Below are 71,315 nucleotides of genomic sequence, written 5' to 3'. Positions count from 1 at the left end.
TCTTCCCACTCCAAACGATTCAATCAAGAAAAGCCCCTTCCCGGTGTACCCAGCCACTTGGGTCTTAGTAAATCTAGATGTAGTTGAGTTGACAATCCAGAATAGCCAGATCACAGGGTATCTTCTGGAGCGTGGTTACATAGTGGAGGGGCAAGACAGCTCTTTGGGTCTCTAATATCATAAATAAGGGACCCATCTCTAAGATCTAATTACCCCCAGAAGCTCCTTCCTCTTGCAACCAGCATATTGATTACCAGGTGTTCAGCATACAAATTTATGGGGATCATAAGCATTCAGATTATGTCAGAAAGAAAGTAAATTGTTAAGACCTGTGAGACCCAGGGCACCTGCCTTAGTCAGTGTTCTATCTCTGTGAAGAGACGCCATGACCATGGCAACTCTCATAAAGAGCATTTATTCGGGGCTGGCTTTCAGAAGTTTACTCCACTGTCATCATGGTGGGAGTGTGGCGGCATACAGGCAGACATGGTTCTGAAGTAGCTGAGAATTCTACATCTGGATACAAAGGCAGAAGAGAGAGAGAGACAGGGAGAGAGAGAGAGACAGGCAGAGAGAGAAAGAAATGGGCCTGGTCTGAACTTTGGAGACCTCAATGCCCACCCACAAGGACACATTTCCACCAACAAGGCCAAACCCATTGTAACTCTGGTACACAGGGTATCTGATATTTGACCCTTGAGAACCACTGGTTTAGGAGGGTCATCTTTGAAGTGGACCAACTCTCTGCTCCCAGCAGCCATTACTTACTTTTTAAAAAAAATTCTTCTTTCATACAATACACTCTGACTGAAGTTTCTCTTCTCCCCACTTCCCCCAAATGTCCTGTCTCCCCACTCACATCCCCTCCCCCCAGATCCACTTCTTTCTTTCTGTCCCCTTTCAGAAAAGAACAAGCCACCCAGGAATCCCAGCACTTTGAAGGAAGAGGCAGGAGGATCTCTGAGTTTGAAGTCAACTTGGTTTACACAGAAAGTCTCTGTCTCAAAAAAGGTAAAATTAATTAATGCTAATCAGTAGAATATAGCATATTCATATGGAATTCAAATCTTTATTAGAAATAAATCCTGTCATCTTTTTTAAAAATATAGTTTAGTAAAAAAGCCAAGCAAAGAATATGGTATCCGGTATGAAACCTAATTGTTTACAAAAGAACATAAATGTTACCTTTTATATCTACCCATAGGTTTTTTTTTCCCAACATTTATATATTGACTGGACTAGTAACAGCTTGGTCATAATGACAATAGTTTTTTCCAGAGAATGTTATAAGGGCTGTGTGTGTTGAAAAATACTCATGACATTACATACCATTGATGGAGGAAGGTCATTGGTTAATTAATAAAGAAACTGCTTGGCCCTCATAGGTTAGAACATAGGTGGGTGGAGTAAACAGAACAGAATGCTGGGAGGAAGAGGAAGAAGTGAGCTTAGACGCCATGCAGCTGCTCCCCAGGGCAGACGCAATGAAGCTCCGACCCAGGATGGACGGAGGCTAGAATCTTCCCGGTAAGAGCACCTCAAGGTGCTACATACATTAATAGAAATGGGCCAGACAGTGTTTAAAAGAATACAGTTTGTGTGTTGTTATTTCGGGGCTAGCCAGGCGGCCGGGAACTGGGTGGCAGGAACACAGCCCGAAGCTCCCCTCAACATACAATATTTTCTTTTAATAGTTTAAAAAAAAAACCCTCTAAAATAGTACTAAGAGACAACTGTCAATTCTGGGTTATGGTTCATTAGCATGAACAGTTTTTGAAAGCCAATTAGACAAATTTCTGTGCTGTGGGATGCAGTGTGCCCTGATGAATAATTGTACCTGGCTTATGTTGTGGTGACCCCCAAATCATAAAATTATTTTTGTTGCTTCTTCATAAGTGTAATTTCGCCAGGGTGTGCATTGTAATGTAAATGTGCAGGTTCTTTAATTGGGTACCTGTAGGAAAGAGTCGTTTGACCCCTCAAAGTGTTCTGCACCCATAGGTTGAGAGAGAACCTTTATTCTAAGTGCTGAGCCATCTCTCTGGCCATGCTGCTCTTCTGATATCTTTCACATTGCCCGATGTAGCCCAGCTTACCCTAGAACTTTTTCTGTTTCTGAGTGTGGGCTCCAACTCTTGGGTCATCTGCCTTTCCCTGGATGACAGGCATGCCACACCACCCACCCACATTGTGCCCACCCCTCATTCTCTCTCTCTTATTCACACACACACACACACACACACACGCACACACACACACACAGAGAGAGAGAGAGAGAGAGAGAGAGAGAGAGAAATATCTCTCTCATAAAGCCATTTATACACACCATATAGTATGGTCTATACGTTTTATTAATAATAAATGATGTTGGAATTAGAAACATTGCTTTGAAAACAAAAGCTTTTTGCAGTAAGAAATGAGTTTGAGTTTCTTGGATAGCAAGCCGGACTTCACAGACATCTGGTATCTTTGGCTTCTCAAAAGCAGCGAACTAAAGGGCCATAAACGAGATTTTCTTCAGTAGCTGTCCTGTCTGTCTGTCTTTCAAGTCAGAGTTTCTCTGTGTAGCCCTGATTGTCAGGAAGAGTCTGTGAAGAAAACCACTCCAGCAGGTGAAGGGATGGCTGCTAAGAAGCCAAGAATCATCGTCTACTCAGGGCAAGTAAGCATCTTCTTTGACTGGGGTAATTGTCTGTTCCCCAGAGAGCAGCTTGAACTGTCCAGGGGGACCAAGGCAGGCACAGTTCTCCTTCCGGTCAGGGGCACACAGAAAGGAGACTGGCAGCCTAGCAACGGCAGTGCTGCCTTAGTTCCTGAGATCCATGCTTGGGTCGCCTAGGGTTCTTAGAGGGAACCACCTGTGCAGAGGAGGTGGCAGGGAAGGTTTTGAGATGAAGTCCAGAACTGGAAGAGAACTTTCTGTCTCTGCAAGGCAGCTTTTGAGCTTGAGGGGTGAGATCCAGTGTCTGCACCCTTCTCCAAGTCCTTCTCTTCTCCCCTCCATAATGTGCAGTGAAAAGTACTCGCTGTTCGCCCAGTCTCAATGGCAGGTTACTGGGCATCTCGGGGCACCCTGGGAATCCCCTAGGGAGGCCAGATAAATGTCCGAGGTGCTGTTTGTGGGGTACAGTCGTCGTCCATTTCTTAGAAGAGGCGCCTCTTGGCCTTGCACGGTGGCCGTGGAGGCTTCTGAGGACTCTCAGAGGTTTGTTCTTGATGACTTGGAGGAGGAGATGGAGGGAGAGGCTGCAGTTGCGAGCTGGGCAGATGCCAGCGCGTGCTGCTTTTGAGGCTCCAGATGGAGCAAGGAGCATACCTCTCGGCACCATTGAATCCCTGGCCTAGGGCAAAGACGTGGTGGTCCTGGAGCATGTCCAGGACAGGGGCCTCCTGCGTGCCGGCGGGCCAGAACACAGTCTGCCCCGGTTGGGAGGAGGCTTGGAGGCCCTCGGGGACCAGTATGATGGTGTGTCCAGGTAGCGACACTCGCCTGACCGAGGTCGGTTCGGGCTCCAGCAGCAGGTCGACGCCTTCCACGTGTAGTTGCATGGCACATCCGGTGGGAATGACCACCGTGGAGGTGAGCTCTTTGCTGGCAGGCCTGGCGGATGCTTCCAGGTCTGGCTGTGCCAACGACCCCAGGCAGGCAGGCTCCTGGAGGCGGCGGCGCTTGGCAGGGTTGGCGTCTTCTGGCTGCGGGTCCCAGCAGGGCACCGGGTAGACCCTGGGGCTTCGCGGAGGCATTTTCAGCATGTTGGTGGCAATGCGCTCTTGCCCCTCGGTTGCGGTTGCCGGTGCACAACAAGGTCTGAGGCAGGTAGGTTATGGACCTGGGCGCTGCAGTTCTTTGTTCAGGAACAGCTGTCGTCTGGTTTCTGCAAGACACTCTGTGGACTCTCTGGGACAGAGTGGATGCTACCAGGTTGACAGGCTGCTGATCAAGAGCAGTGGTGGGAGGACCTGTCTTCCTTATATAAGCCTTGCTTCCAAGGAAGCCCCGCCCAGGCATGGGAGGGGCCTAGGGAGTGGAAGACACACCCCAGCCCCACTGTCTCTCGGTTGCCCTTGCAGTTGCACAACAGGGCCAAGGCAGGTTATGGACCATACCTCAACGACAGAGTGTTTGCCTGGCTTGCTGGAGGCCAATGGGCGTCAGCCCTTAATGAAATACAATATGGATTAATGTAAGGACTTTAGAAAACCCATAATCCCAGGATGGGGCAGAAAAGGACAGGGTGATTAGCAGTTCAAGGCCAGCCTGCTACTGGGCGTGTTCATTGCCAATTTGCATTCATAATGTATTCAAGGCTAGAGTGAGAGCTTGAAATCAAGTCTCCAGGATTTAGTTCGCAGATCATCCCAGCTCACACAGGTGGGAAAGGAAAATTTCAAAGTGGATAAGTTGTTGGTTTTGAAAACGATAATTAAGCACAGACCTGCTTTTATATAAGTGGACCTTTGATATTATCCCTTCCATTTCTGTCATCTTGTTGTATTTTATATGTGTTCGACAACTGAAACCAATTTACTCTTTATGACTGTCTTTCTCTCTCTCTCTGTTCCCTCTCTTTCTCTTTCTTTACTGTCTCCTCTTCGAGCATATTCTCACACATGCTTGAGAAGCACTATAGTTCACGGTGACATCTTGGCCCCTTCTTAGAATCATGTATGTGTTTTTGCATGTATGTATGTAATTATACCTAATGGGGGTCAGCTGACCCAATCTTATGTGTGGTGTTCTTGCTGTGTGGCCGTCAGTTGATGGGAGAGGTTGCCACACTTTCTCAGTTGAATCTTCATTGAAATTTACTCACCACTTAAATGATATGCTTCTCTATTGACACCATGGATATATTAATATCCTATTGGAAAATACGTTAAAAGACAGGCTGACGTTTGAGTGATCACTCTGTCTGCCATGGCGAGTAACCTCTTTGGAAAAAAATCTCCTAAAATTTCCCCTACTTTTGTTGTTTCCTTTTCCTAACATCTTCAGGAAACACTGGATGTAATTACGACATTCTTTCACTTGTGAGGGATAGATTTTGATTTCGCTGATGCCCCACTATGCTCTGCTCCTGTAGGTTCTGTTCTTCTTCCGAATGATTGCTCAGTGGGCCCCAAGGACTTTGAGTCCCTCTAGCACTTCTTTTACCAAGTCCTCCAACATCCCAATGGGAGTCAAACACCCTATGGAGTGAGGATAACCTTGGTCTTGGGATGGAGTGTCTCCTCCCCCCAAAGGCTGGATTGCATGGAGTGCCTTCACTTGCTATGCTGGTGATCCTTCCACCGCCCAAGGACTGGACTGAGGGTGGGGCTCCCCACTTCAAATTACTCAATCCAGACAAATAGCCCAGGATTAGCCTGGTTCCTAAATCAGGTGTTTTAGTTAATTGGAGGTCTGATCATGTTGAGAACCAAGAATATACACCACACATGCTCTGTCTACGAAGGTCCTCCTACTCTCTGATTTTATTATTTATTTGTTCAACTAAATTATTTATTAGTTTTTGGTTATGTGCATGTGTGTGTGTGTGCCTGTTCTGGCTTTGGTGTACTGCAGGCATGAAAAACCCTGGGGTTAATTGCATGTCCATCCTACCTTATCATCAAGGGTCTTCTTCATGTGGATGCTGCAAGGGCACTAAGTCCTTTGATGTCAGTGGTTCTCAAGCTTCCTAAGTCTTGACCCTTTAATACATGTTCTTATGTTGTGGTGACCCCAAATCATAAAACTTTTTCTGTGTCTTCTGATTAAATGTAATTTTGCCCAGGTAAAATATTGTAATGTAAATGTTCAGGATTCCTTATTTCAGACCCTTTGGAAAGGGTCGTTTGACCCTTCAAAGGCTTCTCCACCCCATAGGTTGAGAGAGAACCTTTATTCTCTGTGCCAAGTCATCTCTCTAACCACTTTGCTCTTCTGATATCTTTCACATGGCTCGATGTAGCTCAGCTTACCCTTGAACTTTCTCTGATTCTGAGTGTGGGCTCCAACTCCTGGGTCATCTGCCTTTCCCTGGATGACAGGCATGCCCCACCACCCACCCATGTTGTACGCACTCCTCATTCTCCCTTTTTCATTCACACACACACATACACACACACACACATATACAGAGACAAATCTCTCTCTTATGAAGCCATTTTTCCCACACCATATTGTATGGTCTACATATTTTATTAGTAATAAGTGATGTTGGAATTAGAAACATTGCTTTTTAAAAAAAAAGCATTTTGCTGTAAGAATTGAGTTTTAGTTTGTTGGATAGTAAGCCGGACTTCACAGAGATCTGGTATTTTTGGCTTCTCAAGAGCAGCGAACTAAATCGCCATAAACAGGACTTTATTCAGTAGCTCTCCTGCCTGCCTGCCTGTCTGTCTGTCTCTTTGATTATTTTTCAAGTAAGAGTTCTTCCGTGTAGCCCTGATTGTCATGAAGAGTCTGTGAAGAGAAACCAGTCCAGCAGGTGAAGGGATGGCTGCTAAGAAGCCAAGAATCATCGTCCACTCTGGGCAAGGAAACATCTTCTTCGACTGGGGTATTTGTCTGTTCCCCAGAGAGCAGCTTGAACTGTCCAGGGGGACCAATGCAGGCACAATTCTCCTTCCTGTCAGGAGCACACAGAAAGGAGACTGGCAGCCTAGCAATGGCAGTGCTGCCTTAGTTCCTGAGATCCATGCTTGGGTCACCGAGGGTTCTTAGAGGGAAGTACTCGTGCAGAGGAGATGGCAGGGAAGGTTTTGAGATGAAGTCCAGAACTGGAAGAGAACTTTCTGTCTCTGCAAGGCAGCTTTTGAGCTTGAGGGGTGAGATCCAGTGTCTGCACCCTTCTCCAAGTCCTTCTCTTCTCCCCTCCATAATGTGCAGTGAAAAGTACTCGCTGTTCGCCCAGTCTCAATGGCAGGTTACTGGGTGTCTCGGGGCACCCTGGGAATCCCCTAGGGAGGCCAGATAAATGTCCAAGGTGTTGTTTGTTGGGGTGCAGTCGTCGTCCCTTTTCTAGAACAGGCACCTCTTGGTCCTGCACGGTGGCCTTGGAGGCTTCTGAAGAGTGCAAGTGCGCATGAGTGTGACCGCCTGCCTGCTTTTGTGTGTGTGTGTGTGTTTTAGTGTGAAGTTGTTGTTGTCGTTGTTGGTAGCGGATCAAAGAAGGAATCAACCCGTAGATGTCCTACAGTTTGTATTGCCTTTATTTGCCAGTGTACATACAGAACCACACGAAAACTCTTTGCCCGCCCCCTACCACAGTCAAGTGAGTTCCTTGTCCCACCCACACTTAAGAGGTCCTAGAGATTTTCTTAATTTGTAAATTCAAATTGAAACGGAAATTAACAAGGTGACACTTCAGCTTTTCATGGAAGGTCAAGCTTGGTAATACAAGTGGATTTTTTGATTTTTACTATGCCTTTTTGGAATTGAAAGTCGACAAGGACATATGTGTCACTGAGTGAATAACTGATCTAGGGCAATACCTCAACGATAGAGTGTTTGCCTAGCGTGCTGGAGGCCAATGGGCTTGAGCCCCTAATGGAATCCAAAATGGATTAATGTGAGGATTTAGGACACCCATAATCCCGGGATGGGAGAAAAGGACAGGGTGATTAGCAGTTCAAGACCAGCCTGCTACTGGGCGTGTCCATGACCAATTTGCATTCCCAGGATTTCAAGGCCAGCCTGCTAGCCAGCTTGAATTCAAGTCCCCAGGATTTAGTTTGCGGATCCTCCCAGTTCACACAGGTAGGAAACTCTCAAAGTGGATAAGTTGTTGGTTTTGAAATCGATAATTAAGCACAGACCTGCTTTTTATATAAGTGGAACATTTGATATTATCCCTTCCATTTCTGTCATCTTGTTGTATTCTGTGTTTGACACTTGATACCATGTTTACTCTTTCTGACTGTCTTCCTCTCCCTCTCCGTTCTCTTTCTCTTTCTTTACTCTCTCCTCTTCGAACATATTAGCACACATTCTGAGAAGCACTATAGTTCATGGTGACATTCCGGCCCCTTCTTATGATAATGTCTGTGTTTGTGCATGTATGTATGTATTTATACCTAATGGGGGTCAGCTGACGCAGTCCTGTGTGCGGTGTTCCTGCTGTGTGGCCCTCAGTTGATAGGCAAGTCGCCACACTTCCTCAGTTGCTTTTTCACTGAAATTTCCTCACCACTTAAGTGATATGTCTCTGTATTGACTCCATGAATATATTGATATCCAATTGGAAACTACTTTAAAAGACAGGAGGACAGTCGTGTGATCACTGTCTGCCCTGGCGAGTAACCTCTTTGGAAAAAATCTCCCCAAAGTTTCCCCTAGTTTTGTTCTTTCCTTCTCCTAACATCTTACAAAATACTAGATATCACTTTGACATTCTTACAACTGTGAGGAATAGATTTTGATTTCCCTCTAGCATCTTTTCACCACGTCCTGTAACCATCCCAATTGTTGTAAAACTCATGATGGAGTGAGGATAACCTTGGTCTTGGGATGGAGTGTGTCCTCCCCCCAAACGATGGAATGTATATCATACCTTCACTTGCTATGCTGGTGATCTTTCCACTGCAAAAGGACTGGATGGAGGGTGGGGCTCCCCACTTCAACATGTTCAATGATTAGAAATAGCCCAGGATTCACCTCTCATATGCAAACCCAACTGTCCTATCACAAGCTCACCAAAATTTTGCCTTATATTTCCTTAAAATGAGTCTCCGTTGTCAATTAGAAAGTGTGTATATTTATAGGTATAGTGTGGAGCTTTGATAGATAGTCAGTTTGATAGCTTGGAATGATGGAAATAATTCATTGGCCTATTATTACCTCTCATTGAAATCTCTTCTTGTCTGTGTGAGAACATTTAAAATACCCTTTCACAGCGTTTTGGTGGGAGCATGTCTTCACTCCCGGCACTTATAAGGCTTAACAAGCAGGAGGATCTTTGTAAACTGCAGCCAGACCAATCTACATAACAGAGGAAAACAAAATACTCAGATAGTTTCTTATTAGTAAGTTTGAAATATTTACGACAGAAGTATTCTTGTGTAGCTGTTTCCTGCATACACAACATTCTCTCGAGGTAATGGAAGAGATTGACAAGGCTGAAGAAATGCAGAAAAAACACCATCGTCCTTACATGGCTCCTCCCAGATCCAGGAGAGGAGACCATCTGCCTCTTAACCCACTGTTATTCCACTACCTTCTGACTTCCGTGTTTCGTTTGTTTGTTTTGAGATTTTAGTTTTCATTTTATGTTCATGAGTGACTGAATGTCTTTACACAAACTGCATGCAGTGCCTATGAGATCCAGAAGAGGGCGTTAGAGCCCCTGAAGCTGCAACTAGTTGTATGGGCGCTAAGAATTGAACTAGGGCTGTTTGGAAGAGCAGTCAATAAATGCTTTTAGCCACTGAGCCATCTCTCCAGCCCAGAGAAATCAGTTTTCTAGTGGATTTTTTCTCCTTTGTAGTTATCTGCTTTTTCTGCAAATCTTTTCTTTTAATGTTTTTTTCCTAATTGAGATCAAATGTACTTTATCTGTACATATTTTTTTATTTTTTAAAAATGTTAATTTTTCTTTATTCTTTCTTTTAAAAAAAGTTTTATATGCATTGGTGTTTTGCCTGCATGTATGTCTGTGTGAGGTTGTCAGATCCCCTGGAACTGGAGTTACAGTCATGAGCCGCCACATGGTGCTGGGGTACTGTGGAAGAGCAATCAGTGCTCTTAATCTCTGGGCCACCTCTCTCTGGCCCCTTGTATGTGTCTTCTTTTTCCCTTAGCATTTGGTGTTTTGTTGACTTACAGTAATGTCTGCCTATTTATCCTTTTCAGAGCTGTGTTTCTTCATTTAGGACACTCTAATCAGAATGTATACATTCTTTGTACGGCACTGTAGGTGTTACTTACATCTGTCTTCAGAGGTGTCCTGAGCACTGATCTCGTCATGTCTTTTATCCTTCATCCAGGTAGGAATGTGGTCATTCCTCTTTTGCTAGACTAAAAGTTTCAGACTTTCTGTAAATAGCTTTTCCCCCTCCCCCAGCAGCCCATTGTCCACCTCTGATACTTTCTTTCATTTCTGGAGTCATAGCAATTGGAAAGTCCAGGCATCTTCAACCTCTTCACATTGCTCTTCCTACTCTCATTGAAGCTGTCTCCTCTGAGTGCCTTCCTTTCCCTGCAGGTTTTCACAATGGGGCTCGTGTTCTCTTCCGTGGCCCTGTTCTTTCCAGGAGTTCTACTGTCCACTGCTCTTTCCTGGTGTAGCCCCCTCTACCCTCTTCCAGCTCCAGGACCCCTCCTGCCAGTTGCCTGACTGCTTGTGCTTCTTGTTCTTTGATCATTATCTTCTACACTGTCATTTCTACAGATGATTTTAAAATATGATTATTATTAAAATAGGTATTTATCTCCATCTTGTACCATTTTCCTTCAACCGAAATCTCACTTGCCATATTTTGGTCAATATCCACATTTGGTATGGAACAGGCACCTCAAATTACACGTGTGCCCAACTGAACTCATTATCTATTAAATAAAAAAATTCTCTCAAAGTCTTTCCATTCCTTTTAAATAAATAACGTTCTCAGTGCCCGCTCTCTCACTGCCAATGAGCATCTGCTAGAACAGCTCCCACTGTCCATTGCCCCAGCTCAATTTCATATTTTATATTTCTCACTTATCTCATGGTTTACTTTTCCCTAATTTGTTGTTTGACTCCTTCCTTACGGTTGTGTTTCAATGTTTATGCAGGATGCTTCACAGAGGCTTATTTGCCATGGTTATAGTCATATTTTTCTCTTTTTTGGCCTCCATCAAATCACATTACAGATATTTACAATGGATAATTTCTTTACCACTTGAAGGTCTGCTTCTCCTTTCCCTTATTTTTCTAGTGTTTTGTTTCCTTATGTGATCTTTGGCTTTTGATTTGTAGAACTTTAAAATAACTCTAAAGCCATTTCTGACAACTCTGAGGCCTCTCAGCAGTAGTGCCTGCCCCCCCCCTTCCCTGGGAACCAGGAATCTAACAATTAGTCTTCGAGAATGTTCTCCAGAAATTGGGGCAAGATAACCTTTAAGATGTTGACTCAGTTCCTGATGTATGTGCCAGGTGGGAGGCCTCCTGGAGACTTAATTTGACTCAGCCCCTGGGAAAGGGGTCAAAGTGACCCTCAGATGTTTCCCCTTACCTCATCTGACCTGGCAACTGCCCTCCAGCCAATTATTGGTAATAGCCCTTTTTGAATAAGCCAATCATAATAGTCAAAAAACAACCCCAGACACCTGCCTTGCTTCTATGGCTTTTTCCTTTAAAAGTAGCCTATACCAGCAATTTGGGGTCTTTCTGGCCTCTCTAATGCTGAAAGACCCTATCATGACAGAATTAATAAAATCCTCATGCTTTTACACCAGCTGTGGTGTGAGAGATGGTTTGGGGCAACTCCTCCTCCGTGATTGGACTCTAGGGTCCAACAGATTCAGGGCTTAGAGTTCCTGGACTATTGTCCCTAGCAAGAAAGTTAGTCCTGGGTACTAGTGTATTCTCCCCAGAGAAGGTTAGTTTGCCTTTTGCCAGGCCTCCCATTGACTTGCCCTGTAGTCAGACTGTTGAATATCTTAAATATCACCATAGAACCTTCATCCAGCAACTGATGAAAACAGAGGCAGAGACCCACATTGAAGCACTGGACTGAGCTCCCAAAGTCCAGTTGAAGAGTGGGAGGAATGAGAATATGAGCAAAGAGGTCAACACCATGATGGGTACACCCACTGAAACAGTCTACCTGAGCTAATGGGAGCTCACAAACTCCAGCCAGACTGGGAAGGAACAAGCATAGGACCAAACTAGTTCCTCTGATTGTGGTTGACAGTTGCATGACTGGGGCAGACTGAGGGGCCACTGGCAGTGGCACCAGGATTTATCCCTACTGCATGTACTGGTTTTTTGGGAACCTATTCTCTTTGGATGGATACCTTGCTCAGTGTAGATATAGTAGGGAGGGCCTTGTACCTTCCACAAAGCAATGTACCTTACCCTCTCTGAGAACTGGAGGGGGTGGGGTGGGAAGGTGTGTGGAGGGAAGAGAGAGTGGAAACTTGTATTGGTATGTATAATGAAAAAAAGACAGTTTTTTTTAAGTTAAAACCTTTCTTTTTATTTAGACAGAAAAGGGGAGATGATGTATATGTGTTGCTTTTATTTGGTTAAAGAATAAAGAAGCTGCTTTGGTCTGTGATAGGGCAGAATAGAGCTAGGTGGAAAAATTAAACTGAATGCTGGGAGAATGTAGGTGGAGTCAGTGAGACGCCATGTAGCCCCATGTAGCCGCTGGAGGAGGCAAATGCTGGAATGTTGCCCAGTAAGCCACAGTTTGTGGCGATACACAGATTAATAGAAACGGGTTAATTTAAGATATAAGAACTAGCTAGTGATACACTTAAGTGATTGATCAAGCAGTGATTTAATATAGTTTCTGAGTGATTATTTTGGGTCTGGGCAGCTGGGAAACAAATGAGCAGCCTCCAACAACAGGTGGTGGTAGTGCATGCTTTTAATCCAAGAACTTGAGAGGCAGAGACAGGTAGATCTCTGTGAGTTCGAGGCCAGCCTGGTCTACAGAGTGCATTCCAGGACAGGTTCCAAAGCTACAGGGAAACCTTTTCTTGAAAATACAGAAACAAAACAAAAGTGATGCATTGGGTATCAAATTTCCAAGGGAGGAGATCTCTGATGGCTAATGCTGGTGCCATCTTGATGGGGTTTAGAATCCCCATGGAAATTAATCCACAGTAAGTTCTGTGAGGGGTTCTCTCCTGGATTAAACAAGGTGAGAAACCGATCCTAGGTGCAGGTGTCCTAGATGGAACGCAGAGGTGTAAGGGAGCTGGGTGGCACCATCGCCCCTCACTTCAGCAAAAATGATGGAACCAGATGCTTCAAGCTCCTGCTACTCCCTACCATGACGGACTGTATATCTGAACTGTGAGCCAAAACAAAAGACCACAACAACCAAAACCAAAACCCTCCCTTCTTAAAACTGCTTTTGCTGGATGATTTGTTAGAGCAGAGTGGAAACTAATTAGCTTGTTGGAGGCACGACTCTCAAGAAGACTAATGCAGCTGTAGCAGGAACCCGGTTTTGTAAGAGTGGGCTGCTATAAAAGGAGAGAAGCAGGTCACTGTGTTTCTCTGGCTCCCTGCATCACCACATGCTCTCCTGGTTATGCTATCTGTCATGTTTCATGTAGCCAGAAAAAAAAAGTATCCCACAAGACATGTCAGCCTCCATTTTGTTTTTCAATTTTTAACAGTGTCTTTTAGGTATTCTTTGACAATTTCATACATGTAAATAATGTATCTTGTTCACATGCATTTCCAACTCTCCCTTATTCGCTCTAGGCACCTCTAACATGTCCCACTTCCTACTTCACGTCTTCTCATCCCCTCCTCCTCTTCTGGGCTCAATTGATACTGCCTGTTGTAATGTTGTCTGACCTCATGTGCTTAATCCCGTGCATGTCTTGTGCAGACAACAACAGCTAATGAGCTGCAGTGGCCACATCGTGTCCATACGTCAGCACTGCACAGCCCCTCCTCACCTCCAGTTTGCAGTCTTCCCACCTCCTTTTCTGTATTGTTGTCATGGTGCCCCTGGGGGTGTGGCTGACACGGATGTCCCACTAGGGCTGAACACAAGATACTCACTTATTCTTAGCACTGTGAGCTGTGGGTTTCTGTATTGGCTGTTAACCACTGCAGAGAGAAGCTTTCTTGGTCAAGGCTGAAAGTAGCAGCGGTCTATATGTATAAATATAAATATTTAGAAGGCAGTTTGGCAACAAATCTATTTATTAATACAACAACATTAGGTTCCACCCCAGGACCTATGACTTCCAAGCCATGGATCTTTAATCAAACTTACTTGTATTCAAGGCATTAATTTCTACCTGTGGAACAAGTCTCAAAGTTAATACAAAATCAGTTGTTTACCCCTACGGCCTTCCAACCAATATTGCATCAGTGGGCATATCTTGCCTGGCAGCTTAGCGCTGCAGCATGTAAAGTTTCCTACTGGCTAATAACGGGATGTTATTATACCCAACATCTATTTTAAAAGAAAGGTACCACTATCACCTCCATCCCAAAGGGGAACCAGAAAATGAGTAGTAAATCCAGCTGTTGGCTAACTAGTTGACCTTTTAATGTATTCATTGAACTGAAAATACAAGTTGTGGTATTAAAGACTGCCATTCCTACAAGGAGCTGAATGCTTGCCCATCGTCAAACAAATTGTGAAAAGCAACCGTGGAACCGCTTCAGCTTTAGAGATGCGCTGCAGACCTTCCGAGGGGGAGTGAGCCACCGGAATGCAGGCAGGCGAATGGAAAAGGCAGGACGGCCCATCCCGACAACCACATTGCACGTGAAGGCGGTGAACGTGCAGATCCAAACAGCAGGCTCTCAGCGACACAGAACAGCAACAGGATATTCATGAGGAGCCCCAGGGAGAGCCTGGAAAACAGAGGCCTTGAGCCAGACCAATGACTTATGGCAATGACACTTTCAAGCAAACACGAATGGACTAAGGGATAAACTGTGTATCAACGGGCCACATGGCAGCTTCCACGACAAGATTCTCCTTCCTGCTCTGTTTTCTTTCTTTTGTTTGGGTTTTTCTTTTAAATTTGGTTTTGATTGGGGGAGGTTGCGAGGGGCTGGGGAGATAAGTGGGATCAGAATGCAGAATGTACGATGTGAAATCCATAAAGAACCAATAAAAGTTAAAAGAAAATGCAGGATGAAAAAAAATAAACTCCCACTCCCACTGTGTCCACCAAAGAAAACTGCTGAGTATTGAGATAATCCAATATGATGAAGAATAAATATATTTACAAAAAAGGTAAAATGTATTATCAAAGTAACATCCACAGAACAAACCTATGACTTTAAGGGGAAGTTTTAAAATAAGGAGATAAATACCTTGGAAAATTAATGCAATCTTGAAATGAGAATTTTCTTAGATATATTATTAATAGAATTCTAGAATGAACTAACGAATAGTTATTATGTTATAATCATATAATGTTAAGAATTACGAGAAATGTCTCCTTATGGCTTCACAGGTTTGCACACTTAGGCACAGTCAGAGGTACTATTTTAGGAGATCTGGAATCTTTAAGAAGTGGAACCTTGCTAGAGGGAAATGGGTCACAGAGGTGGCTGCACTGGCTGTGTTTTATGTCAACTTGACACAAGCTAGAGTCATCAGAGGTGAAGGAGCCTCAGTTGAGAAAATGTCTCCATGAGACCCAGCTTAAGGCGTTTTCTCAATTAGTGATCAATATGCGAGGGCCCAGCCCATTTTGAGTGCTGTCATCCCTGGGCTGGTGGAAAGCAGGCTGAGCAGAGTAGCAAGCCAGTCAGCAGCACTCCTTCGTGGTCTCTGCATCAGCTCCTGCCTCCAGGTCCCTGTCCTGATGTCCTTTGGCGATGAACAGCAACGTGGAAGCATCAAGTGAATGAACCCTGTCCTCCCAACTGGCTTTTCAGTCATGGTGATTTGTTGGGGCAATAGAAACCCTGACTAAGACAAGCTGATAACAGCATGGTGGGGTATTACTGCGACAGACCTGGCCACACTTTGGAGAAGATTGTGGAAGGACTTTAAAACCTTGGGCTAGAAAAGCCATTAAACATTGAGACCTCAATGGGATATTCTTTGGGAGCTGGGAAGAAAGAATGTAGAGAGCAGTGCAGAATATGGAGGCCTGGCTTGTGAAGTTTCAGAGGGAAATTTAAAGACTCTGTGTGTAATGATTGTTCTGTCTCTTTAAGAGACAAGCCACACCCACTCCCTCCCCCATCTGCTGAGACAGGCAGATCTTCAGCTTCCAGCCTGAGTTCTCTGTTTTCCGCCTCTCCCTTCTCTCCTCTCCCCTCCCTTCCATAACCACTAAATAAATATATAACCTCCCTCTGCATGGTCTGTCTCTCAGCTGCCGCTGCCATATGGCTCGCCACGGGAGACCTGCCGCGCATGCGCAGTCTCGTGCCCTGTCCCTGCCTGGGACTGGCTGCTCTGGGGACCCTCTGCCCTCTGCCTGCCATCGCTTGGAGACCTGCAGCATTTCTGCTGCCTGCCACCACCGGGGATCCTGCAGCTTTTTAAATTTTTCCATTACACTGTGGCCTTAATTTAAAGACAGTGGCTTTGAGTTTCCGGCCTTACCCTACTTTCTGCCCTCCCTCTGCTTCCTGTGTGTAGAGTGTAGAAAACGTGATAAGGCAGCCCATCGCTCTGGTAGCCATGCCATGCCTTCCCTGCCGTTCCGAATTCCTGCCCTCTGAAGCCGTAAGCTAAAATAAACGCCCCTGTGTTGCCTTTGATCATATTTTTATCACAGCAGCAGAAAAGTTACTAAAACAATGAGTCCTGGCCAGGTGGTGGTGGCGCACGCCTTTAATCCCAGCACTCGGGAGGCAGAGGCAGGCGGATCTCTGTGAGTTCGAGACCAGCCTGGTCTACAAGAGCTAGTTCCAGGATAGGCTCCAAAACCACAGAGAAACCCTGTCTCGAAAAACCAAAAAAAAAAAAAAAACCAAAACAAACAAACCAAAAAAAAAAACAAAAACAACAACAAAAAAAAATGAGTCCTAAAAGATAGACTGAGCGCTGCCATCATATATTTGACTGAATTTTCAACCCGAGGATGGATGGGTGGGACACTCCAAGACAGAGTCTTTGGTGGGATTTCAGGTAAAAGATAATTCTAAATACTACAGTCAACTACATTCAGTCATGCCACATAGAAGTAGCTCCTTGTGGACACATTACAACCACACTGTGACATGAAGAAACCAAACAGTATTTTAAGTATGGTAAAATGAAGCCAGATGGGGTAGCACACACCTGTCATCCTGAGACTTGGAAAGCTAAAGCAAGATCAGGGCTTCAGGAACAGCCTGGGCTACTCAGCGCCTGTTACGAAGAAAAAAAAAATCAAGAACAAAATACTTCAAATCTCCCAAATTGAAATGTACAAAACCAAAAAACCCCACACAGTATTTTATTCAGCAGATGACCATTTATTTAAGCCAAAAAAAAAAAAAACTCAAAAAACAAAAAACGGTGAGACACTAAATTAGTCTATTTAATGTACTCAAGAGTCATGCTAGAATTAAGAGTAACTATGTGTAGAATCAAGGGCTGGGGAACAGACCACAGACACCACATCCTCCACAAAGGTGGCTAGAAGCCTGAAGCCAGCCCATGGACATGCTAGTGAGACAGAGGAGGAAGTTCAAAGTTTCCGGCAGAGATGGACAAAAAGAGCAGAAGAAACTCCAGGAGCTAAATGAGAAGCCTGCAGGGAGGGGGCCTTGGTCATAGGCAGAACAAAGATGAGTGGTTTTATTTCTTATGTTTGACCTGAGATGCTGGTGCCCCTGGATTCTTTCCACTTCTACGGAAACTTCCGGGTGCCGTACCAGTTGTTTCTCCCACCAGTGTCTAGAGTACAGCACTGTGTTGGTGTCTACTGTGCATTTAAGAATAAACTTTAGTAAAAAAAAATCATCCAGTGATTGACAGGCTATTGATTTTTACTCTGTCATTTCTGTCTCAGGTTAAATAAATTTTAGAATCCTGAAAAAAAGTGAGGATGTAATCAGGCCATTTTCAAGCATACAATTCTAAGAATTTACCACGCAAACTCATGGCTACAGAACCAAGACAGGATGGACACGGGAGATAACTATGAAAGCATAGTTTTTGTGCCACTAAGATGGGATCAATGGGGAAAAGCATTCACTATCCAGGTCTGATGACCTCAATCGATCTGATGAACTCATGCTAAAGCAGAGAACTGAATTCAGATCGGGCCTCTGACTTCCACAGTGTGCTGTGGCACAGACACACCATGGCACACGTGGTCCTGAACTCACACACAAATCACACACATTCAGCCAAACATACATCAATCATAAACTAAACAGTTAAAAAAGCTGTGTGTAAGAGCTAGGCTCTGGCCCATAATCTCAGCTCCTCTGGTGGCTGATGGCAGAGGATTTCATATTCAAGGTAGCTCTAGGTTGAAGAATGAGTTCAGTGCTAGCCTGGGCAACTTAGTGAGACCCAGTCACAAATACAAAGGAGAGAACTAGAGACATAACTGTATTAGACTCCTTGCCTTACGTTAAGTATGCATTAATGCAAAAAGAAATTAAAAGCATACACACACATTTATACACATACCTTACATACATACACGCACAAAACTATATATATATAGTGATTAGCCGGGGAACAGAGAGGAAAGATTTGGTTCAGTAAGCTGGGAATTCTGAACAGCTGTGATTTTAGGAATGATCTTGTAGACTTCACCTTTACCAGTAACTTTTTAAAAATAAAAAATAAAAAAAAATAAATAAATAAAACAAGGCAAATATGGTAACTGCATACAAAACATTACAACTTAGGTTTACTGGAGAAAATTATTTGAGAGTTTAAAACATAAAATAACATGCGATAATAATAACAAAAACATTTTCCATCAGCTTACTGGTGAAATTTTGATGTGAACATACTAAAAAAAAATGCATACACAGGTATTTGATCCTAGCACTTGGGAGGCAGAGGCAGGTGGATCTCTGTGAGTTCAAGGCCACATTGGTCTACAGAGTGAGTTCTAAGACTGCCAGAGATACATAGTAAGATCTTGCCTAAAAATAAGTATATAAATAAAACAACAAACAAAAGAAAAAGAAAGCAAATGCATATCCCAGTGCGTGCTGAAAACAGCCTGTAAAATTCACCATAAATCTCATCTATAAAGAAGAGACAGAAAAGGAAGATTCTACCAGTAGCTTCGGAGATTGCTGAGAACACTGCACATTCAAGTAAGTAAATGTCATAGCTCATCATGGTTCTGGGCCATTTCTCAAGAGAGCAGCCCGAAACACCCAAGGGGTTGAGTGTTGTCCAACTCTTCAAAAACTCATGTGGAAAACAATAAAGGCCACCGAAAGAATAAGAAATCTACTTATTTCTTGGGTAGAGAATTAACAGGTAAACAGAGGGTGTTGATAATTTACCACTAGAACTTCTAGGAATCTGTTAAGGCCGTCGGCAAGAGTCTATGGTACTTTAGGTCAACGAGAGTGGCACTTTTATTCCTAAAATGGTGACTAAGTGTCTTGCATCTAGGGGCGGAGAAACCTCTCACTTGAGGGGCATCAGGATTTGTGCAGCGCAGTTCATTCACAGAACAGTCGCTTCCTGGCCTTGCACGGGGCCGGTGGAGAGGATGGAGGACGCTGCTCTTGGGGATTTGAAGGAGATGGAGGCAGAGGCTGCAGGGGTGAGCTGGGGAAGGGTCCCAGCAGATAGCTGTCCTGGTCCCAGACAGACCTTGGAGAATATGGCTCTGCATTAGGGGAAGACCCTGAAGGATATGGTTCTGGGACGTGGCCCTGAGGCCAAGGACTGGGCATCCTGATGGTGGAGGAAAAGTGCTCACTTGCCTGACCAGCTGGAGGATCCATGCATGGTGAAAGGGAGCCAGAGTCCTCATCCTCATCAAAGGATTCCTCTTGGTAGGAATCTTCTAGAATGAACTGACAGGAGGATCCCGGCTGGAGGACTAGAAGGTCGTCCTCTGGCATTTCCAGGCCATCGCCCCCCTGCGGGGTGGCTGACAAGAACCCAGGCTGTCCAAGATGGTCTGGAGCCTGGAGGCCCTCGGGCACCAGGATGATGGTGTGTTCGGGGAGCTCCACTTCCAGGACCGAGGTGAGATTCGGCTCCAGCAGTAGGTCGACGTCATCCACCTGCAGTTGCACGGCAGAGCCGGCGGCCAGGTACACCACGGAAGTGGGCACATGGCTGGCGGACCCGGCGGGCTCTTCCAGGTCGGGTGTCGCCGGGGGCTCTTGGAGGCCGTGTTGCTCGGCAGGGCTGGGTTCTTGTGGCTGCGGTGTACAGCAGGGTTCGGGGTCGGCGCCTGGGCTGAGGGGCCGCGCTCCCAGCATGCTGGTGGTGATGCGGGGTTGGAGAGGCGAGGAGGGCGGCGCGGAGGGCGGCGCGGATAGGTGCGACGGGGCGGCTAAAGTCTGGCGCTCTGGGCACCTGGGCTCCGCCTAGCGCAGGGAAATCTCGGAGCTTGGGCACGCAAAGCCGGATACGACTAGACGTCAATCAGTTTTCAAAGGATGAACCGGAACCCAGGTCAAGACGGAAAAGGTCAGGTTAGGCTGCGCCTTCGGGAGCCTGCGTCCTGGAGGCTCCGCCCAGGAGTGTCGGACTGACCAATAGTCTTGGCTGTACTTGGGTAATACTTTTTTTGTTTGTTTGTTTTTCGAGACAGGGTTTCTCTGTGGTTTTGGAGCCTGTCCTGGAACTAGCTCTTGTAGACCAGGCTGGTCTCGAACCCACAGAGATCCGCCTGCCTCTGCCTCCCGAGTGCTGGGATTAAAGGCGTGTGCCACCATCGCCCGGCTCTACTTTTTTTTTTTTTTTTTTTGTCCTATAGGAAGCAGAACAGGTTTCACCACTTGACCCAGCAGGAATAGAATTTCAAGATGGCTCGTGACTAGAACGCTTGTGGTTTCGGGTGTTCAAAAGAGCACTGAAAAACTTGCGCTCCTTAACCCTACCCCCACCTCAGTTAAATGCCATTTAAAATTGCTTTTGCGTTTCCTACCCTGTGTTTAGAGAATGGGTTACGAGGTAGTTGGGCCTGATGTGAGACGTGAAGTACTCACGGCTGAGATCATACGTGTCTTCGCGCAGCTGGTAAATCTCTCATTCCGGAGACTGAGGTAAAGAGAATATTGTGTCTGAGGCCAACATGAACGGCAGGGTGACACATGGTCTCACAAACAATAAAACAAAACAAATCTGGCCCAGAGAGGGCTTGATAGGTAAACGCTCTCTTTTCCCAGCTCCTGATGACGTGCGTTCGGTCTTGGTCCTACATGATGGTACGCTGTGGAACATACATATACATGACAAATAAATGTAATAAAAATTCAAAAAGAAGCCAGGTGATGGTGGCACACGCCTTTAATCCCAGCACTCGGGAGGCAGAGGCAGGCAGATCTCTGTGAGTTTGAGGCCAGCCTGATCTACAAGAGCTAGTTCCTGAACAGGCTCCAAATCTACAGGGCAACCCTGTCTCAAAAAATAAGTAAAAAATGAAAAAAATAGAAAAATGAAAATAAAAACTTTTTTTTTTCCTTCTGTGAAAGGGTCTCTTACATGTTACGCTTCAGGCCTGGACTTGATTGTGTAATGGAGTGCTTCCAACTCCCAAGTACTGGAATCAAAAGTCGTGTACCAGAAGTGGCTTTATGCCACGCCTAGAGCTGAATTCAGCGGATTTTCTGCTTGCTCTTGGCCTCTAAACCTGTGGTTCTAAACACGTGGGGTGCAACCCTGGGGGTCCAATGACCCTTTCCCAGGGGTCACATAACAGACATCTTACATGGCAGATATTTGCATTATGATTTGCAACAGCAAAAAATTATAGTTATGAAGTAGCAATGAAATAATTTTATGATTGGGCAGTCACCACAACATGAGAACTGTATTAAAGGGTCTCAGCATTAGGAAGGTTGAGAACCACTGCCCAAACTAAATAGAAAATCCCCTTCTCCAGCTTTAGAAAAAGTGTTTTTTTTCCCTGATTTTAGTTTTTCGAGACAGGGTTTCTCTGTGTAGCCCTGGAACTTGCTCTGTAGACCAGGCAGACTCAGATCTGTCTGCTTCTGACTCACAAGTGCTGGGATTAAAGGTGTGTGCTAGCTACCACTGCTGGACCAAAAAATACTTTAAAAACTGATAGTGATACTGGGATTTGCCTCTAACTGCACGTACTGGCTTCTTGGGATCCTATTCTCTTTGGATATATACCTTGCTCAACCTAGATGTAGTAGGGAGGAGGGCTTTGGACTTTCCACAGAGTGGGGTGCATTGCCCTCTCTTAGGATTGGAGGGGGTGAGGTGGAAGGGTGTGTGGAGGGGAGTGGGAGGAGAGGTGGAGGAAGGGAGGGAGTGGGATTTTGAATTGGTATTTTTTCTACTTTATTATTCATTTATTTATTTTGGATTTTTCGAGACAGGGTTTCTTTCTCCGTAGCTTTTTGGTTCCTGTCCTGGAACTAGCTCTTGTAGACCAGGCTGGCCTCGAACTCACAGAAATCCTCCTGCCTCTGCCTCCCGAGTGCTGGGATTAAAGGCGTGTGCCACCACCGCTCGGCTATTTATTTTTTTAAGTAATAAAAAAAAAAACAAGTGGAACAATTGTGTACATGCTTCCTGAATAGCAAGGACTGCACTATGATCTATTAAATTTATAATTATTTTGTATATATGGGTCTTTTTTCAGCATGTATGTCTGTGTACCACATGCGTGTAATGTTTTATGGACTCCAGAAGAGAGCACTGCATACCCTGAGGATGAGCCACGGTGTGGGTGTTGGGAATCAAACCCGAGTCTTCTGGAAGAGCAGCAAGTGCTCTTACAGCCAGAGGCATCTCTCCAGTCCCCTTTCTTTTTAACTTATTTTTTTTGTGTGTAAATTCATACATGAGTACTATTTTTGCATCATTTCTACCCCTCCCTCTCTCCCTCTAACTCCTCTTGTGTCTACCGCAAATTTCTGACCTCTTCATTGTCACATGTGTATCTTTATATGTACACATGAATACAGTCTGCTGACTCCATTTAGCCTTGCTTCCATGTTTATTTATTTAGCGCTGATGTCTGGGGTTTGGATAAACTACTTGTGGGGCTTATCCCAGAAGAAGACTGACTCACTCTTTCAGGAGCCAGTTATCGCCTGCAGTTCTTCATCTAGGGGTAGGGCCTTGTGAGATTTCCCTCATCCTCATTGGTGTATCAACTGCTGTTGTCACTGTGCAGGCCTTGTTAAGGTGACCGTAATTTGGAGTTTTCATGGGTGTAGCTTTTATTTTTTTTGTCATATGGAACATCATATCTCACAGCAGATGTCTTTTTTTTTTTTTTTTTGAGAGAGTGTGTTTCACCATGTATCTCTGGTTGGCCTGGAACTCATTATGCGATTATGTCACAGAGATCGGTCTCCCTCCGAATCCTGAGTGCTGGGATGAAAGGCATGGACCACCATGTTTACCTGGTTCTCAGTATTTTCTGCTCCCTCTTCCATGATGTTCCCGGAGCTTTTGTTGTAGAAGTTATATTGTAGATCAATACAACTTGTATCAACTGGAGTTGAACACTATCTGTTGCAAAAGAAGCTTCATTGATATGAAGATATTGAAATGAAGAGCTACATTTATCCATGGGTATAAGGGTAAATATTTAGAATGCAGCCAGAAGTTATACTGTTAGGAAAGTGACTGTCCTTAGGGTCCATCAGCCATGGTTAGTTGTCTAGGTTTACAGTGCCGTGTACGAATGGCCTCATACTGAGCAGGCTTTAAGTGCAATTGCACAGTTGTTGGTAGCTACCACGATGCAAATGTGATGATTGTACCCTTTGGGGATATCTTGCCATATTGGTCTCTGTTGTGGTTCATAGGCTTACTTACATCTGATTAGAACTATTGATTGCTTTTCTCCAGTGGTAGCTTGCAAGGCATTTCTGGATGCTATGAGTGCTAGTCATTAAAGGGGAGGCTTCCAGGTCAGTTCCTGCTCGATTCCTGTGTCTAAAGTGTGCATCATTTTTAGCAATTGCATTTAACCTTTGAGTTCTGGGAGGCAACCGAGGACAGTGGCAATAACCTATGTTAGTGGAGTCTCTTGAATTCCCTCACCAAAAACTTGGAGAGAGGTTTCTTATTCTTGTGCTTGGCACTGGGAGGGAGGGGGTAATTGTTAGGTAGTCTATGCCTATCCGAAGTACTTTCCTGGGATAATTTATTTAAATTTTGATATCAAGTATTTAGGATATTGTGATCAATATGTGTATGAGATTGATCATTTTTACCCAAAGAAATTAAGTTCATAGCCAACTATGGTAGTACACACCTATAATCTGAATACTTGGAAGGCTAGGCACATCCTAATAATTCTTAGAATGTCACCTTCAAGGTCAGCCTAGGGCCAAGACAATTCTACGAATATTAATTGGTCTTGTCTGTGGTTAGGGAAAAATCAGGTTTTAATTTAGCTTACATCAAAGGCTTAAATTCCACATTTTCCTTAATGCCTAAACCTAATGGTCTCAGGGAATCTTCAGAGACAATTGGTGCATGAGCTGACACACATATATGTATACACACACACACACACACATATATATATAATGTATATACAGTTTTAACTGTATGAGTGTTACTGTACCACATGATTGACTGGTGCCCAAGGAGGCCAGAAGAAAGCTTTGGATCCCTTGGAATTGCAGTTAGAGATAGTGAGATGTTATGTGGGTGCTGTGAATTGGACCTGGGTCCTCTGGAAGAGCAGCCAGTGCTCTTAACCCCTAACCCATCTCTCCAGTCCCAGACCAAGCTGAGTTTAAAGAACATTTGGTTAGACGTTCTGAAATGAACAAGGCACCAGTTAAGGGAATACTGTCTTCTAAGAAAAACAAGCAGAATTTTGAACAGGATGAGGCATCAGCTAACTGTAAGAGAGAAACACGTTACAATCAAGGCTTGGAAATATAGACAGAGACATGGGGGAGCACGTCATGGAACAGGACACCATGTCCCTCTTGCAGAGATTGGAGAAAGGATCAGAGGCCTAAAAGAGCAATTTCTATTCTTCTCTTTCGTATAGAGACTCGGGATTCATATTCCTGAGCTACATCCCCAGCCCACTGAGACATTTCATATATTGAGACCTGAAGCAGGAATTAACGCAAAGGTGTAGTTCACTGAGTCCCAAATGACAGATTTCTATGAAGAACTTCATCCATGTGAAACTAAAGTGAGCAGATTAATTACACAGCCACAGCAGTATGAACACAGAAACTTTATTCAAGATGATAAAATTCATATTTTATTTGTATAATTTTAAACTTTTTACTTACTTTATATACCACCCACAGTTTCCCTTTCTTTCTCTCCTCCCTGTGCCTACCCCACCCACTTCTCAGAAATGGTAAGGCCTCCTATGGGGGAATCAACAAGGCCTGCCATATCAGGTGGAGGAAGGCCCAAGCTCTTCCCCACTGCTTCAAGGCTGAGTAAGGCACCCACCATAGGGAATGGGTTCTAAAAAGTCAGCTGATGAACCAGGGACAGATTGCTTGGGACCCAACAAAAAGAAACTACACAACTGTGACACACACGCAGAGAACCTAGGTGAGTCCCATGTGGGCTCCCTAGTTGCCATTCTAGAGTCCATGAGCTCCCGAAGGCTCGGGTCATCTGTCTCTGGGTTTGCCCATCATGATCTCGACTCTGTTTGCATATATCATCCTCTTCTTCCTGTTCTGCCCAGTGCTGTGCTGTAGATCTTTGCATCTGCTTCCATCGGTTTCTGGATGAAAGCTCTATGGTGGCAATTAGGGTAGTCACCAATCTGATTACAGAAGAAGGCCAGTGCAGGCACCATCTCCACTGTTGCTAGGAGTATTATCTGGTGTCATCTTTGTGGGTTCCTGGAGGTTTTTCTGGCACAGGTTTCTCCCTATCCCCATAATGGCCTTTTCTATCAGGATATGTCTTTCATTGCTCTCCCTCTCTGTCGTACCCATAAACGGACCATCCCCATCCCTCATCTTTGCATCCCCCATTACCTCCCGTTTACACCCTTCCCTGTTTACCCAGGAGGCTTCTTACATACATCACATAACAGCAGGAAAGAACAGTATCTTGAAGTAATGCGAGAAAATGGATGTGATTTTAGAATCGCAAACACAGCAAAAATAGCACAAGTTTGTAGGTGTCAGTGAAACATTTCCAGACATAAGCTAAGACTTACCACATAGGCCATGGAAGAAAGAATTTCTGAGGCTGTTCAGTAGGCTGCTCAGAGGTGGTGGCTCACACCAATCATCTTAGCACTCGTGAAGCTCCAGCAGAAGAACTTTAAGTCTGAGGCAAGCCTGGGCTACACAAGGAAACCCTAGGCATATAAAACTGAACATTGCAGTCTAGAAAGAAGACAAACGAGGGGCCAGTGGGAAGGATCAATGGGTAAAGGTGATGGAGGCCAGACCTGACATCCTGAGTTCAAGTGTTGGGACCCACAGGATAGATGAAGAGAACAGAGTCCTGTTAGCCTCTGACATCCACATGGTGCCAGGGCACTAGCGTGCACACACAAGCAAAGCAAAGACAGAAATGTGTTTTTTTTTTTTTAAATAGAAAAGAAGTAAGAAGGATAGAAAAAAGGACTGAGGAGCATAAATAGAAAAATGAGTAAAAAAACTGGTAATGAGCTTGGAATATTTAAAATCTAATTATTGATGTTCCCAGACAAACTTTGTTGATATGTTTCCAAATTAGCTTTATGTTGATATCTACTTTATCAGTATTGATTTATTTCATAATAAAATATGGATCAGTTTTGGAATGGGCCAGTGGTTAGAACACTGGTTGCTACTATAGAGGATCCTGGTTTTATTCCCCGAACCCAGATGGCAGCTCAAACTGTTTTTAACTCTGCAGGAAATCCGATGCCCTCTTCTGACCAAGAGGCATTCAGGCTTTCATGTGGTATGTGTGCGTTTATGTACATATACATATATATATATTGCTTTGTATATACATGCATACAAAATACATAAATATGTACATGTATATGTATGTCATTTTCTTATGTACATTTTAATATTAGTTAAGAGTGGCTTGAATAATAAAAAAAACCCAGCAAGCCAGGCAGTGGTGGCACACACCTTTAATCCCAGAACTCGGGAGGCAGAGGTGGGCCCGGCTGTTCTACAAAACGAGTTACAAGGATAGCCAGAGTTAATCAATAAAACACTGTCTCAAAAATTAAAAAAAATCAGGACATTGTTGTCTCAAACCTTTAATTCCAGCACTCGGGAGGCAGGCAGATTTCTGTGAGTTTGAGGCCAGACTAGTCTTCAGAGTGAGTTCCAGGACAGCCAGAGATACACAGAAAAACCCTGTCTCAAAAAGAAAAAATACACCAAACACATTTACAAAAGTATACAATGAAGTCAGACTTGGTACCATGTGCCTGTAATACCAGCACTTGGGAAGCAGAGGCAGGTAGATTCCTGTTGGTTTCAGGCTGGATTGTTATCCCTACATGGTGAGTTTGAAGAAACTCTAGACTATATAGGGAGATCATTTCTCAAAAAACCCAACCCTACCAATCAGCCATTCAAACACTCTCCAACCTCCCAAAGAAAAACTTCCCAGAGTATAATCACAATCAGAGGAAATCCTGTGGATTAGCAGGGGTGCAGAGAGCCTTCCTTACTCGTCGTGTGTTCTGTCAGCATTAACTGATGGAAAAGACACCATGGAACACCATGCTCAAAACAAAAACTTCTTAAATGTTACCATGTGACACCGTAAGGCAACTCATCAATCATTTCTGCTTCTAACCATCTCTGTTCATGTATCTGAAAGAGGACCTAACTTTTACAATATCCTTAGTCCCAACCCTGGTCTCATTTGTCCTATAACCGTGTTTTTGTGTGTTTGCCAAAGACTCAAGGCTCAACGTTGCTCATACATGAAGGTACTCTAATACACAAGTTTTTAAAATACAATTTTATTAAATTATTAAATACAACATTTTGACAAAGCCTTAGTACTTAACCAAAACCAAAACAGAAGAATCTAAATTTTTTATGATCAGAAACATTATAAAGTAAAATCTTCAGTAGGACAAAATCTATCTAACTACTATGTACAGAAAAGCTAATATTCGATTATAAAATTTAAGTAATTGCATTCTATATGATAGGAATGTCCTTAACAAATAAACTTCAATTGAACTTAACAATTTCATAGGAATTATTAATGATAAATAAGATGTATTAGATATGTCAGAGGCCCCAAATTTCTCAGTAGAGATACTGTTTTTATTAAACATCCAAAAGAAGGTACATAAGATCACTAAAGAAATTAATAAATTTTGTTGGATATCAAATAAACATAAGATATATCTATACTCAAGTCACAATGAAAAACATAAACTTGAGTTCTAATTATTCTAACAATATAGTCTTATAACAAATTATTGTAACATTAGAATTATGATCCCCAGAACTGGAGAACTATATTAAAAATATACAAAATGAGATCAAAAGACTTATTTCTTGTTGAAAGAAAAGGTAAAACCAACTCCTCCTAAAGCAAAATCAAAATAAACCCCAAAACAACCCCCACCAAAACAAACAAAAGCCCCATTTATTTAAAAAAAATAACATGAGCTGGGTAGCGGTGGCACACACGCCTTTAATCCCAGCACAAACAGCAGAGGCAGGCAGATCAGGACTGCACTGCTGGAGCTGCCCGAGGGTGACTTCTGTATAGACAAAGTCTAAGAAAGCAGTCAAGTCAAAGAGCAATGCAGGCAAGTGTCAACCAGCACGTGATCTGGAGGCGATGATCTTCCTTCCAGACATTCTGGCCAACCAAATATCCAATATTCTGCATTCTTCCCATTTCAGAAACAAGAGTGTCCTTCTAACCTTGTAGGCTGTGCACTCGCGATGGCGTTGGGAAGCCAGTCTCTCTTTTGAGGGACATCCGGATTGGTGCAGGGCAGTTCATTCACAGAACAGTCTCTTCCTGGCCTTGCATGGGGACCTAGGAGAGGACGGAGGACGCTGCTCTTGGGGACTTGGAGGAGGAGATGGAGGCAGAGGCTGCAGGGGTGAGCTGGGGAAGGGTCCCAGCAGGTAGCTGTCCTGGTCCCAGACAGACCTTGGAGAATATGGCTCTGCATTAGGGGAAGACCCTGAAGGATATGGTTCTGGGATGTGGCCCTGAGGCCAAGGACTGGGCATCCTGATGGTGGAGGAAAAGTGCTCACTTGCCTGACCAGCTGGAGGATCCATCCATGGAGACAGGGAGCCAGAGTCCTCATCCTCATCATAGGATTCCTCTTGGTAGGAACTTTCTAGAATGAACTCACAGGAGGATCCCGGCTGGAGGACTAGAAGGTCATCCGCTGGCATTTCCAAGACAGCGCCCCCCTGCGGGGTGGCGGACAAGAACCCAGGCTGTCCAAGATGGTCTGGAGCCTGGAGGCCCTCGGGCACCAGGATAATGGTGTGTTCGGGGATCTCCACTTCCAGGACCGAGTTGGCATCCGGCTCCAGCAGCAGTTCGACGCCATCCAGCTGCAGCTGTAGGACGCAGTCAGCGGCCAGGAACACCATGGAGGTCGATGCATAGCTTGTGGACACAGAGGGCTCCTCAAGGTGGAATGGCGCCTGAGAATCGTGGAGGCAGTGGCGCTTGGCAGGGCTGGGTCCCTGTGGCTGTGGTGTCCAGCCGGGCGCGGGGTCCGTGTCATTGCTGCTAGGCTGCATGTTCAGGATGTGGACGGCTCTGTGGGGCTGTTGAGGCGCTGGGTGCAGCGAGGACAGTGGCGCTGGTGCTGGCCGAGCGACTGCAGTCACGGGCCCTGGAGTCCTGCGCTTTATTCACGCCCCACCGGATACACCCAGGACGTCAATTAAATCCCCAGTGTTGGACCGGAAAGTGAAGTCGTGAAAAGTCACGCTAGGCTCCGCCCCTCGAGCCTCCAATTCAGAGGCTTTGCCCAGGAGTGTGGGCTGGACTTTCCAGTAGCCTAGGCTGTACTCTAGAAATGCTTTTGGCATAGTGCAGCCAGAATATCTTCCGTGTGTTTTATTTTTTGGTTTTTCGAGACAGGATTTCTCTCTGTAACAGCCGTAGCCTACCTGAAACTATCTCAGTAGACCAGACTGGCCTGAGACTCACCAAGATCTGCCTGCCTCTGCCTCCCGAGTGCTGAGATTAAAGGCATGTACCAACACCTCTTGGTTTTTATTTTTAATGTTTTTGGTTTTTCGAGACTGGTTTTGTCTGTAGCTTTGAAGCCCATCCTGGAGATAGCTGTTGTAGACCAGGCTGGCCTCGAACTCACAGACAACAGCCTGCCTCTCTTCTGGAGTGCTAGGATTAAAGTGGTGTGCCACCAGCACCTGGCCGGCTTTTTTTTTTTTTTTTTTTTTTGACAGATTCTGAATAGGACGTTCATATGGCTGATCTTTAGAATTCTGTTTTCGAGTGTTTCTGAAATTTAAAAGACCACCTAGAATTTACCAGGCTGGTCTACAAAGCTCTAGGACATCTGAGACTATAAAGAGAGGTCCTGTCTTTTCTCTCTTAAGAAAATAATTACTGAAAAGATGCTTCTTCCACTTCCCCAATATTCCGTTCTCTTAACTTCAGTGCTCACCATGTATTTATATGTTTTCATTTTTCGGAGAATTAGTCACTGTGTCCGTGAGTCCTGGGGTTGATAGAATGTGATTTCAGCATCATGAGAGGGAGAATCTCAAGTTTGAGTCCAGCCTGGGTCACATATTAGGACGCCATTTTTAAAACCAAACAAGCAGCTGGGTAGTGGTGGCACACACCTTTAATCCCAGCACTTGGGTGGCAGAGACAGGTGGATCTCAGTGAGTTTGATGCCTGCCTGGTCTTAAAAGGGAATTCTAGGCCAACCAGTTCTGCTACACAGAGAAACCCTGTTTGGAGAAACCTGCCTCAAAATCAATCCAATCCAAACAAATGAATAAATAAATAAAGCCAAAAAACAAAGTATCAAAAGAAAACAAGAACAAAACCCACCAAGCATGAGTAGAATGCTGGCTCAGTGGTTAAGAGCATGTGCTATTCTTCCTGAAAATCTGGGTTCAGTTCCAAGTACCCAAATTGCTGCTAGCAGTTATGTTTAATTCCAGTTCCAGGGGGATCTGATACCTATTCTGAACTACACTGGCAGCATGCAAGGAGATGGTGTACAGACAAACATGTAGGCAAAACATCCACACACAGTAAGATAAAAATAAACATATTCTCTTTTTTTTAAAAAAATACAATATATTAGGGAGACAAATTTACTGAATGCTTGAGTTTCACGGGGATACCATGACACCTGAGTTACAGCCAGCTGTGGATCGAACCCGAGACTCTGTGTATGTTATCAAGCTAACAGATACAAAATAACAGCATTTATAAATTTTTAAAAAGGAGATAACATACAAGATGGAGGAAAATTAAGTAATGTTTACTACAAACTGTGAAATGAAATAAATCCATTACATATAATATATATACATATATGAGTAAATTTATTTATATATATTATATATGATGTGGAGTCCCTAGCAGTAGGACGAGGATCTGTCCCTGTTTCATGAGCTGACACACATATATGTATACACATGCACATGTTTTAACTGTTTGAGTGTTACTGCACACATGTGTGTGTGGTGCCCAAGGAGGCCAGAAGAAAGCTTTGGATCCATTGGAATTGCAGTTAGAGATAGTGAGCTGCCTTTTGGGTGCTGTGAATTGGTCCTGGGGCCTCTGGAAGAGCAGCCAGTACTGTTAATACCTAAGCCATCTCTACAAATTGCATAGCAACTGAGTTTTTTTTTGCTATAAAGTTTTATTAAGTTTAATTTTTGTCAATCTTTATATATTTTATAATTTTAAAGTTTATCTCATTATATAAATTAGTATCTTGTATTCTATATAAGCCACACATATTTCAAATTTGTATGGAACTTATATACATAGATTTTCTTTCTTTCTTTCTTTCTTTTTTTTTTTTTTTTTGGTTTTTAGAGATAGAGTTTCTCTGTAATTTGGAGCCTGTCCTGGAACTAGCTCTTGCAGACCAGGTTGGCCTCAAACTCACAGAGATACACGTGTGACACCACCGCCCGGCTTATTTTTTTCTTTCTTTTTTATTATTACTTAAAAAAAAAATACCAGTGCAAATTCTCCCTCCCTCCCCTCTTCCTTGTCTCCTCTGTCTTCCTCCTCAGACCCTCCCCCACCCCTCCAACCTTAAGGGAGGTCATGCACCCAATCTGTGGAATGTCCAAGGCCCTCCCTACTACATCTTGGTTGAGCAAGGTTTACATCCAAAGAGAATAGGGTCCTATGTAGCCGGTATCTGCAGTGACATCCCAGTTTCACTATCAGTGGCCCCTCAGTCGGCCCCACCTGTCAGCTCCCTTCAGAGGGTCTTAGTTGCTCCCATGCTCATTCTCTTTCAGTGCAGTTGGAGTTGGTGAGCTCCCATTAGCTCAAGCAAACTGTCTCAGTGGATGAACCCTCATGGTCTTGAATTCCTTGCTCATACTCTCACTCCTTCCACTCTTCAACTGGATCTTGGGAGCTCAGTCCCGTGCTCCGATGTGGGTCATTGCCTCTGTTCCCGTCTGTTGTTGGACGAAGGTTCTCTTATGTCCACCAAGTCGCAAGTTGAGTTTAAAGAACATATAGTTAGATGTTTTGAAATAAAAGAGGCATCAGTCAAGGGAATACTGTCTTCTAAGAAAAGCAAGCAGAATTTTGAACAGGATGAGGCATCAGCTAACTGTAAGAGAAACACGTTACAATCAAGGCTATGGAAACATAGACCGAGACATGGGAGAACACGTCATGGAGCAGGACACCATGTCCCTCTTGCAGAGATTGGAGAGAGCTCCAGTGGCCTAAGAGAGAGATTTCTATTCTTGTCTTTTGTATAGAGACTCGGGATTCATACTCCTGAGCTACATCCCCAGCCCAGTGAGACATTTCATATATTGAGACCTGAAGCAGGAAATAACCCAAAGGTGTAGTTCACTGAGTCCCAAATGACAGATTTCTATGATGAACCTCATCCATGTGAAACTAAAGTGAGCAGATTAATTACACAGCAGTACAGAGAAACTTTTCTTCAGGTTGATAAAATTCATATTTTGTTTGTATAATTTTAAACTTTTACTTATTTTACATACCACCCACAGTTTCCCTTCCTTCCTCTTGTCCCTGTGCCTACCCCACCCACTTCTCAGAAAGGGTAAGGCCTCCTATGGGGGAACCAACAAGGCCTGCCATATCAGGTGAAGGCAGGACCAAGCTCTTTCCCACTGCTTCAAAGCTGAGTAAGGCACCCACCATAGGGAATGGGTTCTAAAAAGTCAGTTCATGCACCAGGAAGAGATCCTGGTTCAACTACTACTGACCCCACAAACAGACCAATCTACACAACTGCAACCCACACGCAGAGAACCTAGGTGAGTCCCATGCGGGCACCCTAGTTGTCATTCTAGAGTCCATGAGCTCCCGAAGGCTCGATTCATCTGTCTCTGGGTTTGCCCATCATGATCTCGACTCTGTTTGCCTATATCATCCTCTTCTTCCTGTTCTGCCCAGTGCTGTGCTGTAGATCTTTGCATCTGCTTCCATCGGTTACTGGATGAAAGCTCTATGGTGGCAATTAGGGTAGTCACCAATCTGATTACGGAAGAAGGCCAGTGCAGGCACCATCTCCACTGTTGCTAGGAGTATTAACTGGTGTCATCTTTGTGGATTCCTGGGAGTTTCCCTGGTACCAGGTTTCTCCCTAACCCCATAATGGATCCTTCTACCAGCATATGTGTTTCATTGCTCTCCCTCTCTGTCGTTCCCATAAACGGACCTTCCCCATCCCTCATCTTTGCATCCCCCATTACCTCCCGTTTACACCCTTCCCTGTTTACCCAGGAGGCTTCTTACATACATCACATAACAGCAGGAAAGAACAGTATCTTGAAGTAATGCGAGAAAATGGATGTGATTTTAGAATCCCAAACCCAGCGAAAATAGCACAAGTTAGTAGGTGTCAGTGAAACATTTCCAGACATAAGCTAAGACTTAACACATAGGCCATGAAAGAAAGAATTCCTGAGACTGTTCAGTAGGCTGCTTAGAGGTGGTGGCTCACACCAATCATCTTAGCATTCGTGAAGCTCCAGCAGAAGAACTTTAAGTCTGAGGCAAGCCTGGGCTACACAAGGAAACCCTAGGCATATAAAACTGAACATTATAGCCTAGAAAAAAGACAAACGAGGGGCCAGTGAGATGGATCAATGGATAAAGGTGATGGAGGCCAGACCTGACATCCTGAGTTCAAGTACTGGGACCCACAGGATGGATGAAGAGAACAGAGTCCTGTTAGCCTCTGACATCCACATGGTGCCAGGGCACTAGCGTGCACACACAAGCAAAGCAAAGACAGAAATGTGTGTTTTTTAAAATTAAAATTAACTAAGAAAGATAAAAAAAAGGAGTGAGGGCAAGAATAGAAAAATGAGTAAAGAAACAGAAACGAGCTTGGAATATTTAAAATCTAATTGTTGATGTTCCCAAAGTAACTCTATGTAGATAAGTTACCAAATTAGCTTTATGTTGATATCTACTTTCTGAGTATTGACTTATTTCATAATAAAATATGGATCAGTTTTGGAATGGGCCAGTGGTTAGAACACTGGTTGCTATTATAGAGGATCCTAGTTTTTTTCTTTTTTTTTTTTTTTTTTTTTTTTTTGGTTTTTCGAGACAGGGTTTCTCTAGTTTTATTCCCCGCACCCAGATGGCAGCTCAAACTGTTTTTAACTCTGCAGGAAATCCGATGCCCTCTTCTGACCAAGAGGCATTCAGGCTTTCATATGGTATGCGTGCGTTTATGTACATATACATATAATATATTGCTTTGTATATACATGCATACAAAATACATAAATATGTACATGTATATGTATGTCATTTTCTTATGTTCATTTTAATATTAGTTAAGAGTGGCTTGAATAATAAACAAACAGCAAGCCAGGCAGTGGTGGCACACACCTTTAATCCCAGAACTCGGGAGGCAGAGGTGGGCCAGGCTGTTCTACAAAACGAGTTACAAGGATAGCCAGAGTTAATCAATAAAACCCTGTCTCAAATATATATATATAAAAAAAATCAGGACATTGTTGTCTCAAACCTTTAATTCCAGCACTCGGGAGGCAGGCAGATTTCTGTGAGTTTGAGGCCAGCCTAGTCTTCAGAGTGAGTTCCAGGACAGCCAGAGATACACAGAAAAACCCTGTCTCAAGAAGAAAAAATACACCAAACACATTTACAAAAGTATACAATGAAGTCAGACTTGGTACCATGTGCCTGTAATACCAGCACTTGGGAAGCAGAGGCAGGTGAATCCCTGTGGGTTTGAGGCTGGACTGTTATCCCTACATGGTGAGTTTGAAGAAACTCTGGACTATATAGGGAGATCATTTCTCAAAAAACCCAACCCTACCAATCAGCCATTCAAACACTCTCCAACCTCCCAAAGAAAAACTTCCCAGAGTATAATCACAATCAGAGGAAATCCTATGGACTAGCAGGGGTGCAGAAGGCCTTCCTTAGTCGTTGTGTATCTGTCAGCATGGACTGATGGAAAAGACACCATGGAACACCATGCTCAAAACAAAACTTCTTAAATGTTACCATGTGACACCGTAAGGCAACTCTTCAATCATTTCTGCTTCTAACCATCTCTGCTCAAGTATCAGAAAGAGGACCTAGTTTTACAATGTCCTTAGCCTCAACCCTGGTCTCATGTGTCCTCTAACCGTGTTTTTGTGTGTTTGCCAGAGTCAGGGCTCAACATAGCTCATACATGAAGGTACTCTAAACACAAGTTTTTAAAATACACTTTTATTAAATTATTAAATACAACATTTTGACAAAGCCCTAGTACTTAACCAAAACCAAAATAGAAGTGTCTAAATTTTTTATGATCAGAAACATTATAAAGTAAAATCTTCAGTAGGACAAAATCTATCTAACTACTATGTACAGAAAAGCTAATATTCGATTATAAAATTTAAGTAATTGCATTCTATATGATAGGAATGTACTTAACAAATAAACTTCAATTGAACTTAACAATTTCATAGGAATTATTAATGATAAATAAGATGTATTAGATATGTCAGAGGCCCCCAATTTCTCAGTAGAGATACTGTTTTTATTAAACATCCAAAAGAAGGTACATAAGATCACTAAAGAAATTAATAAATTTTGTTGGATATAAAATAAACATAAGACATATCTATACTCAAGTTACAATGAAAAACATAAATTTGAGCTCTTCTAATTATTCTAACAACATAGTCTTATAACAAATTATTGTAACATTAGAATTATGATCCCCAGAACTGGAGAACTATATTAAAAATATACAAAATGAGATCAAAAGACTTATTTCTTGTTGAAAGAAAAGGTAAAAACCAACTCCTCCTAAAGCAAAATCAAAATAAACCCCAAAACAACCCCCACCAAAACAAACAAAAGCCCCATTTATTTATAAAAAAAATAACATGAGCTGGGTAGCGGTGGCACACACGCCTTTAATCCCAGCACAAACAGCAGAGGCAGGCAGATCAGGACTGCACTGCTGGAGCTGCCCGAGGGTGACTTCTGTACAGAAAAAGTCTAAGTAAGCAGTCAAGTCAAAGAGCAAATGCAGGCGAGTGTCAACCAGCACGTGATCTGGAGGCGATGATCTTCCTTCCAGACATTCTGGCCAACCAAATATCCAATATTCTGCATTCTTCCCATTTCAGAAACAAGAGTGTCCTTCTAACCTTGTAGGCTGTGCACTCGCGATGGCGTTGGGAATCCAGTCTCTCATTTGAGGGTCATCCGGATTGGTGCAGGGCAGTTCATTCACAGAACAGTCTCTTCCTGGCCTTGCATGGGGACCGAGGAGAGGACGGAGGACGCTGCTCTTGGGGACTTGGAGGAGGAGATGGAGGCAGAGGCTGCAGGGGTGAGCTGGGGAAGGGTCCCAGCAGGTAGCTGTCCTGGTCCCAGACAGACCTTGGAGAATATGGCTCTGCATTAGGGGAAGACCCTGAAGGATATGGTTCTGGGATGTGGCCCTGAGGCCAAGGACTGGGCATCCTGATGGTGGAGGAAAAGTGCTCACTTGCCTGACCAGCTGGAGGATCCATCCATGGAGACAGGGAGCCAGAGTCCTCATCCTCATCATAGGATTCCTCTTGGTAGGAACTTTCTAGAATGAACTCACAGGAGGATCCCGGCTGGAGGACTAGAAGGTCATCCGCTGGCATTTCCAAGACAGCGCCCCCCTGCGGGGTGGCGGACAAGAACCCAGGCTGTCCAAGATGGTCTGGAGCCTGGAGGCCCTCGGGCACCAGGATGATAGTGTGTTCGGGGAGCTCCACTTCCAGGACCGAGTTGGCATCCGGCTCCAGCAGCAGTTCGACGCCATCCAGCTGCAGCTGTAGGACACAGTCAGCGGCCAGGAACACCATGGAGGTCGATGCATAGCTCGTGGACACAGAGGGCTCCTCAAGGTGGGATGGCGCCTGAGAATCGTGGAGGCAGTGGCGCTTGGCAGGGCTGGGTCCCTGTGGCTGTGGTGTCCAGCAGGTCGCGGGGTCCGTGTCATTGCTGCTAGGCTGCATGTTCAGGATGTGGACGGCTCTGTGGGGCTGTTGAGGCGCTGGGTGCAGCGAGGACAGTGGCGCTGGTGCTGGCCGAGCGACTGCAGTCACGGGCCCTGGAGTCCTGCGCTTTATTCACGCCCCACCGGATACACCCAGGACGTCAATTAAATCCCCAGTGTTGGACCGGAAAGTGAAGTCGTGAAAAGTCACGCTAGGCTCCGCCCCTCGAGCCTCCAATTCAGAGGCTTTGCCCAGGAGTGTGGGCTGGACTTTCCAGTAGCCTAGGCTGTACTCTAGAAATGCTTTTGGCATAGTGCAGCCAGAATATCTTCCGTGTGTTTTATTTTTTGGTTTTTCGAGACAGGATTTCTCTCTGTAACAGCCGTAGCCTACCTGAAACTATCTCAGTAGACCAGACTGGCCTGAGACTCACCAAGATCTGCCTGCCTCTGCCTCCCGAGTGCTGAGATTAAAGGCATGTACCAACACCTCTTGGTTTTTATTTTTAATGTTTTTGGTTTTTCGAGACTGGTTTTGTCTGTAGCTTTGAAGCCCATCCTGGAGATAGCTGTTGTAGACCAGGCTGGCCTCGAACTCACAGACAACAGCCTGCCTCTCTTCTGGAGTGCTAGGATTAAAGTGGTGTGCCACCAGCACCTGGCCGGCTTTTTTTTTTTTTTTTTTTTGACAGATTCTGAATAGGACGTTCATATGGCTGGTCTTTAGAATTCTGTTTTCGAGTGTTTCTGAAATTTAAAAGACCACCTAGAATTTACCAGGCTGGTCTACAAAGCTCTAGGACATCTGAGACTATAAAGAGAGGTCCTGTCTCTTCTCTCTTAAAAAAATAATTACTGAAAAGATGCTTCCTCCACTTCCCCAATATTCCATTCTCTTAACTTCAGTGCTCATCATGTATTTATTTTGTTTTCATTTTTCGGAGAAATAGTCACTGTGTCCGTGAGTCCTGGGGTTGATAGAATGTGATTTCAGCATCATGAGAGGGAGAATCTCAAGTTTGCGTCCAGCCTGGGTCACATATTAGGACATCATTTTTAAAACCAAACAAGCAGCCGGGTGGTGGTGGCACACACCTTTAATCCCAGCACTTGGGTGGCAGAGACAGGTGGATCTCAGTGAGTTTGATGCCTTCCTGGTCTTAAAAGGGAATTCTAGGCCAACCAGTTCTGCTACACAGAGAAACCCTGTTTGGAGAAACCTGCCTCAAAATCAATCCAAGACAAAATAAATAAATAAAGTCAAAAAGCAAAGTAACAAAAGAAAACAAGAACAAAACCCACCAAGCATGAGTAGAATGCTGGATCAGTGGTTAAGAGCATGTGCTATTCTTCCAGAAAACCTGGGTTCAGTTCCAAGCACCCACATTACCGCTAACAGTCATGTTTAATTCCAGTTCCAGGGGGATCTGATACCTATTCTGAACTATACTGGCAACATGCAAGGAGATGGTGTACAAATATACATGCAGACACAACATCCACACAGAGTAATATAACAATAAACATATTCTTTAAAAAAAAACATAATATATGAGGGAGAAAAATTTACTGAATGTATGAGTTTCACGATGGTAGCACCAAACTCGAGTTATAGCCTGATGTGGATCAAACCTGGGACTTTGTGCATGCATCCTAAGCATCCCTTGGAACACATCTCCCACCCCGTGGTTTGTGAACTGCACAGGTGTTTCTCCATCTCTGTGAAACTCTTTAAAATACTAACCTGAAACATTCAGGTAAAGATTTCCTTAAGATTAAGGGTTGTCATAAAATTGTTAAAGATAGGCCCAATGTGTTGGATGGTCACCTAGAACCTGCCCCGTAGGGTGGTAGAACTCGGAATTCGAGCCTAGAGGTCAGTCCCAGTTGAATGAGCCCCTGTAAAAGGAAAAAAAAAAAGGATAAGGGAAAGAAAAGGAAAGATAAAGAGAGCTGGAGAGATAAATTTAACCCTCTCCCCTCATAAAAAGTCTCGAAGTGGTGGCACCTAATGCTTTTAATCCCAGTCCTAAGGATGCATAGGCAGGCGAATATCTGTGAGTTTGAGGTTGGCCTCGTAGTACTTAGTTTCAGAACAGCCAGGGCTACACAGAGAAACATATCTTATCAAATAAACAATAATGAGAGAGACGAGGGAGAGACAGAGAGAGAGAGAGAGACAGAGAGAGAGAGACAGAGAGAGAGACAGAGAGAGAGAGACAGAGAGAGAGAGAGAGAGAGAGAGAGAAGACAGAGAGAGAGAGACAGACAGAGGGAGGGAGGGAGGGAGGGAGGGAGGGAGGGAGGGAGGGAACTTGCTGTTGTGGTACACCCCATTAATTTTGTTAGAGACAAGAATATTTCTGTTGGTTTAAGATAGGTCTTTCCTACATAGTGAGTTCCAGGACTCCATAGAAAGACCGTTCTTAAAACAACAATCAGAAGAAAGAAAGAAGGTATCATTGAGAGCATTAAATATTGAAACAATATTAAGCTGTCAATGATGGCACATGCCTTTAATCCTAGCACCCGAGAGACAGAGGCAGGTGGATCTCTGTGAGTTTGAGGCCAGCCTGGTCTACAATAGCTAGCTTTAGCTCAGGCTCCAAAACTTCAGAAAAAAATTCGAAGCACTAAAAATAAAAATTTAGTATTCTAAGTATATGTTCTACATTCGATTATTAATTAATTATATTTTGAAACATAATTTAACCATGATCCAATGTGATATGTGGAGGAGGATGACCTTGAACTTCTGATCATCCTGCCTCTCCCACCACACTGACCTGAGCACAGGGATGCCCTGCCCTATACGGTTTCCCTTGTGCTGGGTATTGGACACAGCGTTTATTGCAGCCTAGGTGAGTGTGTTCTACAGCCACAGTATATCTCCATCTCCAACTGTAGCAGTGTTAAGAACTACACATTTCAACCCCCAAAACCTAGTGTTTAATTTCTAGTTTAGTTACTGTGGGAATATGATGCAGACATGTATTTTAATTTAAACCAAAGACACATCATTTCTGTCTGATAATCTCCTGTGAGATGCTCACTGGTACTTTGCGTGCTTTCTGAATTAACATGCAATGTCTCCCCCACCTTCTCCTTCCTTCTTTCTCCTCCCTCTCTTCTTCCTTTTCTTCCCCCTTTCCTTCTTCAATTCAGTATTAGGGATCAAACCCTGAGCCTTTTGCATTCTAGGCAGCTGGTTGAGCACCTAGCCCCACCTCCAAGCCCTTTGCCCCACCTTTTTTTTTTTTTTTTTTTCCGAGACAGGGTTTCTCTGTGGTTTTGGAGCCTGTCCTGGATCTAGCTCTTGTAGACCAGGCTGGTCTCAAACTCACAGAGATCCGCCTGCCTCTGCCTCCCGAGTGCTGGGATTAAAGGCGTGCGCCACCACCACCCGGCTGCCCCCACTTTTAATGTATTTCCCAGTTTCCATCCTTGTCGGCTCTGTTTGTTTCTATTCCCTTGCTTGAAATTGCTCTGTAGAACAGGTTGGCCTCGGACCCGTGATTCTTTGGCCTCAGCCTCCCTCGTAGCTGGTCAGAGGTGCTCACAGGACTCAGCCGTAAGGCTTGGCTCCTCTCATCAATTCTATGCTCCCTCCTACTTCACTAGCTGTTGACTCCGTTATTGTCCCCAATTGGAATTCTTCCTTAATCACAATTTCAGACAGCTTATTCTCAGAGCACCCTCTTCTAAATGCCCAACTCAGTCTCTTAAATATAAAAGTTCTATCACAGCTGGGAGGTGGTGGCACACAGCTTTAGTCCCACCACTCGGGAGACAGACAGGTGAATCTCTGAGAGTTTGAGGACAGCCTGTTCTATAGAGTGAGCTCCAGGCAGGCTCCAAAACTACAGAGAAACCATGTCTTGAAAAATGAAAGTAAACAAACAAACAATAGGTTCATGAAGGTTGTTGTTTTTTTTTTTTTGTGATATATTTTCATTAACAGTATCATCGGGTCGTCTCTCCCCTACTTCCTTGAGAGTTCAAGTCCATGAGCAGTCACTGCAATCACAAGCATCCATGTGGCCACTTAGTTTCTTTTAGAAAGAATCTCATTCAACTGAGTGAGGACTTCATTCAGAAAAAGGCATTTTGATTGCAGAAAAAGATTTGCACTCATTGTCTGCACTATCCAGCTACTTTCTATTATCTTTAGCTAGGAGTCCATACTAATTGGCTTTGGCGGTTATGCCACAGAGCAGGAAGAATTTTCTGTGGCAATGTAGGTCATACTCTAAATAATAGCTACCTCCATTTGCACATCCATGTTTACGGCAGATCTATTCCTAATAGCCAGGAAATGGAATCAGCTGAGATGTCTTTACTTTTCCTTGGCTGTGTTGAAATACCCTGATGAAAGGAACTTCAGGGAGAAAGAGCTGATTTCAAGGCTTTGTTATATCGTGGTGAGATTGGTGAGGCCACTGGTGCTGGAAGCTGCTGCTCACACTGTATCCAGTCAGAGAGAAGAGAGCAGGGATGCTGGTGCTCAGAGCACTTTCTCCTTCCCTGTGAAATAGGATTCCAGCCTCGGAAATTGTGCCACCTACAGTGGGCACATCTTTCCATCTCAGTGAATGTGATCAAGGTAGTCTCCCAGGACATGCTCAGAACTGCATTCCCCAGGGATTGCTAGGCCTTATCAACTTGACAGTGGAGACACCATTACACTGTCCACTAAGTGGTGGATTGAGGTGAAAATGTGGTTTCTGCATAAGGTGGGATTTTATTCAGCCATAAAGAAAACTGAAGTTACAAAATGTGAAGAAAATTCAGAAAACTGACAAAATATACATATTAAGTGAGATAACCTAGGCTTATAAGCAGGAGCCCAGTTTTTCTTATCATATGGAGATCTTAGCTTTGAATTTTTATATGTTTATTTAAATGGAAGTAAGGTGTATAGAGGTCAAAGAACAAGAAAAGACCCACAGGAGGAGAAATAAAAGACTTTATAAAAGAGGTAGGAGGGTCACAGAACACATGGGACATGAAAATGGAAGGGGGTAGTTGAGAGTACTTGGGGGCATTTAAACCAAGATGGGGGGGACAGAGAGATGAGTGAGAGGAGGCAATGGGAGGGGGTAAACCCCAATTATGCTCAAAAATATCACAAGGAAACCTGCTACTTTGTAAAGAATTAAAATATCAGCAATGCAACTGTGATATGTCAGAATTGCAGCATCTTTTGAAACTTTTGTGTCTCTTCTTAAGACCTGTCTACCACGTCTCAGTCTCTGAACACAGTTGGAGACCATTTACACAGTTCATGAGGACCTGATCACAAGGGGACCTTTAAATCTTTTATGCCTTGTTCAAGGACCTGGGAAAAGTCCTTGAATACCAGTGAACACTCTAGGGATATAACCATCCTCCTTGGGTAAAGGAAAAGGACATTGAATATTCTGGTTTTGAAATTTATTGAGGAAGACATTATTTTTTGAGATACTGTCTCTGTCTATGGTCCAGGCTGTCCGAGATTTACAGTTGTTCCCCTCTTCCCCAGCTGCCTGAATGCTGGGATTACAAGTGTTGGCTACTATGTCCATTCTGGTATACACTTAGTTATACAAGTCCACATGCAAAGTGGGATTTTCTCTTTTAACATCTTGTGAGTGCATTACAGAGTTAGAAGAATATTTTCAGTCAAGGGACCAAGGTTGACAGAAAAAACTGTGATACTAGGAAATGCATGAATTATTTGAACTAACGTGTATCCGTGCAGTCCTTTACTACAGCAAAGATGCTAGACAAAGCTAGCAATATTTAATATAGAAATAATAGCACACATATCATTTTAGACAGGGTCTCATCTGTGTAGTTCTCGTTATTCTGGAACTTGCTAAGTAGAGTAGGTTTGCATTGGACTCAGAGATCTGCCTGTCTCTGTCTCCTAAGTGCTGGGATTAAAGATATGATTCAATTACCCTTTCTACCTGTATTGATCCAACCAAATAATTTGGGATATTTATGCCTGAGAAAATGTAGTTATTAAGCTAATAGATACAAAACAATAGCTTAAAAATTTTTATAGAAAAAAGACATAACATCCAAGAGGCAGAAAATTTAGGTAATGTTGACTAAAATTGTGAAAAAAGTTATATAATATAAATACACACACAAGTACATAAAATGTGCATTGCTTTAACTGTATTGGTCTTTCTATACCACATGAGTGACTGGTGCCCAAGGAGGCCAGAAGAAAGCTTTGGATCCCTTAGAATTGCAGTTAGAGATAGTGAGATGTTATGTGGGTCCTCTGGAAGAGCAGCCAGTGCTCTTAACCCCTAAACCATTTAGTTAGACGTTCTGAAATGAACAAGGCACCAGTCAAGGGAATACTGTCTTCTAAGAAAAACAAGCAGAATTTTGAACAGGATGAGGCATCAGCTAACTGTAAGAGAAACACGTTACAATCAAGGCTTGGAAATAAAGACAGAGACATGGGGGAGCACGTCATGGAACAGGACACCATGTCCCTCTTGCAGAGATTGGAGAGAGGATCAGAGGCCTAAAAGAGCAATTTCTATTCTTCTCTTTTGTATGGGAGACTCGGGATTCATACTCCTAAACTACATTCCTAGCCCACTGAGACATTTCATATATTGAGACTTGAAGCAGGAAGTAACCCAAAGGTGTAGTTCACTGAGTTCCAAATGACAGATTTCTTTTTCTTTGATTTGTTTATTAATTATATGTACAGCATCTATCTGCATGTATCCCTGCAGGCCAGAAGAGGACACCAGATCTTATTACAAATGGTTGTGAGCCACCATGTGGTTGCTGGGAATTGAACTCAGGACATCTGAAAGAATAGTCAGTGCTCTTAACCTCTGCGCCATCTCTCAACCCCCAAATGACAGATTTCTATGACTAACCACATCCATGTGAAACTAAAGTGAGCAGATTAATTACACAGCAGTACAGAGATTTTTTTCAAGTTGATAAAATTCATATTTTATTTGCATAATTTTAAACTTTTTATTTATTTTTACATACCACAGTTTACCTTCCTTTCTCTCCTCCCTGTGCCTACCCCACCCACTTCTCGAAAGAATAATTCCTCCAGTGAGGGAATCATCAAGGCCTGCCTTGTCAGGTTGAGGCAGGAACAAGCTCTTCCCCACTGCTTCAAGGCTGAGAAAGGCATCCCACCATAGAGAATGGGTTCTAAAAAGTCAGCTGATGTACCAGGGACAGATCCTGGTTCCACTGCTAGGAACCCCACAAACAGACCAATATATACAAATGAAACCCACAGACTGGCGGTGGTGGCGCACGCCTTTAATCCAGCACTTGGGAGGCAGAGGCAGGCGGATCTCTGGGAGTTCGAGACCAGCCTGGTCTACAAGAGCTAGTTCCAGGACAGGCTCCAAAGCCACAGAAAAACCCTGTCTTGAAAAACCAAAAACTAAACAAACAAAAAACAAATTTGACCCACATGCAAAGAACCTAGGTCAGTGCCATGCAGACACCCTATTTTTCATTCTAGAGTCCATGAGCTCCCGAAGGCTCAGGTCATCTGTCTCTGTGGATTTGCCCATCATGATCTTGACTCTGCTTGTCTATATCATCATCCTCTTCTTTCTGTTCTGCCCAGTGCTGTGGTTACTGGATGAAAACTCTACGGTGGCAATTAGGGTGGTCACCAATCTGATTACGGAAGAAGGCCAGTGCAGGCACCATCTCCACTGTTGCTAGGACTAACTGGTGTCATCTTTGTGGGTTCCTAGATGTTTCACTGGCACCAGGTTTCTCCCTAACCCCATAATGGCCCGACTTATCAGGATATGTCTTTCATTGCTCTCCCTCTCTGTCATTCCCATAAACGGACCTTCCCCATCCCTTATGTTCCCATCTCCCATAACCTCCCATTATGCCCTTCCCCAGTTTACCCAGGAGACTTCTTACATCCATCAAAGAACAGCAGGAAAGAACAGTATCTCGAAGGAATGAGAGAAAGTAGATGTGATTTTAGAATCACAAACCCAGTGAAAATAGCACAAGTTAGTAGGTGTCAGTGAAACATTTCCAGACATAGGCTAAGACTTACCACATAGGCCATGGAAGAAAGAATTCCTGAGGCTGTTCTGTAGGCTTCTCAGAGGTGGTGGCTCACACCAATCATCTTAGCACTCGTGAAGCTCCAGCAGAAGAATTTCAAGTCTGAGGCAAGCCTGGGCTACACAAGGAAACCTTAGGTATATAAAACTGAACATTGTAGCCTAGAAAGAAGACAAACGAGGGGCCAGTGGGATGGATCAATGGGTAAAGGTGATGGAGGCCAGACCTGACATCCTGAGTTCAAGTGCTGGGACCCACAGGATAGAAGAAGAGAACAGAGTCCTTCTTTGCCTCTGACATCCACATGGTGCCAGGGCACTAGCGTGCACACACAAGCAAAGCAAATACATAAATGTGGTTTTTATATAAAAAATAAAAAGAATTAAGGAGGATATAAAGAAGGAGTGAGGTGCAAGAATAGAAAAATAATAAAGAAACTGGCAACAAACTCAAATATCCAATATCTAATTATTGATGTTCCCAAAGTAGCTTTATCTTGATATCTGCTTTGTCAGTATTGATTTATTTCATTATAAAACATAGATCAGTGTTAAAATGGCTCAGTGGTTAAGAACACTGAGAACCCTAGGGTTCTTATAGAGGACCCTAGTTTTATTCCCACTACCCAGATGGCAGCTCAAACTGTTTGTAACTCTGATATGCCCTCTTTTAGCCTATACAAGCATTCATGTTATACACACAGAAACACACACGTGTATATATTATATATGTATATATATACATATATATATCCACACACATACACAATAACTCTACACAATATATTGCCTTCGATACACACACATACAAAATTAATATATATTTATATATGTCATTTTTTATATGGACATTTTAATATTAGTTAAGAGTGGTTTCAAGAAAAACAGCAAGCCAGGCAGTGGGGACACACGCCTTTAATCCCAATACTCAGGAGGCAGAGGTAGGCCAGGCTGTTCTACAAAACGAGTTCAGGATAGCCAGCGCTAATCAATGAAACCCTGTCTCAAAATTAAAAGAAAATTGGGCATTAGTGGCTCAAACCTTTAATCTCAACACCCGGGAGGCAGTTGGATCTCTGAGTTTGAAGCCAGCCTGGTTTCCAGATTGAGTTCCAGGGTAGCCAGAAACTCTGTCAAAAAAAAAAAAAAAAAAAAAGAAGAAGAAGAAAGAAAGAAAGAAAGAAAGAAAGAAAGAAAGAAAGAAAGAAAGAAAGAAAGAAAAAAGATCCCTGTGGGTTTGAGCCTGGGCTGATCTCCCTACAAGGTGAGTTTTAGGACAGTTACGACTATATAGGGAGGTCATTTCTCAAAAAAACTCAACCCTACCAATCAGCCATTCAAACACTCTCTAACCTCCCAAAGCAAACCATCCCAGAGTATAACGACAATCAGAGGAAATCCTATGGATTAGCAGGGATGCAAAGGGCCTTCCTTAGACGTCGTGTGTTCTGTCAGCATTAACTGATGGAAAAGACACCATGGAACACCATGCTCAAAACAAAAACTTCTTAAATGTTATCATGTGACACTGTAAGGCAACTCTTCAATCATTTCTGCTTCTAACCATCTCTGTTCATGTATCTGAAAGAGGACCTAACTTTTACAATGTCCTTAGCCCTACCCTGCTCTCATGTGTTCTCTTACCCTGTTTTGTGTGTTCCATAGACTAAGGGCTCAACATAGCTCATACATGAAGGTACTCTAATACACAAGTTTTTAAAATACAATTTTATTGAATTATTAGATCCAACATTTTGACAAAGTCTTAGTACTTAACCAAAACCAATCAAATATCCTAACTATTTTGAATGATCAGAAACATTATAAAGTAACATCTTCATCAGGACAAAGACTATCTAACAACCACTTACAGAAAAGCTAATATTCTATTATAAAATTTAAATAATTGCATTCTATGTGATAGGCATTCCCAACAAATACACTTCAAGTGAACTTAAATATCCCATAGAACTTAAATATCCGATAGGAAAAATAAGATGTATTAGATATGTCAAAGGCCCCCATTTTCTCAGTAGAGATATTGTTTTTATCAAACATCCAAAAGAAGGTACACAAAATTACTATATAAAAATAAGTTTGTTGGAAATCAAATCAACATAAGACATATCTACATACTAGTAACAATGAATAACATAAATTTGGGATCTTCTACTTATTCTAAGAATATAGTCTTATAATTAATTATTGTAACATTAGAATTATGACCTCCAGAACAAGAGAACTATATTAAAAATACAGAAAATGATATCCAAGTACTTATTTCTTATTGAAAAACTAAAGCCAAATCAAAAAGAAAAAAACCCAAAATAAACCGACAGTGCAAACAATAGCCCCACCAAATTAACTACTTATTAAAAAAAATAACATGAGCTACGTGGTGGTGGCGCACGCCTTTAATCCTAGCACTGAGGAGACAGAGGCAGGCGGATCTCTGTGAGTTCGAGGCCAGACTGGTCTACAAGAGCTAGTTCCAGGACAGCCTCCAAAAGCTACAGAGAAACCCTGTCTCGAAAAACAAAAACAAAGAAAAACCAAAAACAAAACAAAACAAAAAAAGAGCACAATCATTACTTCCCTTGCTAAGTTTGTTTCATACAGAACAGCATCTGTAAGATGAAACCATTTGCTAGATTTTCCCAAATGAGGAAGAACCTCGGTAAGGAAAGGGCCCATGGCAAAAAAGCTGGCAGAGTAGGAGGGGTAGTGGTAAAGTCATAAACGATTTTTACTATCAATGACTAATTAATTCAAGAAATTAAGTTGGAGAAAGGCGAATGATAGGGTGAAGTATGAGGGAAAGTGCTGCAAGTTGGGGGCAAAACCAGGACTGCACTGCTGGAGCTGCCCGAGGGTGACTTCTGTACAGACAAAGTCTAAGTAAGCAGTCAAGTCAAAGAGCAATGCAGGCGAGTGTCAACCAGCACGTGATCTGGAGGCGATGATCTTCCTTCCAGACATTCTGGCCAACCAAATATCCAATATTCTGCATTCTTCCCATTTCAGAAACAAGAGTGTCCTTCTAACCTTGTAGGCTGTGCACTCGCGATGGCGTTGGGAAGCCAGTCTCTCATTTGAGGGACATCCGGATTGGTGCAGGGCAGTTCATTCACAGAACAGTCTCTTCCTGGCCTTGCATGGGGACCTAGGAGAGGACGGAGGACGCTGCTCTTGGGGACTTGGAGGAGGAGATGGAGGCAGAGGCTGCAGGGGTGAGCTGGGGAAGGGTCCCAGCAGATAGCTGTCCTGGTCCCAGACAGACCTTGGAGAATATGGCTCTGCATTAGGGGAAGACCCTGAAGGATATGGTTCTGGGATGTGGCCCTGAGGCCAAGGACTGGGCATCCTGATGGTGGAGGAAAAGTGCTCACTTGCCTGACCAGCTGGAGGATCCATCCATGGTGACAGGGAGCCAGAGTCCTCATCCTCATCAAAGGATTCCTCTTGGTAGGAACTTTCTAGAATGAACTCACAGGAGGATCCCGGCTGGAGGACTAGAAGGTCATCCGCTGGCATTTCCAGGACAGCGCCCCCCTGCGGGGTGGCGGACAAGAACCCAGGCTGTCCAAGATGGTCTGGAGCCTGGAGGCCTTCGGGCACCAGGATGATGGTGTGTTCGGGGAGCTCCACTTCCAGAACCGAGTTGGCATCTGGCTCCAGCAGCAGTTCGACGCCATCCAGCTGCAGCTGCACAGCACAGCCGGCAGCCAGGAACACCATGGAGGTCGATGCATCACTGGCGGACCCGGCAGGCTCTTCCAGGCTGAATGACTCCTGGGGCTCCTGGAGGCGGCGGCGCTTAGCAGGGCTGGGTCCTTGTGGCTGCGGTGCCCAGCAGTGTTCGGAGTCGGCGCTGGGGCTGCGGGGTCGTACTCCCAGCATGTTGGTGACGATGTTGGGCTTGCGGAGGCGTGGATTGCAGTGCAAAGACGTGCAACGGGGCGGCTGCTGTTCTGGCTGTGGAGCGCTGCGCTTTCCTCACGTCCCGCCGGATATACCCCAGGCGTCAATTCTATTTCAAGGGATGCGCGGGAAAACAAGTCGAATAGGGAAATGTCATGAAGGCTCCGCCCCTTCCTGGCTCCGCCCAGCACTGTCGATCTGACCAATGGCTATGGCTGTAGTTTGTAGGTCAGTGTGTGGTATTCCGTTCTTAGCACTCCATAAGCAGCCATTTGGTTTGTAGGCCTTCGCCCACGCTTTGGATTGTGGGCCTTGTATGCTATAGCCAGATTATAGCAGTAAGCCATCACTGCTCAAGTCTCGCGAGTGGAATGTTGTGTAAGGACGCCCCGTGTAAGACTGGATTTCAGCCTTCAAAATGGAAGTACCCTATTCTACTCTTGACCTATAGTGTCGGGAGTTTTGTGTGCATCGTTCAGCCTCTGTCCAGTTTTTAAATGACCATCAATCATCCTCCACGGATGGTGAAAGAGAACATAAATTAACATGTTTTGTGATTAAAGTTGCTTTCTTTATTATGCGAGCCAGTCTTAAAAGCATTATGCTGTCCGTTAAAATACAAGCTTACTTAATTGGATTTAAATCCCAAGTCTGACGAATAATGTATATCTGTTTTTTTGTCTAGTATATAAACTGTTGTAAAGCAATGCCAATTGTGTTAAAATCTTTTCTAGGATTTGGGATCGAGCTGAACTAGGTCCGGCATTTCAAGCCTTGCGGAAGTTGATACTGCTCCAGTGCATTGATCTAAGCTGCCGCTTTAAGTCAAGGCGTATTTGGATTGTCGAGGTGGCGGAATGATACCGGTAAAATAGACATCACTGATTTTAAGAATGCGTAGTGTATGTATTTAAATGCCAATTGACGACAAGAAAAATAGTTCTACTTATGCCTATCTTTTAGCTATGTGATTCCTCAGCCCGGAGGTAATTATTGTAATAGAACATCTTGTTCATTTATTAAGGGCTATATAAAATTTATCCTGCTTGAATCCTCTTTTTTTTTTTGTTGGACTTAAACTTAAGTTCAATGACTTGAACCGAAAAGTTCCTCCTTCTTCCTCCTCAGAGATGGGATGATTTCCATTTTCCACCTAAGTCAGGCCCTTTCCGAGGAACATTTAAACCTGTGGATGTCAGTGATGCTACTGGAATCCTCTTGCGCGTCTCTTTGATATTAGTGCTATGAGGGGATTTTAAAAGTCTAGCCTGGGTGCTGAGCCAGTCAGGGCATGCTGGCTTTCAGTCTGGATATTCGCTTCCTGCTGGATTTCCGGTGTATCTGCCCGTGAGGCTGAAAATTTCCCCAAGGAATAGCAGCCTGGGACAAGACAACGCCGGGAAGCCAGTTCGGGCTCCTGGACGATTTGGAAGGCTCTGGTAGGAACCCGCAGATCCAGAGGTGCCTTCCCTGGGGTGAGATGGAATGTTTCTGGAAGCTGCAGTCTGGCTGATAGGTGATCTAGGCTGAGCGCCAGGCCAAGGGCAGGGATGGAGTGAGGCTTGGGTTTGGGTCCTGGAGAGGTCTGTCTGTGACCCTTGATGGGTCAAAAATTCCAAGTGGCAGAGTGTTCCTGAATAGGGTGCTACTGAAGACAGGCCAGTAAGTGTCATGGTGTAAGGGAAGATGGATTAGCACAGAGTCAGGCAGCATACAGGCGCCTAGTCTCAGGGCTGAGATGGTGGCACCTATGTCTGTTGTTTGCTTGGTCTCACGACCTTAACTTGGTGAAAAATCTGGGATGTGATCTTCTGACTGGGACAGAAATGAGTTAGCATGGATCTTGGTTTCCCCTCCTCTACCAGTTCCTAACTGGGTGATACTGGGCATTTCACCGCTTCTGGGACTCTATTTCCTCTCATGTTAATGTGGGCAACACCATACTGCCGTACAGAGTGGTTGTAGGATGGTTTGCAATGTTTCTGGAATGTGGCGAATGCTTATTAGGAATTTGGGATTTACTGAAAGATTTTTAACTGGTCTTTCTCACTTGCTCTTGCCAGCCTTGTTCCTCTAAACAAATGCTTAGAGAACAGTAGTAAGAAGTACTACTCCCTAAAGGGATGTTTGAGCCATTAGGAAGCAGGCTTCTAGGTGTTTTTGTAGCGGAGTATCTACATGGTTGGTTTTCAATCAGATGTTCTCCATCCTACCTGCTTTTGCCCTCCTCTTTAAAGTGCCTAAAGACGTTGGTCATAGTGCCAAGGCCCTTAATCCCCTCACTTGGGAGGCAGAGGCAGGAGGATCTCTGAGTTCAAGGCCAACCAGGGATATATAGTGAGAGCCCAGGTTCAAAAAGAAATGCCCAAGGTTGTAGGGTGAATTGATTAGACATGTTCATTAGTGTTACTCAGTATGATTCAGCAAATTACTACATCATGCTTAAAGTTCTGGGTAGACTAAATTGGCAAAAATGACAGGTAGTTAGGTATACAGAGAAGGGTCCAGGTGAGGGAATGAAGCCCAGGGGACTTGGATCCAGGAAACTGGCTACAAGGAGGACATGAATAAATGGGACTCAAGAGTTTCCTGAGCCTTAGGTGTGAAGTAACTAAAGCCAGCGAGGACTTGGGACTTTGCTGGTGTTCTTGACATTGATCATTTCTTTATTCCTAATTTTAGTTTTATTTTTGAGATAATCTCATGTAGCCAGGCTGTCCTCGAACTCTTGTGTAGCAGAATCTGTCCCCAACTCCTGTTGTTGCCTCACCTCCCAAGTGCTTGGATTATAGACACATGCCACCACACCCAGCAGCTTTGATCATATATTCACCCACTTTCATTTAGAATTAAATGGCTTGAAAATTACTATTTATTTTTATTCACATGGGCAATAATAATAACATTTCAAAAACAAGCCAAACTGTAAGGTGGTAGCCCCTGGTTAGCTCCCGCTAACTCTTGCCTTAGAGCTGCGGCAGTGCGTGCCTTTTCTGGGTGTTTATGGCGGTTTGCGGCAGTGCGCACCTTTTCTGGGTGTTTATGACGGTTTCCTCTCTGGAACGGTGAAGTGTCATGAGCATTCTTCTGGCCTGTCGGAGCTCACCGTTATTTGGTATTGATGCCCTCAAAGTACAGGATCTCTCCCATTTCATTTCGGAGGCCTTTTCAGCATGCAGCGTTGACATCTAGATTTCAATTGTTTTGTATAAAAAAAGGCAACTTCAGCTGAACAGTGGTGGCGCATGCTTTAAATTCCAGCTTTCGGGAGGCAGAGACAGACAGATCTCTGTGAGTTTGAGGCCACCCTGGTCTGCAGAGTGAGTTCTAGGACTGGCTCCATAGCTACTGGGAAACTTTATCTATAAACAAACAAACAAAGACAAATAAATAAATAAAAAGAAAAAGCAACTTCACAAATCACTTATTTATTAACTCCTTTTCCTCTAACAGAATGCTGAGGGTAGCTCAGTTCTCTGCTGGCCTAGCAGTAATCCCAGTAACTGTGATATATTACAGTAGGCCATCTTTATTTCCAACATCTCTCAAGGGTGAGTGCTCTTGTATTGCTGATGCTGTTTAAGGGTTAGCTATGATGATAGCCTAGGTGATCACGAGATCCTCAATCCTAATCTATTTTAAGGATGCCAACTGGCATTCAAATAGTGATTTGGCCTTAAAGCCTAAGCATGAAAAGAAATAGCAGATTTACCAAGTCCTTAGGGTGAAGTCAAGCTTCAGAGTTTTGCTGTTACCATCAAACCCTGATGGTTTCTGCTTGTGTCATCAACTGTCTTACAAAGACTCTTTGGTGTCTAGTTGTTTTCTGGGTTGTGCAATTGTGTGCTTTGCAACAGTGATAGTTTTTCCCCTGGTCAAGCTCTATACCTGCACTTGTTTGCCCTTGTCTAATTCTGTCAACAGGTACTTTCAGTGAAACAAATATAATAAGGGGAAACGGTATCTTTTTTAAATTTTTATTCTAGTCTTTGGTGAGAGTGCTGCCCATCTTTGCCAGTTAAGCATGCTAGTCCCATTGCTCAGAAATAAACAGTAAAAGAGACATGTTTTTCTCCTTTTTTTAGTGAAATATTTCAAATTTATAGAAACTTTGCAGAAACAAGCCACCATGTATCTTTTATTATCATCATCGTCGTTTTGCTGCATTGGTTTTTTTTCTCCCTGTCTCTCAGAGGTCACATGGTTGCCGGTTTGCTCTTCCAGAGAACACACTTAGGTTCCTCCAGTTCTCCTGAGTCTTGGTTTCCTTGCAAATCTTCCCATTTCTTATTCCCCTCTCACTTTTTCCAGAATGAGAAATCTGGATTCTCTCAACTTATTTACCAATTGATCCATTCATACAACTCATACAGAGTAAGTTTTGGACTTGATAGATTTTTATTGTCACGACAAACTTAGTAAAACGTTTCAAGATTTATTTGCATTTGTTTGTCCTGCTGCTGACTGAAGGACCATAGTTAAGATGCTGTGTTCAGAATGTGCTTTGATTCGTACTGCTCTTTGGTGAGGTCATTTCATTGCACAGGAATATAGCTTGACTCATTCATGTTTATATTCAGTTTTATCCTCCTTCCCCTGATTCTCTGTGGAGTGTGTGTGTGTGTGTGTGTGTGTGTAAGATCATGATGTGTATGAATGGGTACACATGGAACACTAGTGGTGGTCAGACCACAACATTGTGGAGTTGGTCCTCTCTTTTAACCTTTATTTGTGTTCCATGAATGGACTTTCAGTCGACAGACATATGATGCCAGCTCCTTAACCAGTGAACCATCTCCACGGCCCCAATTGTACAGTTTTGAAACGTGCCATTAGATTCTGTTTACTGCTGTATTGACAATTTAACTTCAGAGTGACAATGATCTGCAATATTGTTTTTTTTTTCCAAGATGGTATCTCATTATGTAACCCTGGGTGTCCTTGAGCTCCCTGTGTAGACCAGGATGGCCTCAAACACAGAGATCCACCTGTTTCTGCCTCCCAAGTACTTGATACCATGCTTGGTCTCTAATACTTTTTGAGAATTTTTTCAAGTTTTGGTATTGATACTATATTTGCTATGTAAGAATCATCTGGAGATGCTTAAATCTACACACTGGGACCATTTCAACAGTGTTGTATAAAACCGTAGATCTGGCACTGCCAGCCTGGCATGCTTGCTCTTCCTTTTTTGATAATTGTAGTTTTTAGATTTCATTTCTCTGCTTCTAGTCTTTTGGATGAATTGCATTTTTAAAGAATTATTTCCATGTATCTTTAAAAATGTTTAAGTAAAGGTGTTCTTAATGGTTACTATATCTGTTATTATTGATTCCCTACTGTTTCATAATGTCTGTTATCTGCTTGTCCCATGATTTCTTGATTAATTACATATTAGCCTGGATGCAAATTTGCTGTGGGATAATGCTTTTGTACACTGTAAAGATTTGTCACTCATACCGGTTTGATAAAATGCTGATTGACCAGTAGTCAGGCAGGAAGTAGAGGCAGGGCAACCAGACTAAGATAATTCTGGGAAGAGTAAAGGTAGAGTAAATCACAGTCAGATGCAGAGGAAGCAAGATGAGAATGCCCTACTGAAAACAGGTACCAAACCATGTGACTAAACATAGACAAGTAGATAAGAATTATAGGTTAATTGAAATTATTTACGTTAAGGCTGTGGATTCATTCTGGGTTATAGAAACTAAAGTTTGATCAAAGAAGACCCCTTGAAACAAATCTCTGATAGGAGTGGACGGCCCAAATGATTCAACATTTCAGAGGACCCCTATTGCAGTTTCCTCTGAGTTCTACATCCAGAACAACTTTAAGACTGCTGACTGAGATGATCCAGCCTCACAGAATACTCCAGTCAGAAATTGAGCATAATACTAAATTTTCTTTTGGTCCCCATAGGATTATCAGTGCTCCTAGTTATCAGGAAATAGCCTAGAAAACTACACTCACATTTCATAAAAATGGATTATGAGTGTTTGTTTTTGTTTAGAGTTTTGTTTGCAAGTTGTTATTGATAATGGTCAGGAAAAAAGCTAAACAAAGAAGATTAGATTAAGAGTTCTTGTTTTGAAAAAAAGAGGGGAAATGCTGTGGGATAGTGCTTTTGTATACTGTAAAGATCTGTCACTTGTATTAGTTTAATAAAATGCTGATTGACCAGTAGGCAGGCAGGAAGTATAGGCAGGGTGGCCAGACTAAGAATTCTGGGAAGAGAAAAGGCAGCATGAGTCACCAGCCAGACACAGAGGAAGCAAGATGAGAATGCCTCACTGAGAAAAGTACCAAGTCACGTGGCTAAACATAGATAAGAATTACAGGTTAATTTAAGTTGTAAGAGATAATTAATATTAAGCCTTTGGAGGTTTTGCTTTTGTTTACACAGGAAATGAGATGCTGTGGATTCATTTTGGGTTAAGAAAAATAAGGTTTGATCAAAGAAGATCCCCTAAAAAAAATCTACGATAAGAGCAGATGGCCCAGATGATCCAGCATTTCAGAGTACCTCTGCTACTAAACATAGGTAAGAATTATGGATTAACTGAAGTTGTTTAAGTTAATAAACCTGAGCTAATAGACCAGTTTATAATTAATATAAGCCTCTGTGTTTCTTTGATATTGAATGGCTGCAGACCAGGAAGGACAGAAACTTCTGTCTACACAAATTGCTTGGGTTCAAATCTGTCACTTACTGGTTATATTTCTGGTCTATATCGAGATATCCCTTGCCTCTCCTCTGTTGTCACCAGAGAAGAGCAAAGCACAGTTGAGGAATTGCCTCCATCAGATTGTTCTGTGGTAACGTCTGTGGGATATTTTCTTGATTAATATTAGTGTGTGAGGGCTCAGTCCTTTGTGGCTGGAGATACTCCTAGGCAGTTGGTCCTGGTTTGTATAAGAAAGCTAGCTAAATGAGCCATAGAAAACAAGTCTATAAACAGAATTCCTCCATGGTCTCTGCTTCAGATTCTGCCTCCAGGTTCCTGTTTGAATTACTCCCCTGGCTTCCCCTGATGGACTGTAAAGTGTAAGATAAAATAAACCATTTTCTCTCCCAGCTTCTTTTGGTTAGTTTTTATCACAGAAACAAAGAGAGAAAACTAATGCAGAAATATGTACCTGGTGTGGCGTGTTGTTGTGTTGAGCCTGGCCATTCTATTTTTGGGGAGGACCACAACATCATTTGGGCTGGAAAAGTCATTGACTTCTCAGAGCTTAATGAGTCCTTATGGTACTTGGAAGGTAATTCTGAGAGCTTCCCTTCCTAGTGGACTGTCAAGTGTAAGGTGAAATAAGCCCTTTCTTCCCCAAGCTGGTTTTGGTCAGTGTTTTATCTCAGCTACAGAAAGCTAACTGGACAGTGTGTTTAATGACTTAGTGTCTTGGCTCTGCGCACTGCTCTGTTGATCTGTTGTTTCACTGATGCATACTGTCTCCATCAATGCAGCTGTACAGCAAGGCCGAAATTAGATGCGTCAAACCATCAGTTTTGATCTTCTTTCCTATTGTGTTGGCTATTCTAGGCCCCTTTGCATCCATACAACAACTTGCTGAGATTCTAATTTGGATTTTGTTGAATCTATAGGTCAAAGTGGAGAGAATTCACATCTTGACAACATTGAATCTTCTTAGTGAACTATATCAATCTTTGAAAATTTCTTTTCTTGATTAGAGTTTTATTGCTGGGCATGGCAGCACCTTCTGATAATGCCAGTTTCACAAAATTAGAGGCAGGAGGATTGAGTTTGAAGGACAGCTGGGCCTTTATAGTGAGACTGTTTCAAAACAGAACAATTGGAGTTTTATAGTCTTCTCATCCTAGATCTTATACATGTTTCAACAGTTTCCTTCCTTCCCTCCCCTTCCTCCTTTTTTCTTCCCTTCCCTTTCTTTTCCCCTCCCTTTTCCTCTCCTCCTTCCCTCCCTTTCTTTCTTCCTTCACAAACGGTATTGCATTTTCAGTTTCAAATTCTAGTTGTTTCCAGGTTCAGTTCCCAAACATTAATTTTACTCTATTTTTTAATATTTTTATTTTTATTCATCAATTTTTTCATTGCATGTTTAAAATTCTTTGTTGCCTTTTCAGTTGACAGCAGTGGAACCTTTGAACATTTTTGAGACATACTTCTTTGTTCCTGTGAAAGTTTTGCAGCGTTGCCTATGTCTTGGCTCTGGATGTTGTAGACAAATCTTGGACTAGCTTGCTTGTTTCCACCTTGTAAATGACTTGGTCTTTTTGCCTCGTAGCCCAGGGAACTCTTTTTTTTTTTTTTTTTTTTTTTTTTTTTTAATCTTGAAGCCTAGATTTTTGCTAGGAAATAACTCAGTTTCAATTGCGTTTTGTCTCAGTTTTCCCTAGCTCATGGTCAGTCTGTAAAGCCAAAATTTCTTTTACATAAAGGACGTGGTCTAAATGTAGATGTTGAAAGGTCATGCAAATTTTAAAAGCATTTTGCAGCTGTTTTGTTCCCTTCACAGCAAGCTGTAGACACTGTTTCTCTGCTTTGTCTTCTGGTCTATAGAGTGTTTTTTAGTTAAACGTTTTTGTTTTGTTTCCTTTCTTGACATTCCCATGCATATCTTCTAGGCCCTGTGCCAAGTTTTCAAAAACCATCTACTTAGCCTTTTCTCTGTCCAATTTGGCCATAATAAACTGTCCATTTCACATTTTCTCTTCTGGCATCTTCTCACCATCTCTCTTCCACATATTGCTTCATTACATCATTGAGATGTCTACATTAATTGTGAAGTCATAGTTTTCATCTTTGTCTCACATTTCTCTAGTGTATTTGGATTCTGCCCTGTTCTTGTTTCTTGTTTCATTTTTTAATCTTTCCTGAGCTTTTTTTTTTTTTTTTTTTTTTTTTAGATTCCCCTGTTGGGGAATATTATTTTCAGGTGTGTTACTTTTGTTTACACTGCATTTGTTTTGTAAACAAAAGTAATTTGAAGGTGTGATTCTTTGCCTGTCTAAAATACCTAATAAAGAGCTGAATGGCCAATAGTGAGGCAGGAGAAAAAATAGGCAGGGCAGGCAGGCGGGCAGGGCAGGGCAGGGAGGCGGGCAGGCGGGCAGGGCAGGGAGGCGGGCAGGCGGGCAGGGCGGGCAGCCAGGCGGGCAGGGCAGGGCAGCCAGGCAGGCAGGGCAGGGCAGGGCAGGGAGGCGGGTAGGACAGGGCAGGCAGGGCAGGCAGGCAGGCAGGCAGGCAGGCAGGCAGGGCAGGCGGGCGGGCGGGCAGGCAGGCAGGCAGGCAGGCAGGCAGGCGGGTAGGGCAGGCGGGCGGGCAGGCAGGCAGGCAGGGCAGGGCAGGCAGGCGGGCAGGCAGGCAGGGCAGGAAGGCGGGCAGGGCAGGGCAGGGCAGGCAGGCGGGCAGGCAGAGAGGAAGAGAGGAAGTGAAGCAGTAGAAGAAACGATGAAGAGGAGCAAGAGAACAAGGAGAGGAGGACATCAGGGGCCACCCAGCTACACAGCAAGCCACAGAGAAAGAAGTAAAGAAAGGTAAACAGAAGAAGAGAGAGATAAAAGCCCAGAGGTAGCTGGGATAATTTAAGAAAAGCTGGCAAGAAACAAGCCCAGCTGAGGCTGGGATAAGCCTCTGTGTGTTTTACTTGGGAGCTGGATGGTGGGTCCCCCCAAAAACTCAAAGAAAATAAATAAATAAAACTTCACACAACAGTTCCCCTCTCTGAAAATGGGGTTTTGTTTCTTGTAGACTAGTAATTTTCTGCAAAGCTGAGAGGACAAATGGGCAGGGCCTGGCTATAGGTTAGCTAGGATTTCCCCCCTGCTTAAGGCTGTGTCTATTGGGTATCTCTTTCACTCCGATCCGGGAGATAAAGCCCCGGAGAACTTCTTGTCATGCAAACTCTGTCTTCCTCGCACCACCGCGTGAGCACAGCAGTTCTTGTTCAGCCCGAGACACTGCCTTCTTGACACTAACGTCAGATCCCAGCTACCCCGATTTCAGCCGAGGACACCATTCTAGCGTTCACACAGACAAGCCTCAGTTTCCACTCCAGTCTTAGTCCTTTCTGACCTTTCCTGATATTTACCGGCCCTTCCCTCCCTCGGTACCCGTTTTGTGCTGTGGGGTTTTAGATGTTCTTTATTTGCCCCCAACATGGAATTTGGAGGTTTTAACTGCTTGTTCCATTCTATGCTTATTGCCTTTGGGATAATTTTCATTAAAAGTAGGAGGCGACATTCAAACTATCAGTGTTCACGTTAAAATTTTTATAAGCCGGGTATGGAGGTGCACGTCTGTAACCTCAGCACTCAGCCAACCTAGGCAGGAAGATCACAGTGAGCCTGGAGTGATGGGACCTACCCCAAACACACGACCAGTGCCACCTGGTTGTCAGCAGCACCGGAAGACTTCCCATCTCCTTTTCCACCTGTAGAGTGTGACCAGTTTTGTTTTTCTAGAACTTTCACTACAGTCCATTAGCAACTCTAAAACCTTTTCTCAACACATGGAGCAAAACATGACACTTTTTATTTGCCTGTTTTTGTTTTTTTGGATTTTTTGTTTGTTTTTGAGACAAGGTTATTCTGTGTAATCCTGCCTGTCCTGGAACTCACTCTGTAGACCATGCTGGTCTTGATCTCAGAGCTCCACTTGCCTCTGCCTTCCAAGTGCTGGGATTAAAGTGTGTGCCACCACCATCAGACCTCCTCCCTTTTTCAAGCCAGGATCTTGCAACATAGTCCAGGCTGGCCTTGAGTTTACTGTGACTCCTGTCTGCTCCTTAGTGCTGGGATTACAGGTATACAATACTATTATAGGCTTTCTGATGTTTCAGTTAGAATTTTTACAGTTAATAGTGAGACTGGGCATATTAACATTTTACTAGGCATTTCTTTATTCAGAATCAGTGTAGAGAAAGCTGACTAGCCATTTAGAAATGTACAGTTATATTCATACATAATACTCTTTTTGTTAGTGGGGAGCTTGACTAAATTAAGAAAGATTTCCTGTACCAAGAAAGTTGGCATAGGAAAATTTGATCAAAGTGGCATCATTTTTGCACAACAAAAGATACCAAATCTAAAGTGATTATGGGTGTACACTGCCATTCTAAACTCTTTGCTGCTTTTATTAGAATTTTCACAAATTTTATTGGAAGCCACGCATGGTGGTAGTGGTGTGCCCCTTTAACCCCAAGATTTGGGAGGCAGAGGCAGGTGGATCTCTATGAGTTCGAGGTCAGCCTGGTCTACAGAGCGAGTTCCAGGATGACCAGACCTGCATAATAGAGAGGCTCTGCTTCAACTCCCCCTACCCTGATTTTATTTATTGGGCATGCTTTTTTTTATTTTTAAAATTGAAAACATGTTTTTCATATAATATACTCTGATTGTGGTTTCCCTCATCCAAGTCTTTCCATATCCTCCCAACTTCCCTATCCATCCAAATCCACATTTTTCCTTTCTCTCTCTCAATAGAAAACTCACAGGCATCTGAAACAACAATAATATAAAATAAAAACAAACTAGAATAAGTGAAAACATAGAGATAAAAGAGCCAAATAAAAGGCACAAGAAATACATACAGATACCGAGATTTACATTCACATATACAGAAAACACACACAAACAATAGAAAACCATAATATATAACCAAAGGCCTGAAAAAAATCAACATCACTAACAAAAGCCTGAATAAAATGTGAGACAGTAAATCTTCCAAAAAATACTACTGAGTTCATCTTGTCTTGGCCAACTATTGCTGGGCATGGGGCCTGCTCCTATGTATGGTTTGTATCCCCAGTGAGACTCCTTTGGAAAAAATTTGAGTTTTTAGTTTCGAGCAGTTATCAGTTGGAGATAGCTTCTGAGTTAGGGGTGGGGTCTTGTGCCTACTTCACTGGGTATGTCTTTGTGTTTCAGAAATAGTTTGCTTCTTCCTGCCTATGTGTTGTCTCCTATTGTGCAGAGTGTGTAGGTAAGCTACAGACTTTCTTGTTTATTATGGGCTATACTCCTTCCTAATCTTTTCTCAAATGTGTTGCTTCTTTCCCCCTTAAGCTATTACATTTTGCTGTGCAAAAATGGTATTGCTTTCTTTGATAGAACATTTTAGTGCAAATTAAAGGTATTTATTTCCTTCTAATAATTTAGTCAAGCTCTCCATTAGTGCAAGTGTGCTATGTTTCAGGGTTGTCTTTAGAGTTCTCTTTTTGTCTTTTGTTTTGAGAGGGGGGGCCTTACTTTGAAGCCTTGGCTGTCCTTGAACTCACTATGTAGACCAGGCTGGGCTCAAAGTTGTGGAGATCTGTCTCTGCCTCCTGAGTGGTGGGATTAAAGGTGTGTGCCACCATGTCTTGGCTGGTACTGTTTTTTTTTTTTTTAAATTAATTGTTCTAAAAATTTTGTAACTGTTTCACCTGCATGTATGTTGGTGCACCACATGCATGCCTGCTGCTTGCAGAGGCCAAAAGAGGGCATCTGATCCTCTGGAATTGGAGTTACAGATGGTTTTGAGCCACCATGTGGGTGCTGGGAATTGAACCTGAGTTCTCTAAAAGAACAACCAGTGCTCTTAACTACTGAGCCATCTTTCCAGGCCCAGTACTTGGTATCTTCATAATTTTGCACCTTTTAAATTCAAGAATGTTACAATTGTCTTTTTAGGTTTTTGGTTTTTCGAGACAGGGTTTCTCTGTAGCTTTGGAACCTGTCCCAGAACTAGCTCTTATAGACCAGGCTGGTCTCGAACTCACAGAGATCCGCCTGCTTCTGCTTCCCAAGTGCTGGGATTAAAGGTATGTGCCACCACCACCTGGCTAGTTTTTTTTTTTAATGTAGATATTAAATTTTTCTACAATAGGTCTTGAGAATTTCTTAGATTCATTTTTGTATTTACTTGACCCTTTCCTTGCTCTTTCCACACACCTGTCTCCTGCTCTTCCTGTTTGCTCCATGTGTCTGATGTTCTTAGTGAGATCGTGGCTCACATTCTTGTTTATTCTTGTGAATTCATTTGCTGGAGCACTGTTCTCACCTGTGAGTGAGGGCATGCCTATTCCTGTGCACCTGGCACCCCAAGTGCTTTCATTACTGGGGCCACCTCTAGCCACGTGGGTTCCAGAGAGCATCCCTGGATGAGTTGGGACTAGAATAGCCTCCAAGGTTTCTCCCCATTTGAGTTTTGTAGCAGCCTTTTGCTAATTATCAGCTTGAAGCTATTTTTTCTTCACTTGGTAGTTTTTCAAGAGATTAAAAAAAAGTTAAGAGAGGATATTGAAATGAGCCACAGGCTTTTAGCATATATTTTTAGGATCTTTATATTTTGATTTGTACATGTGTTTGACACGTGTGTTCTCAGCTCTGTCACAGTTTTGTGAGGTGAGTTACAGCAATTTGATATTTCTCTATGCTTAGAAACAGTTCTTTACAACCTAGAACTTATTGTCTTTGAATGTTTGGGAGCGTTTGTTCATTAAGTTCCTTAAAAATTAAGTCCCCCCCCCATATTTTTGGTGGTTATTGGTCTCCAAAAACCACCTTAATTCCAACCCCTTTAACACCTTCCTGAACAAAGCATTTGAGGATGCACATAGTTTGAGCTCCTTGCTGGTTGAATCTTACAAATATAGAATTATAACCTGATCTTAGTTGATAATTTCTTCTTGGATTTCCCCTCTTATTTAAGAAATCAATAAAAACTAGAGTTTCCTTATATATACACGTGTGTGTATACACATACCCATATATGTACCATTTTGTTTTATCCTATATATTGGACTAGTGAATGTAGACTATAAGATTTTTTTTGCATATGCCCCAATAGTCAATTCTTTATGTTTCATGTGTGTTTGATGCAGTTGTGTTTTCTAGTTTCTTGGGTGTCATTTTCTGTGTCTTACAGTTAGATTCAGTTTATTAGCTGTGGTATTTAAATCCTGTCAGTACTATCCAACAGGCCTTATAGATGAAAATGTGCTTTATCTGCCCAGTCTGCTGAAGTAGTAACTAGTCATATATACGAGTTATTAAGCATTTAAAACTGTGTCTGTTGTAACTTAGGAATAAAGCTTAAATTTTACTTAATTATAATTATTTTAAATTTGGTTCTAAATAGCCATGTTTTAAATATACTATCCCGTGGAATATCGCCTTAGTATAATTGGCTATTTCAGGTCTATCTTCTTACTTACTTACTGGGAGACATTGTCAAGTCCCTCTCTTTGGCTGTCGATTTGTTGATTTCATTCTTGCAACGGTCATTATGGAATGCAGACTTGACAGGATCTAGAATCATCCAGGAGACAAACCTCTGAACATTTCTGTAAGGCAATTTCTAGATTGGGCTTCCAGATGTAGGACTACATAGCCTAATGTGGGCAGCACCATTACGTCCATTATGTCCAGGGTCATGAACTGATAGACTGATAGAAAGGAGAAAACAAACCAAGCACCAACCTTCATTGCTGTTGGCTTCCTAATTGAATGCACTGGGACCAGCTGCCTCATGTGCCTGCCACTGACGCCTTCCCCATTGTGATGAGCGCCATCTTCAGGCTGTGCATTGAATAAACCCTTCTGTGTCTAAGCTGCGGTGCTGCTTAGTTTTTGTCAACTTAGCAAGTCCTAGGCTGTGATGAAGAGCTGGCTCAGGTAGGTGCTTTGTTAAAGTTGAAGGACCCTGTGCCTAAGAAGCCCCTCATGTATGACAGACTGTGAACCCAGCACGTGTCCCAGAGAGTGATGTTGCTTTTGTTGTATTGGATAGCAGCTAATTTTGCCTTTTGCTCCTGGAGAGACCCTCTTTCTGGCTCATACCACTGTTCCCTATTAAAATATCCTCAAAGGGACAACCTGAAGCAAGAGTTGTCAGTGCCTTGAAGAAACGAGAGAGATTCTGGAGTCCACTACCTCTGAGTTCTGAGGAGCCTTGGGATATGGCCTACTTGTATGTGCCAGGTCTTTCCCTTCAAGTTTGGCTGTGATTTTTCTCTTTCAAACCAACTCTCCTTTAACATCTTAGGAATTTCTGAATTTTCTTTACATTACAAAATTTTAATGTAAAACTTGCAGTGTTTTAAATGTAAGGAACTTCAAGGCCAGCCTGGTCTACCAGAGCTAGTTCTAGGACAGGCTCCAAAGCTACAAGAGAAACCCTGTCTTGGAAAACAAACAAAGAAAACCATGAGGAACGATGTCTGCAAGGGTTGTTGTGGGGTTCCCAGAGGAGTGACCTCACACATCATTCTTACTCACCCTTGGTCTGCTGGCCGTGCTGATCTGTGGGAGAGCCTCTGCTGAGTCTAACCTGCTTCTCTCTGGTTCTAGTCTCTAAGACTCCTTATTTCACCAGGATGTCGGTCCTTTGATGGCAGGGCTAATCTTGCTTTTGCTGACTTTTCACCTCCAGAACGATGCTTAGATAGACAGTTTGCTGAGTGGATGCTTTTTGTTTTTGATAATAACTTCGCTGGGATATACTTTATAAAGGTCACTCCTTTGTTTTTCATAGTTTTGCTGTTCTAGGGATTGAACCTAGGATCTTAAGCATGCTGGGCAGGTGCCCTGCCACTGAACTGTATCTCCACCCCCCTTTTCATATTTTAGTTTGAGAGTAGGGTCTCACTTAGTTTTCCCAGTTGACTTCGAACTCCCTCTGTAGCCCAGGCAGGTTTTGAATGTGCAGTTCTCCTGCTTTAGCCTTCTCAGTAGGTGAGATCACAGGCATCTACCATTAGGCCCAATTAAGCATTTCCCTGTTAGGGAATGATGTTGAACATCTTCATATACCTTTCATCATTTATATTTTCCTTAGAAATATGTCTCTTCAAAATCCTTTCCTTAAACTGGACATGGTGGTACACACCTTTAATCTCAGGATTTGGGAGGTTGATCTGTGAATTCCAGGCAAGCCTGGACAGTTCCTGGACAGTCAGAGCTACACGGTGAGACCCTGTTTCAAAAAAACCCAAAAGTAAAACCCAAACAAAACCTTTTTGGGAGTGTGTGTGTGTTGAGACAGGATTTCTGTTTTTCTTTGGAGCCTGTCCTGGAACTCTCTCTGTTGACCAGACTGACCCCAAACTCAGGGTTCCACCTGTCTCTACCTCCAAGTGCTGGGATTAAAGGCGTGCTCCACCAGTGCCTGGCTAAGCTTTGCTTAATTTTAACTGTGTTGCCTTTTTGTTGTTTAGCTGAAAGAGCTCTTTTTATATTCTTTTTTTTTTTTTTTTTTGGTTTTTCGAGACAGGGTTTCTCTGTGGTTTTGGAGCCTGTCCTGGAACTAGCTCTTGTAGACCAGGCTGGTCTCGAACTCACAGAGATCCGCCTGCCTCTGCCTCCCGAGTGCTGGGATTAAAGGCGTGCGCCACCACCGCCCGGCCATATTCTTGATGCAATCTCCCAGCAAACATAGGCTTTGAAAGCATTTCCTTGCGTTCAATGATCTGTGTTCTCACTTTTTCAGCATTCACACTTGAGGCACGAGGATTTCAGTTGTGCTGGATTCCAGTCACCCATTCTTTCTTTGATCACTTTTGTGTTGGTTTCATATTCAAATTGGATGAACTGTTCTTAAGATACTTCTAACCCCTTATCTTTTCATTCTAGCTGAAGTTAGTAAGTTGACAGGATAATTTTATTAGTCAGTTCCAACGCTCATTTCTCAGTGGCTGTTTCCTGGCCACAGCTTCAGTGACATGGACTTGGCTATGAGCTAGTGACCTGCTCCAGCCCTGGTTGGAGCAATGCCTCTTGCTCATGTTCTCTTTTTCTTCCCCTTTCTCATCAGCGCTATTGACTCCGGGTATGTGAGACGACATTGTGAGGAGATGAAATTACACAGGATCCTGACAGCATGAAAAAAATCCTTAGAAATGGGTTCTGTGTAATCGAAATAATATTCAATCCTGAGGATCCCAAGTGTGTGCTAATAAGGAATGAGTTTATTTCAAAGGCTTAAGCTGCCTTAGATGGTGATCTGAACAACTTCTTATCAACTCGAATGCCTTTTCCCGTGCAGTGTGCAGTTACTCTCAGGGCGAACACTTCTGAACTCCCTGGGAGAGCTGAAGACTTCTCCGATTTCAGAGTAATTCAATTTAAGCGGTGCTGTCATAGCATCTGCAGCCTGAAGCTGTTTCCCACCCAGACATCACCGTTCAGGGTAGACATGGAGGAGGCATAACCATATCCCTGGTTACTCTCCTTGGGAGGTGAGGGAATTTAAGAAAGGAATTAAGAGCACCTCCTGTGTGCAGGGGGAGGTGCATTTAATTGTCATGGCATTCTACTGGGGTAGATATTCTATCCATATTCTAGGAGTGTATATGCCTTTGGCTACAAGACTAGCCACAATAATAAGATGTGTTCTTATTAATCACCAACTTCCCCATCAGAGAGCAGGCAACATTAGCTATGTTCCACCTTGCCTCTGTACTTCCTGGGTACAAGGTATTGTCATGAACGTTGGCTTACAGGTGGGGGACATTTGGGAAAAGCCATGGTCAAAAACAAATGAATAGATACAGCATCATTATAGAATTTCACAATGGATGAAACTGTTGGGGCACTATACTTTAAACTGAGTGATTGGGGTCAATCTTCCAGCTAATAAGAGGAAGATAGATAGGATTACATCAGGCTTCCTCACATAGGAGTGGTACCAAGGGATTGCTGTGTAGGGGAGCTGAGAGGTGACTTGTGTAGGACCAGGTAAAGCAGATGCAAGATGAGCATCTACAGTGATGGGCGGGAGCCAGACTATGTCCAGTCTGTTACAAAGGAGTTTAGATTCTTTTCAGGATATGGCCGAAGCTCAGGAAGGGTTGCAGGTAGGGGAGTGTGTGTGGTCAGAGCTGCGTTTCTTGTCTCTCAGCTCCTCTCCTTTGTGGAGTATAAACTATGTGGAGGCTTCACTTACCAGTACCTTAATAATTTAGTGGAGTGTGAGTTTAATTACAATCATGTATTCCATTAAAAACTGTATATTGTCTAGGGCTGTGGTGGGCAGGCAGGAGTAATGGCAAAAGCAAACAGAGGTTCTGGGGACCTCTGAAGGTTCACTGGTCAATGGCATGCAGGGAAATGTTTTACACAGCACTGAGGTCTCCATTTAATAACACATATCTTCTGGGAACAGCGTTGTCCACCCATGTTCAAAATCCTTTTAAATTTTGTATTTCAAGATTATCTTAAAAATAGTGGGTTTCCGTAAAACTTTTCCAGGCATCCTAAGTTTGGATTTCTTCTCTCATAACATGTATCACGTTCCTTATTTTGTTCAGCCATTTGTTTGACTCTTTGAACACATTTATAACCACTATTTTGAGTTCTTTCTCTGGGATTTCGTCTAAGTACTCTCATTAGATGCCATTACTCTGGGGTTGGGGGTTGTTAATTTCTGTGGAGTTAATCATTTTCGGAGGAGTTGTTTCCGCTCTCTTGTTTGCACTTCTTACGCTATGTATTGCGCTAGGACTTATACGTTTGGTATTATTTCATTTCTCTGTTTGTTGTTTTGTCAGCTATATTCTGTCAGTTGAAATATTTGCAATGTTCAGGTGGGATTTTGGTGTGTAGGATTGAGTGTATGGTTCAGAAAATAATTCCTTAGTCCAGGACCTCAGGGTGCCTGATATTAGCTCTATATCACTCCTTGTCTAGGCTGTAACCTGGGAGAGAGCCATAGCTGCTTGGTATTACAGCTACACAAGTAACACAGTAGCCAGTTAATAACAGTGGCCTTTCTACCACAGTAATTGTTGAGGGATAAGTAGCCAAAGATAAAATGGAGTATACTCAGAGCTCTAGTTGGTAAGGTCAGAAGTGAAATAGCATGGGTAAGGATGAGGATTAAATATCAGATCAACTTTGAAAAGTAAGAAACTGAGATGGATAAAGTAGCTGAGAAGGGGAAGTTGGGATACTGTTAGGGTTCATAGATTTTAGAGATTGTTAATCTCTGGACAGTTACAGTCAAAAAGCAAAGCAGGGAGAGATGGCTCAGTAGTTAATAGCACTGGCTGCTCTATCACAGGGCCCTGATTTGATTCCCAGTATCCGCATGGCGGCTCATAACCATCTGTAACTCCAGTTCTAAGGGATCCAGTACCCTTTCCGGGCACCAGGTGTACACACTGTGTACAGTCATATATGCAGGCAAAAAACCCCTTAGAACTGGATGAAGAATAAAGGATATAGGGATAAGTCGGGGGTGGGGGGGAAGGTATGACATGTGGCTGAGGAGTTTAGTGAAAGATGCCTTGTGGTAAACTGAGTGGAGAAGCAGAAAAACAGTTAAAATCTAAATGAGCAACATCCAAACAAAAACACTAATACCAGGAGACATGTACGCCTACGCAAGAATGGAATTAAGTAACAGAAAATGAGACGTCTGGCGTGAATTGGGAGCTCAGCTGTGCTGAGTTGAAAGGTGAAGTTCTTGAGTCTCCCTGGCTATAGCAAGTTCCATGTAGTGTTGTCTAGGCTGGCTTCCTCTGTTGAAAACATTTTCTACGCAACGACCCTGGCATCTTTGTAAAATCCCATTGGCTGTAACATAGGTTGTTATTTCTCTGGGAGCTCTGCTCCTTTACATTTGCGTGTCTTTATGTGAATGCCATTTTGTTTTAATTACTGTAGCTTTGTACTAAGCCTTAAAATAAGGAGTGTAAGTCGTCCTCCAATTCTTTTCTTCCAGGGTGGTTTGGATAGTCTAGTTCTCTACATACTTATGAGTGTTCTAGTCAGTTTGACAAATTCTAAAAATAAAAGCAAAACTTATTGGGACTTTCACTGGGATTGCAATGACTACATCATTTTCAAGGTGTGTACTATCTTAACAATATGAAGATTTTTTAATTAAAAAATTTCAAAAAAATTTCATGCATTATATTTTGATCATGTCTTTTCTTCCTTCAGCTCTTCCCAAACATACCTCTCTGTACACCCAACTTTATGTTCTCTCTCTCTCTCTCTCTCTCTCTCTCTCTCACACACACACACACACAGATATACACACACACACACACACAAAACAAAACCAAACAAATCTAAAACAAAAATAAAAAGCAAAACATTATTGAGGTTTCTTAATTCATAAGCAGGAGGCATCTTCTCTTCATTTCTCTAGTTTGTATTTTTAATGCTCATTTATTTATTTATTCATTTATTTATAGATGGAGTCTCTTCTAGTTTAGGTGGGCCTTGAACTTACTTTATAGCTGCAGGAGGATGACCTTGAATTTTTGATCTTCCTGCCTTTACCGTCCAAGTGCTGAGATAACAAGTGCCTACCATCCTAGCATAGCTAATCTTCACCTGTCTCACTGGATGTTGACTATATTTATGGATTTGTTAAGAAGGTATACTTTTTTTTTTACTACCGTCTACTAACTGTACATGGAATTTTATTGTGGCATTTGCATAATATGCATTATTTTAATTATTTATTTCCACTTTTATGTTTAACTGCCTGTTGTGTATAGAAAGCACTGTTTCAGTGTGGAGTGGATGTCATCTGTCATCCACTACTTATGGCTTATCCATCTTTCCCTTGGACTACAAGATTTTTTGTTTTCGATTCATTATATATGCAGCGTTCTACGTGCTTATACGCCTGCAGCCAGAAGAGGGCACCAAATCTCGTTATAGATGGTTGTGAGCCACCATGCCATTGCTGGGAATTGAACTCAGGATCTCTAGAAGAGCAGCCAGTGTTCTTAACTTCCAAGCCATCTCTTTAGTCCTTGGACTACAAATGTTTTATGGAGCACCTTGCTTCTATACTTGTTTTTATTTTTATTTTTATTTTTTGAGACAAGTTTTATTAGAACTGCTCTGGCCATCATGAAACTCACTTGTAGACCAGGCTGGCCTAGAACTCAGAGATTCACTTGCTTGTGCCTTTTGAGTGCTGGGATTAAAGGCGTGTGCCACCACCACCTGGCTTCCATCTATATTCTTTAGGGATGTTGAACTGTAGTTTTCCTGTATTTTTTGTGTCCTTACCTGGCTTTGCTGTCAGGGTTGTGAGTGAGTTTGGAAGTGTTTCTTCCCTTTGTGTTTTATGGAATAGTTTCAGGAGCATTGTTATCAGTTCTTTAACAATCTTATAGAATTCAAAGCAAAGGTATCCTCTCCTTCTGTTTGCTTTGCTACTGCTTCCATCTAATTATTCTTTGATATCTTTTCTGACTTTTTATATCAATTTTACTAAATTTTTGGTAGATCTCATGCTTATAAATTTATTCATTTCATCCAGATTTTCCAATATATTATAATATACATTCCCAAAATATTCTTCAGTGACATTCTGGATTCTGGTCCTATCTCTTTCAATGACTCTTTTGTTGTCTATAATTTTAATTCAGTCTTTTCTTTTCTTTCTTTCTTATTTTTTTAATTTTTTTTTTTGAGACAGGGTTTCTCTGTTGCTTTGGTGCTTATCCTGGAACTATCTCTTGTAGACCAGGCTGGCCTCGAACTCACAGAGATCCACCTGCCTCTGCCTCCCGAGTGCTGGGATTAAAGGTGTGCTCCACCACAGCCCGGTGAGTCTTTGTTTTCTTTTGATAGTTTGGTTAATGCTTTTTGGTTTTGCTTCTCTTTTGAAGGAACCAACTCTTTGTTTCTTTGATCCTTTGTATTATTCTTTTGGCTTCTATTTTATTAGTTTCTGCCTTGGTTTTTAATTTTGTTTTAATTTTTCTTTGTATATATGTGCATTTATTCGTGCATACAAGTATGTATGCATGTGTGTGTATATGTGTGGAGGGAAAGGGTTAATGTTGGTGTCTTCCTAATTTGCATTCCACCATAATTTTTTAGACAAGGTCTGTCCCTGAACCTGGAGCTTAGGGATTTGGCTAGACTGCCTGGCCAATGTATACAGAAATATTTTCCAGTGCTCAGGTTGTAAATACATGCC

The 71,315-nt window shown here is 43.1% G+C and overlaps 5 protein-coding genes across 5 annotated transcripts; all 5 read right to left on the bottom strand.

Moving 5' to 3' along the window:
- Window positions 1-3,144: 3,144 nt before the first annotated feature.
- Window positions 3,145-3,753, bottom strand: LOC130873569 (proline-rich protein 23B-like). The gene has a single exon (XM_057768407.1). It carries the CDS (start codon window positions 3,751-3,753, stop codon window positions 3,145-3,147), a length of 609 nt encoding a protein of 202 aa, XP_057624390.1.
- A 15,509-nt stretch (window positions 3,754-19,262) lies between these two features.
- On the bottom strand, window positions 19,263-20,036 carry LOC130873568 (proline-rich protein 23A3-like). Its single transcript, XM_057768406.1, has one exon. The coding sequence runs from the start codon at window positions 20,034-20,036 to the stop codon at window positions 19,263-19,265; it is 774 nt and encodes a 257-aa protein (XP_057624389.1).
- Window positions 20,037-28,694: 8,658 nt separating this feature from the next.
- LOC130873567 (proline-rich protein 23A3-like) lies at window positions 28,695-29,462 on the bottom strand. Its single transcript, XM_057768405.1, has one exon. The coding sequence runs from the start codon at window positions 29,460-29,462 to the stop codon at window positions 28,695-28,697; it is 768 nt and encodes a 255-aa protein (XP_057624388.1).
- A 7,191-nt stretch (window positions 29,463-36,653) lies between these two features.
- LOC130873566 (proline-rich protein 23A3-like) lies at window positions 36,654-37,715 on the bottom strand. Its single transcript, XM_057768404.1, has 2 exons — window positions 37,547-37,715; window positions 36,654-37,501 (listed from the first exon to the last, which is right to left on the bottom strand). Exons 1-2 carry the CDS (start codon window positions 37,713-37,715, stop codon window positions 36,654-36,656), a joined length of 1,017 nt encoding a protein of 338 aa, XP_057624387.1.
- A 10,888-nt stretch (window positions 37,716-48,603) lies between these two features.
- LOC130873565 (proline-rich protein 23A3-like) lies at window positions 48,604-49,380 on the bottom strand. Its single transcript, XM_057768403.1, has one exon. It carries the CDS (start codon window positions 49,378-49,380, stop codon window positions 48,604-48,606), a length of 777 nt encoding a protein of 258 aa, XP_057624386.1.
- Window positions 49,381-71,315: the final 21,935 nt, after the last annotated feature.

This window comes from Chionomys nivalis, chromosome 4 (assembly GCF_950005125.1).
Source record: "Chionomys nivalis chromosome 4, mChiNiv1.1, whole genome shotgun sequence".
Lineage (NCBI taxonomy): Eukaryota > Metazoa > Chordata > Mammalia > Rodentia > Cricetidae > Chionomys > Chionomys nivalis.
The sequence above is the reverse complement of the archived record's forward strand: the minus strand, read 5'-3'. Positions and strand labels throughout refer to the sequence as shown.

Coding starts and splice junctions, on each gene's coding strand:
- LOC130873566 (XM_057768404.1), bottom strand. CDS start 37,715: ATGCCAAAAGCATTTCTAGAGTACAGCCTAGGCTACTGGAAAGTCCAG. Junction 37,502..37,546: donor TGACGTCCTGGGTGTATCCG/GTGGGGCGTGAA, acceptor CCGTGACTGCAG/TCGCTCGGCCAGCACCAGCG.
- LOC130873567 (XM_057768405.1), bottom strand. CDS start 29,462: ATGCAGCCTAGCAGCAATGACACGGACCCCGCGCCCGGCTGGACACCA.
- LOC130873565 (XM_057768403.1), bottom strand. CDS start 49,380: ATGCTGGGAGTACGACCCCGCAGCCCCAGCGCCGACTCCGAACACTGC.
- LOC130873569 (XM_057768407.1), bottom strand. CDS start 3,753: ATGCTGAAAATGCCTCCGCGAAGCCCCAGGGTCTACCCGGTGCCCTGC.
- LOC130873568 (XM_057768406.1), bottom strand. CDS start 20,036: ATGCTGGGAGCGCGGCCCCTCAGCCCAGGCGCCGACCCCGAACCCTGC.